The sequence below is a fragment of the Emydura macquarii genome, unplaced genomic scaffold (genome assembly GCF_026122565.2).
Source record: "Emydura macquarii macquarii isolate MOO-44397 ecotype Brisbane River unplaced genomic scaffold, CSIRO-AGI_Emac_v2 contig_965, whole genome shotgun sequence".
NCBI lineage: Eukaryota > Metazoa > Chordata > Testudines > Chelidae > Emydura > Emydura macquarii.
Window position 1 is genome coordinate 1 of NW_027131102.1, and position 65,618 is coordinate 65,618.

At 68.5% G+C, this 65,618-nt stretch overlaps 3 protein-coding genes across 3 annotated transcripts in view; all 3 read left to right on the top strand.

The window, feature by feature from the left end:
- The first annotated feature begins 3,543 nt into the window (after positions 1–3,543).
- Positions 3,544–51,204, top strand: SPEG (striated muscle enriched protein kinase). Its single transcript, XM_067543666.1, has 42 exons — positions 3,544–3,686; positions 6,976–7,287; positions 7,651–7,740; positions 7,987–8,365; positions 9,957–11,485; positions 14,024–14,167; positions 15,366–15,548; positions 17,552–17,763; positions 18,158–18,246; positions 18,628–18,803; positions 21,234–21,494; positions 22,361–22,519; positions 22,790–22,979; positions 28,372–28,601; positions 29,032–29,151; positions 29,733–29,837; positions 30,471–30,677; positions 31,023–31,146; positions 31,263–31,435; positions 31,718–31,830; positions 32,176–32,344; positions 32,476–32,566; positions 33,431–33,631; positions 33,942–34,002; positions 34,172–34,249; positions 35,089–35,261; positions 35,533–35,559; positions 36,052–36,204; positions 36,520–36,562; positions 36,769–36,837; positions 37,353–39,567; positions 39,977–40,129; positions 40,853–40,969; positions 41,745–41,912; positions 42,337–42,459; positions 42,925–43,089; positions 43,410–44,154; positions 46,579–46,818; positions 46,896–47,119; positions 47,240–47,315; positions 48,166–48,315; positions 48,706–51,204. Exons 4-42 carry the CDS (start codon positions 8,016–8,018, stop codon positions 48,926–48,928), a joined length of 10,029 nt encoding a protein of 3,342 aa, XP_067399767.1. The 5' UTR covers positions 3,544–3,686; positions 6,976–7,287; positions 7,651–7,740; positions 7,987–8,015; the 3' UTR covers positions 48,929–51,204.
- A 4,800-nt stretch (positions 51,205–56,004) lies between these two features.
- On the top strand, positions 56,005–58,314 carry SPEGNB (SPEG neighbor). The gene is made up of 4 exons (XM_067543665.1): positions 56,005–56,126; positions 56,459–56,766; positions 57,439–57,580; positions 57,884–58,314. Exons 1-4 carry the CDS (start codon positions 56,005–56,007, stop codon positions 58,020–58,022), a joined length of 711 nt encoding a protein of 236 aa, XP_067399766.1. The 3' UTR covers positions 58,023–58,314.
- A 1,429-nt stretch (positions 58,315–59,743) lies between these two features.
- Positions 59,744–65,618, top strand: part of GMPPA (GDP-mannose pyrophosphorylase A) — a 7,206-nt gene continuing 1,331 nt past the window's right edge. The window contains exons 1-11 of the mRNA XM_067543664.1: positions 59,744–59,879; positions 60,258–60,355; positions 60,547–60,650; positions 62,666–62,858; positions 62,955–63,014; positions 63,193–63,323; positions 64,093–64,227; positions 64,508–64,605; positions 64,812–64,858; positions 64,962–65,054; positions 65,394–65,562. Coding sequence (XP_067399765.1) covers positions 59,840–59,879; positions 60,258–60,355; positions 60,547–60,650; positions 62,666–62,858; positions 62,955–63,014; positions 63,193–63,323; positions 64,093–64,227; positions 64,508–64,605; positions 64,812–64,858; positions 64,962–65,054; positions 65,394–65,562 — 1,168 coding nt within the window. The 5' untranslated portion in view covers positions 59,744–59,839. The remainder of the gene's footprint in view (positions 59,880–60,257; positions 60,356–60,546; positions 60,651–62,665; positions 62,859–62,954; positions 63,015–63,192; positions 63,324–64,092; positions 64,228–64,507; positions 64,606–64,811; positions 64,859–64,961; positions 65,055–65,393; positions 65,563–65,618) is intronic.

The following is a 65,618-nucleotide window of genomic DNA, read 5'->3' on the forward strand; positions in this document are numbered from 1 at the left end:
TGCTCAACAACTCCCCATTCTGTGCCGCCCAGTGCAGTAGTCTGGGAGCTGACCTTGTCTGGGAAGACAGGTAAAAGAAGCATTGAGTACCTCAGCTTTCTCCACATCTTCTGTCACTAGGTTGCCTCCCCCATTCTGTAAGGGGCCCACACTTTCCCTAACTTCCTTGTTGCTAACATACCTGTAGAAACCTTTGTTACCCTTCACGTCCCTTATTAGCTGCAACTCCAACTGTGCTTTGGATTTCCTGATTTCACCCCTGCATGCGCAAGCAGCATTTTTATACTCCTCCCTAGTCACCTGTCCAAGCTTCCAGATCATTCTGGATCACGTACCAGTCCTCTTCATTATTTATCACTCCTGCAATTTTTGTGTCATCTGCAGACTTCATCAGTGATGATTTTATGGTTTTTTCCACAGCATTGATAAAATGTTAACTAGAGCAGGGCCAACAAACAATCCCTGTGGGACCTGCCTGGAAACACAGTTGCTTGAGGACAAGTCCCCATTTACAGTTACAGTTTGAGATCCATCAGTTAGCCAGTTTCTACCATGAATGGGTGCTATGTTCATTTTATGTTGTTACAGCTTTTTAATCAAAATGTCATGTGATACCACGTCAGGCACCGTAGAAAAGTCTCTCACGTCAGTCAGATTAGTAATATCATCCCTTCGTTTGGCAGGATCTGTTTTCCATAAACCCACACTGCTTTGCAATACCCTCCTTTAATTCGCTATTATACGAGTCTTGTATCAGCTGCTCCATGATCTTGCCCAGGATCGATGTCAGGCTGACAGGCCGATAATTTCCTGGTCATCCTGGGTCCCCTTTTTAAAAACTGGCACAGCATGACCTGTCCTCCGCACGGAGCAGCCACTGCTTCTCTAGTGTAGCATCCCGGTGTGTGGGTGTGTGTGTGGGTGTGTGTGTGGGCGGTGCGACTCACTCTCTCCCCCGGCACCTTCTCCCAGGTTGTATCTTTCTGTAAACAATCCTCGTGCAGTGGGGAGCAGCAGCTGGTGCTGGGAGACCCCGGGGCACTGGCTGAGGCAGGAACGTTTAATGCCAGGATAATGACGCCTGGATATGGAGACCTGGCCTCTGTGGGTGACTCTCTCCTTTGTGTCCATGTGTCTGTCCTTGGTGCCTGTCTGTCTGTCTCCCTGCTTGGCACAGCCGCTGCCGAGGTCCCAGGGGGCTGGACCGGCAGAGGACAGCCTGGCTGCAGGCCACGTGGACTCCAGCTCTGCTTGGGAAGTGGGAGAGAGGCCTTAGATGTGCAGAGTCCAGGGCCAGGTCGGTCCAGAGGTGGCGGAAGCTGTGGCTCTGCTAGCCGGGTGCATCCCCCTTGTCCCGTCTGTTGTCCCCCAAATCAAGCGGGTTCTGCCCATTGATGCCTCCAGCGTTCCCTGGCGCTGGCGTTGGTCAGAGGCGGGGGATGAACGTTGCAGGCGGAGAAATGCCGTGGCCTGGAGCGTAGGGCGTTGCCTCCCCGTCCTCCGTCTCCTTGGCCGGAGCCTAACGTTTCTCCCTCGGCCTCGCCCACTGCGGTCCCGAGCCGCCTCTGCTTCCCGGCTCGTTGGGGGACCCAAGGCGGCTCAGGGCGTCACACAGCGTGCCCCGGCGTCAGGCCCGAGGACTCTGCTCCCCGGAGTGGCTTCGCTTTCTGCACGACATGCCCGCGCGCGCACACAGGCACAGCATGTGCACCTGGGCACCTGTAACACCCCCCCATGCACACACCTGGGCGCCTGTAACACACCCATCACCGCACACACCTGGGCGCCTGTAACACACCCATCACCGCACACACCTGGGCGCCTGTAACACCCCCCCATGCACACACGTGGGCGCCTGTAACACACCCATCACCGCACACACCTGGGCGCCTGTAACACACCCATCACTGCACACACCTGGGCGCCTGTAACACACCCATCACTGCACACACCTGGGCGCCTGTAACCCCCCCCCATGCACACACCTGGGCGCCTGTAACACACCCATCACCGCACACACCTGGGCGCCTGTAACACACCCATCACTGCACACACCTGGGCGCCCTGCACGCCTGTAACACCCCCCCATGCACACACCTGGGCGCCTGTAACACACCCATCACCGCACACCACCTGGGCACACTGTAACTCACCCATCACCACACACACCTGGGCGCCTGTACTGCACACACCCATCACTGCACACACCTGGGCGCCTGTAACACACCCATCACCGCACACACCTGGGCGCCTGTAACACACCCATCACCGCACACACCTGGGCGCCTGCCTGTACCGCACACACCTGGGCGCCTTCACTGCACACAGTGTCTGGGCACCTGTAACACACACATCACTGCACACACCTGGGCGCCTGTAACACACCCATCACCGCACACACCTGGGCGCCTGTAACACACCCATCACCGCACACACCTGGGCGCCTGTAACACACTCTTCACTGCAAGTGTCTGGGCACCTGTAACACACACATCACTGCACACACCTGAGCGCCTGTAACACACTCTTCACTGCAAGTGTCTGGGCGCCTGTAACACACCTCTTCACTGCACACACCTGGACACCTGTAACACACTCTTCACTGCACACACCTGGGCGCCTGTAACACACCCATCACTGCAAGTGCCTGTAACACCCGCCCACGCTCACACCAGCAGCTGGAACACACGTTACACTGACGCACCCCCGCCCGCCCGCCCTTGCTGGTGATGCGCTGTGGGGAGCGGTGGGGAGCAGGTGCTGACACTGGGAAACTCCAGAGCTGCCTGTTTGCGGCTCTTCGCCCAGCCGGGTGGTCTCGTGCTGGGGCCAGGAAAGGCCACCGGCTGCGCTCGACTCCACGGCGTGTCTCTGTCTGCACGTGGCACCCGACCAGTGCCAGCGTGGCAGGGGCTGTCCTTGCCCGCAGCGGCAGAGCCCTGGTGACGTAGTGATGGGGGACGTGGAGCCCCTGTGCCTGGTGACAGAGCCACGGCTGCTGCCCTCTCTGTCACTGTCTGTGGATCGAAGAAGGGGGTGAAGGGCGTCTTCCGCCGTCTCATCTCTGCCCCCCCGGTCTCCCGCTCAGTGCTGGGAACGGCAGCCCCGGGGCACAGATAGAGGAGATCCGGCCTGAATCTCAGAAAACCTGGCCGTGAGAACTGGGCGGGGGCCCTGCTGGGCCCCGGCTGGGAGTCGGCCCCAGGAGAAGGCCGGGGCGCCATCGCTGGATGTTTGTGCGGGCGTAATGTGCTCGGGGAGCAGCCCTGCCCTGGCCCAGGCGGGGGGAGCTGTCTCGGCCGCGCACTTTTCCATCCCTATCTTCTCGGCTTGCTCGCCCGGCCCGGGCACTGGGGCTGGCTTTACGGGTGCAAAGGGACGTTTGTGGAGGGCCGGCGTTCGCCTGGGCCGGGCGGGTGTCCTGGGCCCCTCTCCGCAGCTGGAGGCAGGCGCTGCTCCTGGCAGCCTTTGCTGATGGAACTGCCCTGGGAATCCCCGTCTCTTGGGGTCCCCGCGGATCTAATGTTGCAGTGCGCCCCCTGTTAATGAAGGCCCCCCCTTCCTCCCCTGGCGCTGCCCGGCTCTGCCCCTCGGGCTCGGCGCTTCCCCGCCGGGAGGGATAATACTCTTCTCTTTTCCTTTGCAGAAAGGCAGCCACTCACGGCACTTCGGGCGCCTCACGCACGGTGCGTTGTTACTGGGACCTGTCCCCTCCCCGGGGCGGGCCCCCCCCTCGGCTGGCACCCGGGGCTCTTGCATGCGGGCGCTCACGGGCCGCGCCTGTCGAAGCCGCAGGCAGCACCTGTGGGGCGTGACTCATCCCCGAGGGGGCTAGCGGGAGAGCCAGGAGAGACCCCTGGGGCCAGGCCTGCCGGCATTTGGGACCAAGGAGCATGGCAACGCGCCGGTGCTGATGGCCCAGGCCCCCCGTGCCTCCCGGCAGGCTCAGCCGGGCCCTGGGCAGGGCTCAGACCCGACGTCCCTTCCCTGGCCTGCGATTCCCCGAGCGCGGCTGCGTGTGGGGTGGGGTGGGGTGGGGTGGGGCTGGCCATGCCCAAGTGCTCTGTGGGATGCTGCTGGGTGACACGATGCTCTCCTGCCCCACAGGCCGAGGGGGGCTGAGGGACCCGGGGCTGATGGAGCTTTAAGCTGTGTGGAGGGATGTGGGCATGTAGGCGATGGCTGTGGGGAGCAGCTCCCGGGGCGGGCGAGGCTGGTGTGTGATGGGGGGGCTGTGTTGGGGGCAGGGCAGGACAGGTGTGCGGTGGGGGGGCTGTGAGTTATCACCCATCCCAGCTCCGTGGGATGATGGCGTGGGCCGGCCGTGGGTGGGGGGGTGGATGGAGGGCGAGGAGGGGTGGCAGGATTGGCCCGTGGCAGTGGCAGGGCAGGAGCCATTAGTTCTCAGTCTCTGTTATCTGGCCGGGGGGGGGAACGATATCCCAGGGAACCTGCAGCCCCAAGCGCAGCAGAGCGGGGGAGGCAGGACCCGACCCCTTGGGGGCTGCCTGAGAGCAGGGTCTCCTCTTCCCCCAAAGTCTGTGTCATGGACCCACAGGATCGGGGCCACGGCCCAGCTCAGGGACAGTCTCTGGGAGGCCCCGTCCGTGGGCCAGGCCCCGAGGGGTCTCGCTCTCCCTCCCGGGGAAGCCACGCGGCTTCACTGCCTCCTAGACCGGACCCCTGGGCCCGCTGCCCCCCAGCTGCACCCCGTGAGCTCCGGTCAGCGCGTCCCACGGACACAGACCCTGAGGGAGACGTGTCCCGTCCCAGGGAGCAGCGCGCCCTGCGCCAGCGTCTTCAGGGACACGCAGCTGGGCGGGGGGTTAGTCGCTGGGCCCGGCCCGGGGAGCCCGGGGTTGGCCGGAGAACAGCAAGTTACAGCAGCTCCATCCCGCTCAGCACAGAGCCCGAAGCCCCGGCCCTCCGGCCTCCCTTTGTCCCGGGTCAGATGCCCCGATGGCTCCACACGGCCCACGCTTAACTCCCCCCGTCCTCTGTTGCTCAGTGGGGCAAACCCGGCTTGGCCTCCTGCCGAGAGGTGGGGCATCCCCTGGCCCTTGGTTGCTGGGTGTCACAGTCCCGGTGACTGGATTTGCCCTTGTCTTCTCAAAAACTTCCTTGACATGGGGCCAAGCCCCAGAGCTGGGAACCATCCACACCTGAGCCTGTGAGGAGAGCAAACAGCCCTTCCTACCCCCAGTAACCCTGCTGCACACAGGGGAAACTGAGGCACATGTAGGCTTCAGGCAGACAGTGCAAAAAATTCCCACTTGGTCCCAGTCTGCCAGAGAGGGACCAGTCTGCCTCCCGCTCCAACCCTGCTTGCCGGGACTGTCCCGTCCTGGAGGAGGCAGATGGAGCAGGGGCGTGTGCACACATGTGTGTGCACGCACGTGCGTGTTCATGTGCGTAGCAGCAAGCCCAGCATACAGCAAGCAGGACTCGGGTCTCCCCCATCTGAGGTGGGCTGGAAATCCTGCAGTTCGGTAGCTGGCCCGGCCCGGGCTCCAGCTCAGCCCTTCGGGGTCACGTTTCCCAGCTTTTCTCCACACCCCAAGGCAGGAGAGAGGCTTCCTTTAAACGAGGACTGAGCTCCTCACCGGTCCCAGGCGCCAGCGCTGGGGCTCCTGGGAAACACCCGCTGAGGCGCTCGAACCGTGCGAGGGGGCCCTGCTGGTCCTGGGGCCCAGGGGCTGGGCCAGGGTCTCCCTCCCTCTGTGCCGTTCCCAGCCCCTTCCAGGACCAGCCGCGGGACAGGAAATGTCTCTGAGCGGCCGAGTTTGAGGTGGGTTGTGAAGGGCTGGGCGCTGGGCACCGTCCGTCCGTCCGTGCTAACCCAGCCCTGGGTGAGTGCATCCGGGCGGGGATGGGGGCAGACAGCAGCCGGCGCTCTGGCTCTGTCTGTCCGTGGGGCCAGCTGGTCTCCGTGGCAGCATGGGGCAGCCGTCAGGGCCCCTCCCCTTGGTACTGCCCCCAGCCTGGGTAACGGGGCAGCTGAGCTGGGTTCTGCGTGCCACAAGGTTTGCAGATCAAGCCCTGTGGGGTGATGGAGCGGCTCTCCGGCCAGCACCGGTCCCTGGAATTAGGAATTAGGCCCTGTGGGGTGATGGAGCGGCTCTCTGGCCAGCGCCGGTCCCTGGAATTAGAATTAGGAATTAGGCCCTGTGGGGTGAAGGAGCGGCTCTCTGGCCAGCGCCGGTCCCTGGAAGCACGGTGCCGGGGGGGGCAGGGAGACTCTGCCCTGGCACCAGCGAGCATCCCAGAGAGGGAGCGCGGCTGCAGGGGACAGGTCCAGTTTCAGCAGGTGGCTGGGGACTGGGTTGCCGTCCGTGTCCACTGCCTGGCAGAGATGGTCCCTCGCAGATCCTGGCTCCCCTTTGGTTGCAGCTGGGGGAGGGCAGCTGCCCTCAAAGCGCCAGGGTGGGTTTTTCTGCTGGGCCGGGTGTGCTGTGTGTCGGGGGGGTTGAGGGTCGCTGAGTGTGCACACGCTCGTGCGAAGAGCCGGGGCGGGACTGTCTCTGGCTGTGTGCACACTCCTGTGCGGGGCTGGCTGCGATCGCAGCTCTGGCAGGGATGGCTGGGAAGGGGGGGCTCTGAGAGGCAGCCCCCCCCGGCTTACAAATGACCCTTTGGGGCTGGGCTCTGCCTGGCTGGGGCTCGGGTTCTGCGAGGAGATGGGGCAGCGATGTGCCGGGGTGAGCCTCCCTCCCGGGCACCGCGGCTGGGCCAGGAGGCAGAGCTGGGGCGCTCAGACAGGCCTCGGCGCCTCACAGACAGATGGGGAGACCCGGACTCCGGGGTCCCAGACTGGGTCTGACAGAGCAGGGGGCGGCCGGCGTAGGGTGCCATGGGGGGGCTGTAAACTGTGCTGTGGGGAGGGGAGGGCTGTGCGCCAGGCCGGGGTGTCTCAGGCAGGTTCCTGCTGGGCACTTGGTGCCGATCCGTTTCGTGGCCCCCGCAGGCCCCGCTCAGGTGCCCCTGCTCCGGCCAGATGTGCACCAGGTGTGCGGGAGCTGCGGGCGGGCACCTGAGACGGGGCGAGCAGTGGCGCTGAGTTAAATGCAAGCTCTGGTTGGAGCTCAAGGGCCAGCGGGTGCTGGGCACACCACCCCCCCCTCGCCCGCTATGCTCCATCACGTCCCGGCCCGAGTGCCCGGCTCTCGCTGCCCGTGGCCGCGCGCCCGCTGCCCGCAGGCTGGGCCGCTAACCGGCGCTGATGTCTCTCTCTCTCTTGCTGCCCCGATGGAAGCGAAGTTTTCCGCTCCTGCAGGAAGCAAAGCTACGGTAGGAAATCGCTCGCCTCCCCCCCACCCCGGGCCACGGCGCCCTGCCCCCACGCTGCCCCCCCCCGGCCACACTGCCCTCCATCGCCGCCCCCTTGCACGGCCTTGCTCCTTTCTCTCCCTGCTGCTGGCTCTCCCCTGCTTTCCCGCCCGCTGCCCTTCTCTGCTGCTCCCTGCCCTGACCCCCGAGTGCGGGGCCTGGGACCAGCCCGCTCCCCCGCCGGGGTGAACGGCTCTGCCTGCCGGACCCCCCCCAGTCCCAGCTCCCTTCTGCCTCCCAGCCGCGACCTGCGCTCCGAGGGGCAGGGATTCCCAGCCAGGCGCGCCCGTTTTGCCCTCACTGCCCGCTTCTCTCTGGCCCCAGACTCGGAGACGGGCGAGGACGACGCCAGCGACCCCCAGGTGACACGGCGCAGCGCGGTCCAGGATGAGACGCCTTTCAGCACCCCCACAGGTGAGCGGGAGCCGGGGAGGGGCTGCAGGTAGCCCTGCAGGGGCTCGGAGTAGGGCAGGGGCCTGGCCGGTCCGTGTCTGTGCAGGGGGCTCAGAGGAGGCGGTGGGGGGACCTGGCCAGTCCGTGTCTGTGCCAGGGGCTCCACTCAGGGCAGGGCTCCGGCTGGGGCCAGCTCCGAGCAGGCAGGGGCTCTGGCCGGACCCATCTGGGCACAGCCCCCCACCTCACCCTCTCTCCTCTGCACAGGGGAGTCGGACACGCTGGTGGATGCCTCCATGAACACGCCGCCCAGCTCCGTGCTGGGCCTGCCGCGGGCCGAGGAGCGCTCCAGCTGGTCGGGCAGCCAGCAGACCGTGGTGGAGAAGGAGCCGGAGCCCGGCCTCCCAGTCAGGGGGCCCTACCTCCGCCTCAGTGGCTGGCAGCTGCCGGGAACCCCAAGGCAAGCACACGCGCAGGCCCCCCGCGGCGCCGAGGTCAGGCACCTGGGGGTGGAGCCGCTGATACGGGCGTCGCGTGCTAAGCTGGTGGGCCCAAGCTGGGGGTCTGAGGATAGCCTCTCGGTGGCCAGCGACCCCTACGGCAGCGCCTTCAGTCTGTACAGAGGACGGGCGCTCTCGCTCCACGTGTAAGTAGCTGGGGCAGGTGTGCGGAGGGGGCATCGCGCTGGCCGGGGCCATCTCCTCCCGACCCCGCAGCCATCATCGCCTCCGCCTTGGGGTCTTTCTTTGCCTTCGTCATCCCTGGGAGAGAAACGAGGTCTCTGATCACAGTACGGGCCCTGCCCGGGGGTGGGGCCAGGGCCGCGCAGCTGGTGGTGGAGCTGGCGGGGAGCTGCTCTGGGGTGGAGCCTGGGGAAGAACAAACCCCCTCGTTCCTGGTGGACAGACGGCCGGGCAGGCGGAGGGGCTGAGGCCTCGACCCCTGGCAGTGCCACGCTCCCTGCCCCCTCCCAGCTGGGATCCAGGGGCAGGGCCCGGGGATGCTCATTTCACCCATGCTGCGGCCCCGGCCTGGGGGCTCCTGGAGGGCGGGGGGCATCTCCCCAGCGCTGGCTGCTGTGCTCAGAGGCCCCGTCCTGCCCACCCCGGCACTCGCCTGCTCCTTCGACCTCCATCTCGCCCTCTTCTGTTCGAGGCCTTTGCTCACCAGAGTCTCGTCCTTACCATTGCGATTTGCACCCCGGGGCCCCAGCCCACCTCGCCCGTCGCCCGTGGGCAGCCGGCTCCCAGGGGGGCCTGCAGGGGGGCCTGGGTCCGTGGGGCTCCCTCTGAGCCTGTGTGCGTGTGCCTATGGGAGTGTGTGTGCGTGCACACGTGTCTGTGTGGATGCATGTCCGTGCGTGTGCCCATGAGTGTGTGCCCACGGGTGTGATCATGAGTGTGTGTGCTCATATGTGTGTTCCCATGTGTGCATGACTGTGTGTGTGTGTATGTGTGCACGTGCCCGTGAGTGTGTGCCGGTGTGTGTGCTCATGCATAGGTGTGCGTGTGCCTGTGTGTGAATGCATGTCCATGAGTGTGCGTGGGCATGTGTGTGCACAACCATATGTGTGTGTGTGTACATGTCCACGAGTGTGTGAGCGCGTGGCCATGTATGCGTGCCCGTGTGTGTGCACAACCATGTGTGTGCGTGTGCACATGTCCATGACTGTGCGTGTGTGCCCGTGTGCCCATGGCTGTGTGTGTGTGCGCACATGTCCATGAGTGTGTATGCGCGTGGCCGTGCGTGTGTACCCGTGCGTGTGCACAACCATGTGTGTGCATGTGCACATGTCCATGAGTGTGCATGCATGTGGCCGTGTATGTCTGTGCCCGTGTGTGTGCACAACCACGTGTGTGTGTGTGTGTGCCCATGTGTGCGCATGGCTGTGCTGCGCAGCACCCTGCACCTGGCCGTACGTCGTAGGACCACCGCCCCGGTCGCCAGATCCCACACGGGGCTTCATTCGTTGGGGGCAGGACCCCGGCCCCAGAGAAGGTAGAGCCGGGGGGCCCCTCTCTCGTTCTGGGCTAGCCCCACCCTGGCCGTTTCCCCTGGGGGGCCATTTCCAGCCGCATCTCCCCCCACCCCCCACCGTCTGCTTGCAGTTTATCCAGCTTAGCGCGCCAAGGTCCGTGCCAGCCAGCAGCCCCTCTCCCTGGAGTCTCCCCCATTCATACGCTCTCCCGGGAAGCGAGGCTGGCTCTGAACCTCCTCCGTTTCCCTTCTGCCTGCAGCAGCATCCCCCAGGGCGGGTACAGGAGAGGCGACCCCAGCGGCAGCACCTCAGACATCCCCGCAACGCCTGGGGCAGACCCCCGGAGGCCTCCAGCCCAGCCGTTGGCCCCCAAGCCACCTGTCGTCTGCCCGCCATCTCCCAGGGTCGGCCAGTGCCCGGCCCAGCCACCCGGAGCTGCTGCTCAGCCGGCCGGCCAGGGTCCTGGCATCCCCTCCGCCACGCCCCTGACTCCCCGCAAGAAGGCCCTCATGCCGGTGGAGTACCAGGACACGGTCCCCGAGGAGTACGAGGAGAAGGTCCGGAAGCCCAAGTCTCTGGGGTACTCGCAGGCCAGCACGCTGGAGTCCCGCCCGCAGACGCCGCTGAGCGAGACCTCCAGCCGCGTGTCCGTGCTGCGGCCCTCGCCCAGGCTGGCGCGCTCCGGCTCCAAGATCTTCGAGAAGCTGAAGTACTTCGAGGAGCGCCGGAAGAGCCTGGACCGCACGGACAGCCCCCTCCCCGTCCACGCCTGGCTGCCCCTGCGCAAGACGCGCTCCTTCGACCAGCCCGACCTGGGCCCGGGGCCGCTCACGCCGGGCGGCGCCGGGGAGGAGCTGCGGGCCGGGGTGCGGTCGGAGATGGGCGGCCCGACGTGCCGGCGGCTGGCGTTCCGCCAGAAGGCCGCCTCCTTCGACGAGCGGGGCCGGCTGCACGACCTCGAGCACAAGTTCTCCGAGGAGCTGAGCCGCATCAAGAGAACCGTCTCCAAGCAGCAGCTGATGAGGTCCCAGGAGCTGGCAAAGGCTGGCCTCCCGCGGGACCCTTCGCCCTGGGGCCCCAGTGAGCTCTCGGAGGCCCACGGGGCCCAGCCCGGGCAAGCTGCCCCGGCCAGGAAAGGCCAGCCGCTCAAGGCCCCGCCGCCTGTGGAGAACGCGCGCGTCATCCAGCAGCTGGCCCTGTCCAGCGTGGGGCTGGTGGGACCTGGCGACGGGGTGGAGCTGGCCCAGCCAACGGCCGCGCGGAAACCGCTGGCTCGGAGCTGTGCCCTGGCCGGCCAGCCCAGGGAGCAGGCTGGAGCCGGGAAGGGTTTGGAGCAGGAAGGAGACGCCAAGGGCAGGAGGAAGGTGGAGCCGTGCCCTTCCTCGCAGGCTGCTCCGCTGGGGCGGACGGACTTTCCCCAGGCTGGGGCCCCCGAGGGAGCGGCACGCCTGGACGGGGGCCCAGCGGTCGGGGCGGGAGCTAGCCATGACACCAGGGCCCCCGGGGCTGGGAGCGAGGCCCCGTCCGCCAGGCGCGTGGGCCAGCACGGGCCACCCCAGAAGCGGGACGCGGGCCACGACGTGCGGTTCTTGCCCTGGGCCAAGCCTGGCCCAGAGCCCGGGGCCGGCCTGGAGGGCAGCAGGGCAGGGCAGCGTGGCCCGGCCAGGGAGGCTGAGCAGAGGCAGCTGAAAGTCCCGGAGAAGGACGACGCCCGGCTGGCTCGGGAAGGGAGAAGCGCCAGGAGCAAGGGGAAAGGCCGCCAGGCCCGGCCCACCTCTCCGGAGCTAGGTAGGGGCAGCCGCTCTCCTCCCCATGGGGGGGCCGCCAGGGGTCCCCGCTCCCGTGCAGCCTGGAGCCGAGTGGTTTGGTTTGGGTGCAGAGCTGGGGTGCAGGAGACCTGGGTTCAGTTCCTGCCACCGACTCCCGGGGCAAGTCACTCAGGCCCTGGGCCCACCTGGGCACCGCCTTGTCCCGGGTGCGAGGGGAACGCCAGAGCGAGCGGCTCAGACGCCGGAGCGATGGGCACGTGGACGTACCTGCCTCGGACGGGGCTCTCCGGGCCGAGGGCCCCTGCATTGCTCAGCCCTGAATCCTGCTGGCCTGGGCGGTCGCGTTATTCCTGCCTCAGCTCAGCCGGGGCCAGGCCATTCCCCGGGGGCAGGAACTGCTTTCCCAGGCTCAGTCAGTCGGTTATTTCCTCCCACCCTCCGTTCCAGGCGGGCAGCGCAGAGGGGCTACGGCCTGGGCTGCCCCGTGGGCCCTGCTGGGGTCGTGGGAGCCGGGGCTGTTCCTGGCTGTGTCATGTGGGGAGGCTAAGAATGATATCGCAGGCCCTCCCTCGGCCCAGAGTGCCCTGCCGTGCCCCTCCTTGAGCTGCTAGCGGGGCAGGGGGGCACCAGAGCACCCCGCTGCCAGCGATTGCTAATGGGGGGCGCACGTTCAGGACAGGCCCTGGCCCCAGGGGTGGGGCTCGGCTCTGACCTTGGCCAGCGCAGAGGGTGAGCTCCGTGCCAGGCGTGCTCCAGACCCCCGTGCCCCGGGGCGGGAGGGTTGGGGTTTTGGGAATGTTATTTCCTGCAGTGGGCAGAGCAGGGGGCTCGGCTCACCAGAGGCGTTCGGAGGAGGGAGTGAACTACCCCCGGGGTGAGGATGGGAGGGGGGACATGAGCTGCAGGCCAGGGGTGCTGTGCAGGGCTGCAAGGCCAACAGAGCCAGCATGGGGCAGTGTGTGGGGCAGGGGGCAGAGCCAGGCCTGCCAGGGCCCAAGCAGGCGCCAGTCCCTTGCTGTGCTCTGCCTGGGCTCCATGGCGCCCAGAACCCCCCGGTCCAGATCCCTCCCAGGTCTGCGTGGCTGTTCCAGGGCAGCCCACGCGCTCTGAGCACGCCCGCTGTGATGCTGCGGGGCTTTGCACGGTACCGCAGTCCTGTCTGAGCAGTGTTTGCAGGCCTAAGCCCGTGCCAGGCCCAGGACTGCCCGGCTAGCGGGGACACCTGGTTGTGTGGACAGTGTGCTCCAGCTGCAACTCCCAGGAAGGCCTGTTTGGGGAGCTGCGGGGCAGATCCCTCGGGAACCCGGCCTGCGCTGGACTGGGGGCAGGAAGGCATGCTGGCGACGGGTCACGCTGCCCAGTGTGAGAAGCCAGGGCATCTCCCAGCGGGTGCGGACGGGCCAGCCCCTGAGGCAGACTCGCCCAGTCACCTCCCCGGCTCCCTTTTCTTCCGGGATTTCTCCCGCCTGTCAGTGCCGGAAGCTGCCCAGGAGCTGGGAAAAGCTGCCGCCCGCCCGCGGCCCACACTCGTTGGGGTGGGCAGAGCGAGGCAGGGAACTACCTGCCCAGAGGCCCTGGAGAGCTGGCGCCAGGCCCTGCCTCTGCGCTGTGCCCCGCTCTAGGCCCATGGAATGGCCCCAGGGTTTTGCCCGCAGGCTGGGGGGGCTGGCTGCATGGATAGAGCACAGGGCTGCATTGCGCTGCAGCAAACAGGAACCGTCCAGCGAGCCCGGGGCTAGCACGGGCTGGCGCGGGCCCAGACCCAGGGCAGGGGAACCACCCTTCCAGCCCCCCACTCAGCACCCCCAGCTGGTGGGGCAGGGATGCGCTGAGCTGCAGTGAGCTTCCCCCACCACCAGGGGGCACCCACCTTGCTCCCCCTCTCTATGGCTCTTTCCGGCTGCAGGGATCCGGCTGGGGCTGCTCTTTGCACCCAGCTCTATGGCGCCCTGGGGCCACTCCCCCTGGCCTGGGGCGCCCGCTTGGGGCTGGCGCAGGAACTGCCTGCCCATCAAAGTGGCTGCTGTGGGGGGGGGCACCCAGAAGGGGGCGCCCCCCTGCCAGTGGGAAGCCTGGTGGGTCTGGCTGGGGGCGCCCGGCGGCATTCCCTCCCTTCCCGTAGGTGCCACCCGCCAGCCAGCCCGTGTGCCCGGCGCGCCTCCCTGGCTCGGTCCCTGGCCTCGGCCCAGGTGGCACCGCTGCCCCTGGCGGCTCAGGGATGGCCCCGGGGTCCTGCCCTGGAGGCATTTCAGGTTCCGGAGCCCAAAGAGGCGAGGGGCGAGCTGGGGAAAGCAGGGGATGCTGCCCCTGGCGGCTCAGACCCGGGGGTTCAGGGGGACCGAGGCCAGCGCAGGGGCTGGCTGGACTCCAGCACTGAGCTCTCTGCCTGGCTGCCTGGTGCATGAATCGCTGCCGGTGGGAGGCGGGCTGGGGGCTACCCACAACTGCCTGCTGCCCCCTCCGCTCAGCCGCTGTGGGGCTCAGTGCGGCCCCCGCCCCCCGCGGGCCTGTCCCCGTCCCCGCTCAGGGGCCGTGGGCCTGATCTCTCCCCGCTCAGAGTCATCCGACGATTCGTACGTCTCCGCTGGCGAGGATCCCCTGGAGGCCCCGCTCTTTGAGATCCCCGTGCAGGACGCTGCGGTGACGGTGGGCGCAGAGGTGCTGCTGAAGTGCATCGTCACAGCCAACCCCCTTCCCGAAGGTGAGCGGCCGCGGGAGCCGGTGGGGCGGGGCGGGGCGGGGCGGGAGGAGCTGGCGGCGTGCCAGCCAGGGGGGTTAGCATCAGCAGGGCCTAGCGCACGGGGAGCTCCCCCCGTCCTGACACTGCCTCCCTGCGGGGTGTGGGGTACCTGACTTCCCCGCCGGGATTCCGGGGGGAGAATTCTTCCCTCCCTCCCATGGGTTCGCGTTCACGCCGCGCTCGGCGGATCGAAAGCACCGACTTGTCCCCTCCGCCCACTGGCAGGAAGCGTGGCCGAGCAGCGAGGGCCAGCCACGAGAACCCTGGCCTGGAACGTGGCCTGGGCAGCGTCTCTCCTGTGGGCTGCCCGCGCCGCCTGCTCCTGCCTCGGCCGCCCCAGCTGGCAGGGGCTCGCTGCAGCACCGTGGGGAGGGTGAATCTCTCCGGCAGGGCTGTGCAGCACGTGGGCTTTGCCATGCCGGCTGCACTGCGGGCTCTGGACTATCCTCCCTTCTCTGGCACCTGCTGGCAGCCGGCTGGGGGGACTGGGAAACGGCGGCTCCCACAGCCCCAGCGAGCGGAGGTAATAGGGCGGCTCTCCACGCAGCCTCAGTGGGCAGCACCAACCCGAGCGCCGGGTCAGGCTGGCTGGCCTCTGTCTGGAGGAAACGAAGCCCTGGCTGGCAAAGGGACTTGCCCGATGTCACGCAGGGGCAGTGGCAGCGTCTCGCCCCAGGGGCCGGAGTCTCTGGGCCTGGGCTCTGGCGCTGCCGGTGCCTGCCGGGGCAGCTAGCCGTGCTCAGCTGAGAGCCGGGAAATGACCCTCTGGGAGCACCTGTGCAGCCAGTTGGGGTGCAAGGAGGGGGAGGGAGCCAAGCCCCCCGTTGTCAGGGTGACGTGCCGTGGCCGGAGAGACGGGGCCCCGGCTCAGACCATGTGCAGCAGGACGTGCCTCCCGAATCAGCCCCGGGGGCAGGTGAGTGACAAGAACCACAGAGGATCTGAGTCCTGCTACACCGAGGGGAGAAACGTGACCCCCAGCAATAACGGGGAGCAGGGCTGCCCCCGCAGGGGCCCCGTTGCAGCGACCGTGACAGGCGGCGCAGGGCCTCTGCCCCCAGCCGCGCCTGGCAGCGCACACGCCGGCTGAGATGGGGCTGGCCGGTCCCTTCCCTGAGGCCTGCCCAGGCCGGCATGACCTGCCCTCTCCCCACCCCAGTGGCCTGGAGGAAGGACGGGGTCCTGCTGAAGGGCAGCACCTGGCGCCCCATCAAGGTGGAGGGTGAGCGCCACACCCTGCTGGTCCGGAGCGCCCGGGGGGCCGACGCCGGCCTGTACACGGTCACGGCGGCCAACGAGGTGGGAGAGGCGAGCTGCAGCGCCATCCTGACTGTCCAGCCGGGTGAGTGCTGGGGCGCGGGGCAGTCGGGGGGGACGGGTGATTTCTCTGGGGCGCAGGCCCCCCGGGGCTGGAAAGCCGAAGCACAGCCAGAGGGAGGCGGCGCAGAGGGCGAGTGGGCGGGAGGCTGAGCGTGGGGCAGGCTCTGGGCCAGCTCAGCTGCCGCTGGCGCTGGGAGGAAGCAGCTCCCTACCCTACAAGGCGCTGTGTGAGCCGGGCAGCTGACGTGCTGGGAGCTGGGAGGCCCCTGCTGCCTGTTTGCCTGGGCCCGGGCTGGGCTGCGAGCGGCTCTGGGGCCCTAGCGCCAGCTGATCACACAGCCGTGCTGCCCCCCACCCTGGCACTGCCCCAGCCCCAGCCCCAGCCCCTGCATGGGACACTACAGCACACGGCCGCAGGGATGGACCAGCCTGGAGAGCCGTGAGCCGGCTCTGCCCCGGGAGCATTGCTGGGGCTGTCCCGGCGACACCCCACGGCCTCTGCTCTTCCCTCCACGCCGCCAAGCGCCCCTTCTCATGGGCCGTCCTGGCTTGCCAGGGCCTGCCTGGAACCCCCAGGCCGCCCTGCCCGCCTGCCCCACCCGGCTCCTTCGGCCCAGCTCAGCCCAGGCCTGGCGGCCCCGGGGGCACAGACATCCCCCGCTGGGCTGGCATGCCGTGGGCTGGCTGGGGGGCGCGAGGAGCCGGGCTCGCTGTCTCCGGCTGGCGGGGCCAGGGCGGGGGGCACTGGGCCGAGGGCTGCTTCCAGGGGGCAGCTGCGGCCCCCATGCTGGGTCCTGCCCACAGGGACAGCGAGGGCTGGGCTGCAGGGGGCAGGAGTGGCCCTTCCTGCCCCCGGGGGGCATTTCCCAGCGATCGGGCTCGGATCGGGACCCACGCCGGGGGCGGAGGGGGGGGGGGCTAGACCGGGCCGATGTTGTCTCCTGTGCGCCGCTGGCTGGAGACTCGGCCCCGTCTCCGTCCCCGTCTCCATCCCCCGGGGGCGGGGGCGGGGCCGGTCGCTGCCCGGCTGCGCCCATCCCCGCGGTATCGGCCCCAGCTCCCGGCCCGGCCCGGCCCCGCCTCTCGCGCTCCCCGGGCCGGGCTCGCTGCGGGGATGGAGCCGCCCGCCGCCCTGGGGGAGTCACGGCGCGGCCCGCGGGGCCGGGCCGGGCCGGGCCGGGGAGGCAGCGGACGCGGCCGGGCGGGGGGATCTCGCGGCGCCCCCCGGGGTGTGCCCGGCTCCGGCCCCGGAGCCCCGCTGCTCGCCAGCCTTGCCGCTGCTCAGGGCGCTGCTTTGCACGTCCCCTGGGGGGAGCGTCTCCCCCTGCTCCTAGCCCCCGGCGGCTTCGGGGTCACAGGGCCCCGGGACCCACCTGAACCCCCCGGGCTGGGCAGCCCCAGCCTGTCTCTGGGGACCTGGCCCCTGTTCCCCCTGCAGCTGGCCCCGCTCCAGGCCTGGGCTGCCTGCCCCCCTTTTCTCTTGCCGCAGGGAAGGCAGCAGTTAGCCCGTGGGCGCTATACCCGGGGGGGGGGTCCTGAGCCTGGGGGGCAGCTGCCGCCCTTGGATGACTCATCCCCCCCCAACTCCTCCAAGCCGTGGCCGGTCCCATGGGGCAGGTGACTGACCCATCCCCCCAGCATGTGACCCCGGGCTCCCTGGCACTCGAGTGGCTAGCACGGGTCTGGCTGCCGCCCCCCCTGCCGTGCCATCTCTGGGCCGCCCCCAGCGCTGAGCCCTGCCCACGCGGACAGGCGATGCTCAGCCGCCAGCCCCTCACTGCCTGCACGGACCCACGGGACCCCCCTCGGTGTCCCGCTGCGCCCCCCTGCGCGCGCTGGCTCTGGGCATGCCCGGGGGAGGGTGGGAGTGTTGCACGGCATCCCTGCCACGCACAGCCGCCTCCCCGGCCATCTCTCGTCAGGAGCCTCCATCCCCCGGCGTCCCCTCCGGGCCAGGCAGGTTAGTGACGGCCAGGTCGGCTGGCACCCTTAACCACCCTTGCTGGCTGCTTTCTCCTGAGCCAGCGCCCCCCGCGGAGAGCCAGGGGCACCTGACGCCCCCCCTGGGCCTGGCCAGCCCCATCACGTCCGACGAGGAGTACCTGAGCCCCCCGGAGGAGTTCCCGGAGTCCGGGGCCCCCCAGCCCAGTCTGGCCGTGAAGCTGCAGCACAAAGCCGACCTCGGCGCCGCCCGCAGCCCTGTGGAGACCAGCTTCAAGGCTGCACCCATCTTCGAGGTGAGCGGGCGAGTCCTGGGGCGGGCGAGTCCTGGGGCGGGAGCCCCTCCCCTCTGGGCACACGCGGGTACCGGGCCGAGGAGGGCTGCTGGGATTTGCCTCCTTCTGCAGGTGGCTCTGCCCCAGGGCAGCTGAGCCCTGCCGTAGCATGGACACAGCCTGGGCTGCCCCGCCTGGCAGAGGGGTGTCTGCCAGGGCAGAGTGGGGCACACGCCCCTGCTCCATGGCTCTCTGGGACCGGCTCCCACCCAGGGCAGTGCCGGCTCTCGGCATCCCCTCCTGCTGGCTGCTCCCGCCGTGCTGGGAGCCACGCACCGCCTGCTCGGGCCCCAGGGGCGGCTGGACACGCCCCGGGCGCCTGTCTGACCCCCTCCCCCGTGTGCTCCCGGCCCAGGTGGCTCTGTGCGACCAGGCGGTGCTGGAGGGGCAGGACGTCAGCATGAGCATCCGGGTCCGGGCCGAGCCCAAGCCCATCGTCTACTGGTGAGTCTCTCCTGGCCGCAGGAAGGAGCCCACGGCGCCAGGAGCGTTACCGCGGGAACCGTCCTTCGGCAGGAGGGCAACAGAGTCTGAATGGGAACGGGCCAGTCCCCTCCAGGGGCGCCAATTCTGATTGGGCCCCAGGGCAGGGCCTGGCTGGGGGGAATGGGGCATGGGCCAGTCCCTTCCAGGGGTGCCGGTTCCGACCCGGCCCAGGGCGGGGCAGGGGTTGGGGCCGGGTGAGGTGAGCTCCGGGCTGCGGGAGGCAGGAGGCGGGGGAAGCCCTGGTTGGGTCAGTGCCGGGGGGGGAGGCGCCGGCAGGCAGCAGGGGAGCTGGCTCCTACCGGAGGGGGGCAGGCTCTGAGTGCTCCCCCTTCCCCGCAGGCTAAGGAACCGGCAGCCGGTGAAGTACGGGCGGCGGCACTCGGCGGTGGAGGCTGAGGGCGGCACCTTCACCCTGCACATCCGGGCGGTGGAGCGCGCCGACGCCGGCTTCTACACCTGCAAAGCCATCAACGAGTTCGGCATCCGGCAGTGCGAGGCCAAGCTGCAGGTCCGAGGTAACGCGGCCAGGCCTCGCCGCACGCCCGCCCCGGCTGCTGCGCCCTGGCTCCCCCGCCGCAGCCGGGGGCCGCGGAGAGGAGCTGCTCCGGGGGCAGGGTGAGGCACGACTGCCTGGCCCTCTGCAGGGAACGGAGCCTCGCCCTCACCAGCTGCCCTGGGCCCAGCGACCCACCCAGGCACCAGCCCCACTGTGGCACGGGGGGCTGGCGAGTGGGGGAACAGCTGTAGATTGACAAACTGCTCCGGAGAACTGAGAGAAAAGTGAGATCTGTCCTGTCCCGTCCCCCCTCCCCCATTCTGTCTCAGCCCTGGGCTCCCCTCTGCCAGCTCTGCCTGTGCCCGTCAGCCCCATCCCACAGCCCCCTGCTAGCCCAGCCCCGGGCTCCCCCACAGCTGTGCTGGTGCCCCTCGCTCCCGCCAGCCCTGAAGCCCGGGACATGTGGTGGGATCCCTGCTGGGGAGAGCGCTGCGCCCCCGCGCACACGAGCGGCTCCGTCTCCGCCAGGTCTCCCCGTCTCCCGCTCGCCATGCGCAGGGCAGGCTGGGCCACGCCCGTGAGTCCCTGCAGCAGCTGGAGCGTGGCCGTGGCTCCTGGCCCCACTGCTCTGTTCCGTTCCCTCGCTGCCCCTGCAGCGCCCTGCGGGATGCTGTGGCCGTGGGTCCCTGTGAGACCTGGCGCCTCCCAGCCGCTGCCCCCTTGCAGACGTTAACAGGGAGCCTGGCTCAGCTGCAGGGCCTGGGCCCTGCTCCCACCGGCGGCTCTGCCCAGCCGTCCCCCCGGCCACTGGGGCGGGCTCAGGGGGCTGCGGGTTGGGGCGGGACGGCTCTTCTGCCTGGCCTGGCCCGCCCCGTCCCACCCAGCACGGGAGTCAGCAGGGCCAGTCTGAGAGGAGCTGCCTGTACCGTAGCAAGGGGGGGTTAGTTACCAGCCGGTGGTGCGCTGGGCTGCCAAGCCCCCGGGGCAGCTCCTGGGCCCCCGTCCCGCTGGCCCCCCGGGCTCTGCCGCCCAGCCCCTGTGCAGGCAGGGCTGTCCTGTGCGTGCCTGTTGTGTGCCCGCCTGCGTGTGCCCGTGTCTCTGCTGCACTAACCTGCCGCTTGCTGACTGCGGTTTTTGTCTGTACACAGGGGGAGTGCGATAAGGGGGCGCATCCCTCAGAGCCGCGGCCTCGGGTCTCTTTAGCTGCACACCTCGCCTTGCGTTATTGCCTTCTGCCCCCAAAGGAACGGAGTGACCACGGGGCAGGGCCTGGCGCCCCGGGCCTGGCCCCCCGACCCGCCGCCGCCTCCTGGACGTGGGGCTCCCAGACTAACGCGTGGACCAGCGGGCCCCGGACTGTGGGGCGTGGGGTCTCGCTGGCGGGAGCCGCAGGGCGCGGGCGGGGCGGGGCCGGCGCGGCACAGTGACGGCGCCAGCGGGCGTCTGCGAGCCGGGCCGCGGTGGTGGCTGCGTGATGCTGTCTGTCCCTCGGTCTGTCCGTGTGTCCACGTCTGTGTGTCCTGCTGCTCCTCTCAGCACTGCCGCGGGGCAGGGAGCCCGCCGGCAGCTCAGCGCTTGCCTCTCTGCACAGACCGTGCCAGCCCGGGGCCGGGCGGAAGGGACTGGGAAACCCGGGACACCGGACTCTGGGCAGCTTGAGGAGGAACGTGCCTGGGGGTGGGGGCAAGAGACCCGGTACCCCCTTGCCTCTCCCCGGAGAGCTGCCCCCAGGCTGTGGGGCAGCCTGCGCTCAGAGGGCTGGGGTGCCCGGCCCGCCTCGGGAGCAGGCGATGCAGTAGCACAATGGCAGAAGGGCAGGCTGCCTTCTGCCCCTGGTGCCAGCCCCCCGGAGTCCCCAGGCCGGGTGCTCCTGGCAGGGGGAGTGGCCCCGGGGGGCTGGGTCTCTTCTCCCAGGGGCTGGGGGCTGGCACCCTTTTGTAGCTCTAATAAAGTGTGTTTGGTGAAGTGCTGTGTGGTTTGTTCCTGGCACAGGCCTCCGACCCCCGCTGGTCACCCTCCGCCGGCCGCCTCCGCGCTCTCCGCAGGCCAGGGGCGCCACAAATCCTGCACCACCCTTCCATGGGGGCCCTTCCCCCATTCCATGGGGGCCCCCTGCCTGTCCCCCCGTTCCCTGCCTGTCCCTGGGGGGCTTCTGTCCGTCCCTCTGTTCCCTGCCTGTCCCCGGGGGCCCCCGCCCATCCCCCCCTTCCCTGCCTGTCCTCTGGGAGCCCATGCCCATCCCCCTGTTCCCTGCCTGTCCCTGGGGGGCTTCTGCCTGTCCCCCTGTTCCCTGCCTGTTCCTGGGGGCCACTGCCCATCCCCCCATTCCCGGCCTGTCCCCGGGGGGCCCCTGCCTATCCCCCTTCCCTGCCTGTCCGCAGTGGGGCCCTGCCCCCCATTCCCCGTCTAATTTCTGTTCAGTTGCTCAGCTGCGTCTCTCTCCCCCCAGCATGCCCCGAGAGCCCGTCTCTGGCCGTCGTGGCGCCGCTGCAGGACGTGACGGTTGGGGCCGGGGAGCTGGCGCGCTTTGAGTGCCTGGTGGCGGGACCGCCGGACGTGGACGTGGACTGGCTCTCGCGGGGGCGGCTGCTGCAGCCCACCTTGCTGACGTGCAAGATGCATTTCGACGGGCGCAAGTGCAAGCTGCTGCTCAGCTCCGTGCACGAGGACGACAGCGGCGTCTACACCTGCAAGCTGGGCACGGCTACGGGTAAGGGGGGCACGCGCCCATCTGTGCCCTGACGCGTGTCCCGGGGTCACCGCCGTACCGGTCGCAGGGAATCCAGACCCGGCTCCCCATGGGGACCCCCGGGCTCCCCTCGCCAGCCCCTGCGCCCCTCCCAGACACAGGACACGGGCCCTGGGCATTCGCCAGCCTCAGCCCCAGCTCTGGGGTCTCCTGTGGGTCCCGGGCACCGATGCTGGGACCCCCTCGGCCTGCGTCCTTTTCAGAAGCTGGAGGCCCCTGACGCCCAGCGAGGGCGGCCTCGTGCCGAGGTCTGAACGGGGGCTGGGGGGTTCCCGGCCGGGAGCTCGCCCCAGTTATAGGCTGGGCTGACACCATGGGGAGGAGGGGAGCTGCCCCTCTTCTGTGGGTGTGGGGCAGGCTGGGCTGGGAGGGCCCATCCTCCCCGTGCTCCTGCAGGCGTCTGGGAGCCAGGAACCGAGCACGGGCCAGGCCTGGGACGCTTGGGCCAGCACCAAGGGAGGGAGGCTCAGGGCCTGGCCTGGCTCCCAGGAGCTGCCGCTGCTCTGCTGCCCCCCCTTTAATGACCGGGGTGGGGACACGTGTGCGCTGGGGGGGCCGAGCCACCCCACGGCCACTCAGCTGCTCTGCAGGCTGTACCCCGGTGCAGGCACACGGCTGGGCACACCCTGCTCACGGCGGGCATGGATCCACACTCCCGTCGAGTCAGGCACCCAATGGAAATCACAGCCACACGCGACCTGCCCCCCGCGCGCAGCCCACGCCCTGCCGGGCACCCCCAGCCCCGCGTGTCCCTGGGCCCGGCACCCGGCTGCTCGTCCCGCGGGCTCTGCGCTGATGTGCACCGCCTGCCCCGTCCTGCCTTGCAGAGGAGCTGACCTGCAGCGCCAGGCTGACTGTGCGCCCCTCGATCCAGCCGCTCTTCACCCGCAAGCTGGAGGACCTGCTCGTGGTGGAGGGCCGGACGGCGCGCTTCGACTGCAGGATCAGCGGCACCCCGCCGCCCACCGTCACCTGGACCCACTTCGGTAGCAACCCCCGGGGCCCTGCCAGGAGCCCCCCCCCCCCCCAAATCTCTGCTCTGGCTGGGAGTCACCCCAGCTGTGCCACCCCCCCGCGGCCGGGTCCTGACCTGCCCGCGGCGCCCCAGTTCCTGGGCACAGGGCAGAGCTGCTGGGCCCCTGCTCCGACCTGCTGGTTCCTTCCCCCCACCCCTGCCCCCTCCTTTCCCATGGGGCTGTGGGGGGCTCGGACCCACAGGGGGGTGCTGACGTGGATTTCTCTGCGTCCCGGTCCAGGCCAGCCGGTGGAGGAAGGCGAGAATTTGCAGCTGCAGCGAGAGCGGGGGCTGCACTCGCTGATCATTGCGCACGTGAGCAGCGAGGACGAGGGGCAGTACGGGGTCCGGGCCGCCAACCAGCACGGCCAGGCGGAGTGCTCCGCCCAGCTCTACGTGGAGGAGCCGCGCCCGGCCACCGCCTCCCACAGGTACGAGTCGGGGCTCCCAGGGGGAGGGGCAGCTCTGGGCTCTGACCCCCTTCCCCTGGCGGCCCGCAGGGACCCTCAGGTGACAGGCCCGAGGGAAACAGGCTTGGGGGGCCGGGGGCATGGGTCTCCCTCAGGGCCGTGCATTGGTACGTCTGGCCGGGGACCTGACCCAGCTGCCCAGGGGAGTGGGGCGCTTGAGGGGACGCGTCCATAGCCCCCCGTGGGACAGTGCCGGGCTCTGAGCTCCCCCGCCAGCTGTGAGCACCGGTTCCTGCTAGCGCTGGTCCCGCTCCTGCGCCTGCTGACCCAGCTCTGGCCTGGCTCCAGGGCTCAGCGCTGCAGCCCAGCGACACTCGGCCAGGCCCAGCCCAGGACCGCTTTGTAAGGTGTTTACACAGGGCGGGCTGGCGCGGGTCCCCGTCCTGTGCCGGGTGTCTCCCCCGTAGGATCTGCGCTCCTGCGAGTCCCGGTGTTTGAGTTCAGCACAGGCACAGACCTGCGTGGTCAGCCTCTCTCGCTCACGCCGGGTTTCTACTGACGCGACCCGGACGCGTGACCACTTGGCCCGGCCGTCTGCTGTGCGCTGCCGAAGCCTCGAGCCGTCGTCTCTTCTTCTGCATCGGCTGCGGGTAGAGCTTGCCCGGTCGGTTTGTTCCTCCTGGGAAACTGTGGGCGTCTCCCCCGTCGGTCTTGGGCCCGCATGGTCTGGGCGCTGAGTCCCTTTCCTGTAGACAGCCGGCTTGTCCATCCCTTCTCTCCATCCCGTCTGAGGTGTGCCGGGTCGCCAGGTTCTCCGCCCGGCAGGTCTCCAGCTGGGGTGTCCGCTGTAAAAGCGCGGTCGGCTCTTTGTGTGGTTTGCCTGCTCTCCGTGTCCGGCCGCTCCGCAGATAGCTTCTTTTCCAGAGCTGGCCCAGCAGCGTGGAGCTGGGCCAGGCAATAGCCAGCAGCATCTCTGGGCGTTGATGGCTCTTCCTGCTGTGGCCTTTCTTGGCCGGCTGTGCAGCTCCCTCAGCCTCTCCGCTAACTGGTGGGCGACGTGGCTGCGGGAACTGGGTTCAGGATCTTGTTCCGTTCGCAGTGACTGAAATTCGGCTGCAGGCGGCTGTGCCCGTCACTGCCTGCTCTGGAATTCTGCAGTGAGCAGAAGGGCACCTCGGTCCCCAGCCACGCTGCGACACATTACGTCTTCCAAGCGCACTGCTTCTGTGCGCCTGGAAAAAGAGTCCCCGCTGGCCAGCTACTGATCTCCTCTCCATCGGCATAAAGCTGCAGCTGCTCTCGTCCCAGGTCTCTAGACGGGCCAGCCTTGTCTCGCACGCCGCTTTGTATCGGATCGCCTCCAAATCCTCCAGCGCGTGCTCACGAGGCCCGGCCCGGCTGCCAGGCTGTCGCTCTGGGGTCCTCCGATCGCACACGCACTCTGAACGCCCCGGCTTTGTCTTTGTAGGGTTCTGTGCGGGTCAGGACCCTGCCGGGGCTCGTCAGAGCTGGGGCCGGGGCCTGGGGCTCTGGGAGGGGCTGCGAGGACTGCACGTCCCTTCTGAGGTGACTGATGTGAGCTCCTGCGTCCGTTCTAGCGTCCACGTCTTGCCATGAATAGAGGGACGAGCTGGGGGAGGGGGAATATCTTTTATTGGACCAACGTCTGTAGGGCAGAGAGACCGGAGACCAGCTTCGGAGCCACCCAGAGCTCGTCTTGGGGCCTGGGGGAGGCACCGCAGCCTGGTCTGCTCTGCGGAGTTAAGGGCCACCCCAGGCAGCTTACGGCACCCTAACCGTGGCAGCGTCTGCACTACAGTTTGGCTCCTGCCGACGTAAGTGCCCCGCTAGCCCCCCCACGGGGCACATCCCGGTCGGTGTAGCCAGGGCGACGCTGCGTCGCTTCAGTCGACTGAGACTGGCTTTCGGCAGCCATCCCCCCGTGCCCCAGGCTGGCCGGGCAGGCGGCACAAAGAGACGGCATTGCGGCGCGCTGCACGCTGGCTAAGCTAGGCCAAGTGCGGCTCGGGCTCCGGTGCAGCGGAGGGCTGCGTACGCTGTCGCTCGTGGGTGTGAATTAGCCACGCCCCGAGCGACGTCCGTTACACCCACCCACCCACGCGCTAGCGCTGCGCCCTCCCACCAACAGAGCGACCGGTGCTCGCGGGGACTGGGATAACTGAGCCGGCAGGAGAGCTCTGCCCTCGGCTTAGCGCGGCGCCACGGGGAGCTCCCTAGCGTCGCCGCAGCCTCGCGGTTGTAGGGTAGACAGGGCCTCTGAGCAGCACAGCTGCACACAGGAGGCAGCTGATCGTTCAGCGTAAGGAGTTAACAGGGATTTCGAGGGAGCTGCCTAGGGGAAGTGTCCTGTTAACACCCCTCCAGTCATAGGGAGGAAAGGGGGGGAGGGGAGACGCAACGGGGAGATGGTGGGGGTGAGGATCCTTGTCTGCACTCAGGGCCGGATTAACCCGTAGGCCAATAAGGCTGTTATGGCCTTAGACCCTACTGCAGGCCTCCACTGCGTGTGGAAGGAAGCGCGAGTGACGCGGGCAGGGCCACGGGAAATGTTTTGTCTCATTGGATGTTGCTTTGTGCACGTGAATCCATCCAGACTGTGAATTCAGTTTGCGGTGGTTGTGATATGACCTTTGTGGGCTAAATCAATGTTTGTGGGCCCCCAGACACGGACTGTTGTACCACGGTCAGCCAGCGCTCGCCGGCCAGTAGAAAGCATGTCAAAGAGAGGAGGGGGGCAGAAGTGGCAGGAGACTGAAGACAAGCTGCGGTGCTGACAGGCACTCCTCCTCCCCGCACGTGCTGTCTTTATTGCTGCCTGCTTTCTGACACCAAAGAGTGGGGAATGTTCTGCGAAGGCTTCAGTCGTCGGACGAATACCGCACACGTTACCAAGCGTGCAACGAGTGAGCAGCGTACGTTGCCAGTGAGCAGCCACCGTGCCCGGAATCGATACCCAAGTGGCAAATCAGTTTTTGGAAGTTCCTGCGTATTGGAAAAACATCCTCAGAGGCGTGGTTGAACCACAGGTTTTCCTGCTGAGTCTGGTCTGCCTTCTCGGGGCTCAGATGAGACTGTTGGATCGAAACACAGTGGCAATTAACTTGGTGTTCTAGAGATAATGCTAATGGTGTTCGACCCTTTCGTAGCTCAGCAAATCACGGAAAAGGACATGCATCGTCTCTAGCACAGACGGTTTGTGACGCTGGCAGAGAGGCTGCTATCAGCCATTGCAGATGAGATCAAAGATGGGGGATATTTTTCAGTGTCCCTCGACTCAACACCAGACGTGTCCCGTGTAGATCAGCTGACTGGCATCTTGCGTTACGTGCGACCTAGCGGACGCGTTGAGCATTTCCTGACCTTTCTTAGGACATCAGATCAAGGCTTGCAAAAATATTGACAAAACTTTGAGTGTGCTGACACATTTTTCGCCTGGCATTTCAAGTTCTGAAGCCAGTGAAGCTATCAAACGTCTGGGTGGGAAGTACCAGATGATCTCCCAGTAGATTTTACTAAAGAATTTCTTCAATTTGTTGAATTCACGTCACTCTCCGATGCAGAGAGAGAAGATGACAGAAGCAAATCTGTTTGGGTGCACCGAGTTATCACGGAATCCAATGTGATGGAATGTTTCCCGAATGCTGAAAGCGCCTTACGGCTGTGAGTGTCACCGGTGATCACTCACGGTAGCGGGGAACCTTCTTTTTCTCTTCTAACAAGGGTCAAAACCTCCTCCGACCCGCCAGGGCTTCGTCCCTTCATGTTTTAAAGTGAGCCCTTTGGAAGTCAAAGACCCTAGTCACAGATCTATCTTGGTTTATCCTTCCATATAGTTTGAACTGAATTAGCTCATGGCCGCTCGAACCAAGGTTGCCTCCTACAACCAGCTCTTCTATGAGGTCCTCACTACTCACCCGTACAGTTATATGTGTAAAAGAAAAGAAGAGCAGGATCTTATTCAGGGGAACAAGGCAACACGTCATGTTTATTGTCAATGTAAGACTATCAAAGAGCCATCACACACACACACACACACACACACATTCACACCCAAGAAGTTCTGCGAGCTGGTGTGATATAACGACCGGTCCTTTTATGCATTGCTCGAGCCAGCCTAGTGGCCAAAGAGGCTGGGCATGAGGAGGGAGCCGGGCCTCTGTCGATCGTGAATCTCATGCTCCAAGATGACAATTGCAGAGCGAGACCCACAGTTTCCATCTTCTTTCTTACCCCATCTTTTACACTTGCTGCTCTGGTGTCAGTCTCTGGGCCTGGCTGTGTCATGCTGCCTCCAGGGTCAGTGTGGTTGTTAATCACCAGCTAATTGCAGGCAGGACTCGTCTCTTCTTTCTGTGCTTTGTCTGTTCCCAGGGCAGATCCTTCTGTACTTTAGGGGCGTTTATTTGCACGTTAGGGGCGTTGGTAGCTATTCTTCAGCCGCCAGGCTCAGGATGGGGCAGTCGGTGTCTTCACTCCCCGTCTGTTCTCAGAGCCGTTTAGGTCGGGTCTGTTCATGCCCTGCACCTACATTCCTCACTCGCACACACAGAATTCATCCCGGTATTGTAGGTTCAATAGCACCGGGTTCAGGACAGAGCTCACTGCACGAAGCTAACGAGATGGATCCACTCCTGCCGCACTGAACAGCCTGCGCCGTTACCAGACCAGGCAGGAAACATTTCTGTCTGTATCGCACGGACACACTAGAGCAAGGGTCTGCGTCGGCTTTGTTCACACAGCTCCTGGGCAGGGCTCACAATACCAAATCTAAAATGACATCCGCTCTCGTTGGTTCAGTAACTGTTTGGTGAAGGAAGCTGTCAGCTGTCACGTCCAGGAAAAGCTGGGCCCTGTTGTTATTACTAGCACTGCTCCTCCAGTCTATGGCTGGGAAGTTAAAGTCTCTCAGACTCACCCAGTTCCCAGTAGCATTGACTTCATTAAAAGCCTTAAAGAGGTCTCACTCCCTGTCCAAATCGCATCCCGGGGTCTGTGGCGCGCTCTGGAGTGACACTCTGGGGGCTGTAGCACTGTCCCAGGGGAAGCTCCAGTAACTTTCTTCCCCAATGTGATTTTTGCCCAGACAGACTCTGTCTTACCCATTGCATCGCTCCTCACGTCTTTACAGTCTCTCAGCATTGCTAGGCAAGGCTGCTCCAGCACCTTGGCCTCTATTCCTAGACAGCACATCCCCGCCCGTCCCTGTCCTCCACTAGTCCCCCATGTGTCCCCTTTGAGCTGTGCACACCACCCCCAGTGCCCAAGGCGGGCTGGGGCCGGGGTGGAGGGAGCCGTGGGGGTGGCGGGGGCAGCAGCTGTGGGAGGGGCTGTACTTCGGCCGGCCGCAGGGCCTGGGCTGGCTGGTGCAGCGGGCGTACCTTGGCTGTTGCAGCTGCAAGCTGGAGAAGATGCCGTCCATCCCGGAGGAGCCGGAGGTGCCCGAGAACGAGGTGGAGCGTTTCACCATGCCTGACTTCCTCAAGCCCCTGCACGACCTGGATGTGGTGGAGTCCAAGGAGACCGTGCTGGAGTGCCAGGTGGCTGGCCTGCCCTACCCCACCATCACCTGGTTCCACAACGGCGCCAAGATCCACAGCTCCGAGGACCGCAAGATGACCCAGTGTAGGGCTCCCGGCCGCGCCGCGCCGCGCCGTGCCGGGCCTGCCGTGCTGGGGGCTGCCCTTGGGGCTGAGCACCCCCCTACCCCCGGCTCTTCCTGGCCCTCAGCCGCCCAAATCGGCAGCCGCATCTCCGCTCGCCGCCCACGGTGCTTCCCCAGCCTGCTCCCCTCGGGGCGCCCCTCGGCCAGCAGCTCCCAGGGGACCCGCCGCAGAACTGGGTTCACAGCCCCCCCCCACAGCATCCCTGCTGGGAGAGTCTGGGCTGGGGTCACTGGGAGCCCCCCCACAGCCAGCACCCCCTGCTGGGGGAGGCTGGGACTGGAACCACCGGGAGCCCCCCCCCAGGCAGCGCCCCCAGTGCTCCCACAGCGCAACAGCCGCATCTTCCCTCCCATGGTTTTCACCTTGTTCCCCCCCCTCCCCCCCCGCAGACAAGGACATCCACCGCCTGATCTTCCCAGCCGTCCGCCACGCCCACGCCGGCGTCTATAAAAGCGTCATCGCCAACCGAGTGGGCAAGGCCACGTGCTACGCTCACCTCTACGTGACCGGTAGGTGCCCCGCGGGGAGCCGGCCACGCTTCTGCTGCGGGTGGCCAGGCAGGGCTCGCTGGGCATCTCTGCTGCGGCGCCGGTGGGGGGAGGTGGGAGCTTCGCCGCGCCGGGCTGGACCCCTCCATGCTTGTCTGGCTGCCGAGTGCCGTGCTGGAGGCCAGCTGTCCCCAGGAGCCCACAGCCCTGAGTAACCGCCTGGCCACGTGCCTCCATCGCCGCCTCTGATGGGTCACGCGCGGGGCTGACGTGTGCTGGCCTGTCCATGGTTTGTGGGCGACTCCGCCGGAGGCAGACGGGCTGCGCCCGCCCTGCCGAGTGTCTGGGCCCCACACGGAGCTGGCCCGGCCTGGTGGCTGCCCGGCGGAGCCAGCACCCAGCGGGCAGGACGGGTCTCGCCAGACAGGCGGTGGAGAAGAGCGGCACGAGCGGGTGGTGGGGAGAGGCTGCCCCTCAACGTGGCATGCGGCCCTCGCAGATGCTGCGGGCACACGCGTGCCAGGCGGGCGGGTCTGCTGCCTGCCCGCAGCCCCCAGGCGGGTTCCCATGGCCGCCGGGCCACGCCTGCCTCTTTCTTTCAGATGTAGTGCCGACTCCCCCCGACGGGCCGCCCGCCGTGGTGGCCGTGACCGGCAGAGCCGTCACCCTGACCTGGAACAAACCCAAGTGGCTGGACTCAGCCATAGGTGAGCCGGGCTGGAGACCCCCCGCCCCCCGGCCCCGAGACCTGGGGCAGCCCTGGCCTCCATCGGCAGGTCTGACGGCTTGGTGCACAGCTGGGGCTGTGGGGGGCTGGACGGGGGTGTCAGGGTGGGGGTGAGGGGCACACCTGGCTGAGGGTCAGCGAGCCCGGCCCCGCCTGTGACTCCTTCGGCCCTGGCCAGCGGGGGCGCTGCGGCGTGAGACCCAAAGACTGCCCCACCCCCGCTCGCCCTGCCCCCGGGGCTCAGCCGGGAGGGGGATGAGGGGGCTGTGGAAGCGGGGGCAGAATGGGGGAGGTGGCCCCCCTTCCTGCCAGGGGCTGGCGGGGGCAGAGCCTGGCCTGTGCAGGAGGTGGGATGGGCCAGGCTGAGGCTGCAGTGGTGGGGGGGGGCAGGGCTGGTGGGGGGGGGGCAGGACCGGGCCGGGGATGCAGTGGGGTGGGGAGAGGGGTTGGAGCTGTCCCCCCATCCCCCCAGTGCCCAGCACAGCCAGGGAGGGCCAGTGGCCGGGTGGAGCTGTGTGGGGAGCCCCGGGGCCTGGCCGAGCTGGGGGTAGCCGTGGGGTGGGCGGAGATGGGGCCGGCTGGGAGCTCTGAGAACGGCTCCCCCTCTGCACAGACCCCGCCTCGGTGACCTACACCATCCAGCAGCAGGTGCTGGGCACCGGCCAATGGACCGTCGTGGCCACCAGCCTGCGAGACGCCCGCCACACGCTGCACGGCCTGGCCAAGGGGGCGACCTACCTCTTCCGGGTGCTCACCGCCACCCCCAAGTCCAGCAGCAAGCCCTCGCCCCCCACCGAGCCTGTGCAGCTCCTGGATCGGGGTAAGAGGGGCGGGGGGACCCAGGGCTGACCCCCGCATGCTGCTGCCAGCCCGGCGGGGCTCCTGCCCTGGCCCAGCCTTCAGGGGAGGCCAACCCCCTTAGACCACAAGCCCTTTCGTCCCTAGTCGGCCCTGGGGTGGTAATTGGAGGCGGGGGCCGGCCCCATCCCCAGCGGGGCAGGAGAGGGGCGGGGGGCGCGTGGCACAGTGGCCGGTCCCCTCCCCAGCGGCGAGGGCCCCCGTCATTACTGGGGGGGTGGCCCCTCTCCGGGGCCGCGTTGCTCCTGGCGGAGCAGGGGGCTCGGGCCAGGCGGGGGGGCGGTGATGACGGGGGCTGTCTTGGCAGGGCCGTACCTGGAGGAGGCCCCCGTCGTGCTGGACAAGCCCGAGGTGGTGTACGCAGTGGAAGGACAGCCGGCCTCTGTCACCGTCACCCTGAACCACGTGGAGGCCACCGTCACCTGGAAGAGGTGGGAAGCCGCGACTCCAGCCCGGGCCCCTGCCAGCAGGGGCGCTGGGAGGGGCAGGGTGGGGGGCTGGCTGTGGGGCGCCCCCCCAGTGACGTCGTGCTCCCTCCCCCCTGCAGGGGAGGCTCGGTGCTGGGGGGCCGGGCTGGCGAGTGCGAGATGAGCATGGCCGACGACGACCAGCACTGCCTGCGGCTCTGCCGGGTGGGCCGCGGGGACGTGGGGGAGCTCACCTGCGAGGTGAGCAACAGGCACGGCACGGACAGCTGCTGCATCAGCCTGCAGCTGGCAGGTACGTCGGGCTTCTCCTGGGTCCCAGCCGGGGGCGGAGCCTGGGCACCTGCAGGCCACACCCCCTCGCCCATGGGGGTGGAGCCTGGTCACCTGCAGACCACATCCCCTGGCCATGGAGGCGGAGCCTGGGCACCTGTAGGCCACACCCCTCCCAGGCATGGGGGTGGAGTCTGGGCACCTGCAGGCCACACCCCTCCCAGCTGTGGAGGCGGAGCCTGGACAAGGGCAGGCCAGGGCACGGAGGCAGCCGCTCAGGAGCCGAACGTCTGTCGGTCCCCAGAGGCTCCGCGCTTCGAGTCCATCATGGAGGACATCGAGGTCGGGGAGGGCGAGACGCCGCGCTTCGCCGTGGTGGTGGAGGGCAAGCCGCTGCCCGACATCATGTGGTACAAGGTGAGCCCCGGCCTCCCGCGGGTGCGGGTGCAGGGACGCCAGCCGGTGGGAGGGAGATACCAGCGCCCCCGATTGCAACCCACAGCCCCGACCCCCAACTGTGATGGTGCCCCTCGGTCCTGACCCACAGCCCCCTGCTGTGCCAGTCCTGGCCCCCCCCCCCCATGGGGGGCAGGGTCCTTGTTGCTCAGGGTGCTCTGGGAAGGGGGTGGGTCTCGGTTGTGAGGGGATGGGGTCCTGGCTGTCCGGCCTGGCTGGTGGTGTCCTTGCCCCTGCAGCCCTGCAAGCTGGTGGCGGTGCTGGGGGGTGCCCCCAGGGCCTGCCTGACGCCCGCGCTCCCCCCAGGACGAGGCGCTGCTGGCGGAGAGCGGCCGCCTGACCTTCGTCTACGACGACAGCGAGTGCTCCCTGGTGCTGCTGGGCGCCGCGGCCCGCGACAGCGGCGTCTACACCTGCACCGCCCGCAACCTGGCCGGGGAGGTGTCCTGCAAGGCCGAGCTGGTGGTGCGCGCAGGTAGGGCGCTGCCGGGTGCCGCAGCCCAGCCCCCGCATGCCGTGGCCATTCCCCTCCCTGCCCCGCACCCCACCCTGCCGGTGCCGTGGCCGCTCCCCACCCCTCATGCCACGGCTGTCCTTGTCTTGCAGCCCAGCCGGAGGCAGCGGCCGCCGTGGCGGAGGAGGCGCACGCGGCCCGGCGGCTGACGGACGAGTACGAGGTGCACGAGGAGATCGCCAGGTGAGGCTGGGGGTGGGGCAGGCGGCTGTTCCCGGGCGGGTCTGTTGGAAGGGAAAAGGGGCAGCGCAGCGGGAGGTGGAACAGCTGCCGTCAGAGGCGAGGCGGGAAGGACTGGGCTGTGGAAGGTGGAGGAAGATGGCGAGGGGTGATGGAGCTCCGTGCCGTCGTGGCTGGTGCGAGAACGCGGACAAGGACGTGCTATTCACCCCTCCACGTAACACGAGAACCGGGGTCACCCAAGGCAGTGAATCGGCAGCGGGTTTAAAACAAACGGAAGGAAATGCTTCTTCAGCCAACGCACTGTTAACCTGGGGAACTCCTTGCCAGGGGATGTTGTGAAGGCCAAGACAGGGTTACAAAAAGAACTAGAGAAGTTCATGGAGGCTGGGTCCATCAGTGGCTATGAGCCAGGATGCTCAGGGACGCCACCCCAGGCTCTGGGGATCCCTCAGCCTCTGACTGCCAGAAGCTGGGACTGGACGACCGGGGCTGGACCACTTGTCGATTGCTCCGTTCTGTTCATGCCCCTGCAGCGCCTGACGCTGGCCCGTCAGAGGCTGGCCACTGGGCTGGAGGCACCATTGGCCTGACCCGGCGTGGCTGTTTTTAATGCACCACTGTGAGCAAGAGCCCGCCGGCACTCTAATCCCAAGGCCCTGCCCTCCAGGTGCTGCCCCTGGGTCCTAGGCCCCCCAAGCCCTTTCCCTGCCAGGTTCCAGCCTCCTTCTCCTCCTGATGCGTCCCACCGGGGTCCTACCTTCCTGCCAGCCCCTCCATTGGTGTCCACGCCACGTCATAGGCTCCTGCCAGCCCCCCGGAGCCCGGCCACCCCCCCTGCCGGCTGCAGCTCTCCCTGTGTTGCAGGGGGGCCTTCTCGTACGTGCGGAGGGTGACGGAGAAGAGCAGCGGGCTGGACTATGCAGCCAAGTTCATCCCCTGCCGGGCCAAGGCCAAGCAGTCGGCGCGCAGGGAGCTGCAGATCCTGTCCCAGCTGGACCACGAGCGCGTCGTCTACTTCCACGACTCCTTCGAGAAGAAGAACGCCATCGTCATCATCATGGAGCTGTATCCTCCCAGGCCAGGGGCCGTGCTGGGCCAGGGGTGCGTGGTGGGAGGCAGCCACACGTCCGGGGCTGGCTCCCCGCTGGGCTCTCGTAGGGCACTGCTCTGGGGAAGCTCACAACACTGGAGTTCCACATGGTGGAGTCAGCGATAGCGTTGACAAGGCGCGGCCGGGGGGTGGGGGGAGCTCATGGCGCCGGGGTCCCGGCAGGGTGCGGCCGAGGGGGGGAGAGCTCATGGCGCCGGGGTCCCGGCTCAGCACCGCAGGGCGTGGCCAGATGCTGTGGTGCCCATTCTCCTTGACCGGCCCCAGCTGCACGGCGGAGGAGCTGCTGGACAGGATGGTGAGGAAGCCGTCGGTGTGCGAGTGGGAGGTGAGTGCTGGGCCGTGAGCCGCCTGCAGTGACCTCCTCACCCCCCCTCCCCCCGGTGCCACCTGCTGGTTGCCTTGGGAGCTGCACGGGGCCGAGACCTTGGACCAGCCCGTCCGCCGGCCTGGGGCCCAGGAGCCAGGCACTGGCTGACCTGTCTCGTCTCCTGCAGATTCGCTCCTATATGCGGCAGGTCCTGGAGGGGCTCAGCTACCTGCACCGCTGCAGCATCCTGCACCTGGACGTCAAAGTGAGTGTGGCGCAGACCCCGCCCCCACAGCGAGCGCAGCGCAGAGCTCCAGGCGCTGGGCTCCTCCCGGCGAGCTCGCTGCACAAGTGCGGCTGGCTCCAGGCCCCCTGTGGCTGCACCGTGCCGGGCCAGCGCTTCTCTGGAGCATCGGCCTGGCTCTCCCCGGCACCCAGGGGGTGAAGTTCTGGAACAGCCTCCCAAGGGGAGCCGTGGGGGCAAGACACTGAGCTGGCTTCAGGACTGAGCTTGACAAGTGTCTGGAGGGGATGGTCTGATGGGCCAGCCTGGTTTGGCATTGACTGATCTGTGACTGCTGGTGCTAGATACGCCCATGGCTGTGCTGGGACGTTAGCTGGGGGGTTCTGAGTTACTACAGAGAATTCGTTCCAGGTGTCTGGCTGGTGAGTCTTGCCCACATGCTCAGGGTTTAGCTGATCCTGTATTTGGGGTCGGGAAGGAATTTTCCCCCAGGGCAGATTGGCAGAGACCCTGTGGGTTTTTCACCTTCCTCTGCAGCACGTGGCACGGGTCACTTGTGGTGGATTCTCTGCACCTTGAAGTCTGTAAACCAGGATCTGAGGACGTCAGTAACTCAGTCACAGGCAGGGTCTATTGCAGGAGCGGGCGGGTGAGGTTCTGTGGCCTGCGTAGTGCAGGGGTCAGACTGGATGATCAGACTGGTCCCTTCTGACGATAAAGTCTATGAGTCTATCCCCCGCCACCCCCCAGCTGCACCTGCACTGCCCAGTGCCCGCCAGTGTGGGTCGCGCCCTCGCCCGGGGTGCCATGCGGCCACGCTGCCCAGCTCTGACCCTGCGCCGCCCCGCGCTCTCCTGCAGCCGGAGAACCTGCTGATGGCGGACGCGAGCAGCGACCAGGTGCGGCTCTGCGACTTCGGCAACGCGCAGCGCCTGGCGCCGGAGGGGGCCCAGTACTGCAAGTACGGCACCCCCGAGTTCGTGGGCCCCGAGATCGTCAGCCAGAGCCCCGTGTCCACCGTCACCGACGTCTGGTAACTCTGCCGGCCACGGTTGGGCTGGGGCGGGGTCGCTGCCCCTGGTGCCCCCGGGGTGTGGGGTGGTTGGGTGCAGGGTGCCCTCAGGAGGGACAGGGGCGAGGTTGGGGGCCCTGCTCCCCCTGGAAGCACAGAGGAGCCTCCCTTCGGGGCCCCCGTGGGGCTGGGGCGTGGCGGGGGGTCGGGCCCTGGAGTGGGTCAGGGACCCCTCCCAGGCGACTCTGCGCTGGCACTCCCTGGGCTGGTAACCGTCTCCTTCTCTTCGCAGGCCCGTGGGGGTCATCGCCTACCTATGGTAAGGGCCCCTGCCCCACGGCTGCCCCCCAGCTGCCCCCGTGCCAATCACCCCCCACCACTCCCATGGAAACGGACCCCGGAGCAGCCGTGCTCGGGGACATGGCCAGGGTGGCAAACCCGCCCCCCCCAGGCTAGGGGCCCAGGGTTTAACCTCTTCAGTACCAGGTGCCTGTGGGGAGCCCCCTCCCTGGACCCCCACAGGCTGGCCACCCTGTAGTGCAGGGAGATGCTGGGATTGGGGGTGAGCCGGTCCCTCCCTTCCCCCGCAGGGCTGGGCGTCCCCGGGGTACACGCTGGCGAAGGGCAGGACCTGGGGGGGGGCGCCCAGCTGGCTGTGGGTGGCGGTGCTGGGTCCCAGCTGGGCGCTGTGGGATGGCCGCCCCACCCTCCCGCGTGCCCCTCCCCGGCCGGCCTTGCCCCCGCTCCCCCTCCCCGCGGGGCGCCCTGGGCCGGGCGGTGCCGGCGTCAGCGTGGGTCTCCTGTGCGGCAGCCTGACGGGAATCTCCCCGTTCGTGGGCGAGAACGACAAGACGACGCTGCTCAACATCCGCAACTACAACGTGGCCTTCGAGGAGAAGATGTTCCTGGGGCTGACGCGGGAGGCCAAGGGCTTCGTCATCAAAGTGCTGGTGACCGACCGGCTGTGAGTGCCCCCGCCTGCCCCAGCCCTAGCTCTGAGACCCCCTGGGCCGCAGCCCTGCCCGGTGCCACCCGCCCCCAGGCTGGGTCACATCCCCCTCCTGCCTGTCCCGCTGGGGGTGACGGGGAACGCCTGGGGGGGCAGCTGCCAAGGACAAGCCCCCCAGTGTTGGGGGGCACCCCATGCCAAGGCCCCCATGGCGCGAGAGCCAGGTGCCCCAGGCAGATGCCGCGGTGCCACTACTGGGGGTCGGGGGGGCCCCCCGCTCGTGCCAAGGGACCCGCCCTGGTTCTGACCAAGGCCCTGTCCTGTCTGTAGGAGACCCACTGCGGAGCAGACGCTGGAGCACCCCTGGTTCAAGGTGAGGGGGGGCTGGGGATCTCGCACTGAGGGGGCTGGGGGCGATTCCAGGCAGGGTTGGGGCCTCCAGGGACCCTGGGATGGAAGCAGCAGCCTCCCTCCCAGGGCTGGGCTGGGGAGGCCTGACCCGTGGGGCAGTCTGGGGGGGTGTCTGGCAGGGAGGGGGCAGCCGGGCAGTCTCTGGATGCTCCTCTCCGCTCTCCGCAGACCCTAGCCAAGGGGAAATCCATCGGCACCGACCACCTGAAGCTCTTCATCTCCCGCCGGAAGTGGCAGGTAAGGGCAGGAGTGGTCGGGGGCTCAGCCCCTCTGCCGGGGCCCAGGGCGGGCTGGGAGCGGCCGGTGGGTGCCGTGGGGCTGAGACAGAGCCGGGATGACGTGGTGAGGTGCTGTGCTCCTCCAGCGGGCGTGGAGCCCTGCTCAGGGGTGGGGGGGGGGGCCCTGTACGGTCCGTGGGGGGCAGTTTGCCCTGGTGCTTTCCTGGCCCCCCCACTGCTGTGTGCTCTCGCCCCTCTGCGCAGATGGGGCCCGGGGTCCCCACAAGGGTCTATGGCAGGTCCGGGACCTGAACCCCATCCCCGCACCACTGGCCCTCGCCTTCCTCCATCCGCGCTCCCCCCGGCTGCAGCGGGGGACAGGGACCGTGGGGGGGACAATCGGGGCAAAGGGCTGGGACTCCCCGGCAGCTCAGGCCTGTGGTGGGCTTAGCACCCCCCTGTGGCTCTCCCCAGCCCCTCTCCGAGCCCCCCCGGCCCCTGCGCGACGTCTGACCCGCCCTGCCCTCCCCGCAGCGCTCTCAGACCAGCTACAAGTGCCACATGGTGCTGCGGGCGATCCCGGAGCTGCTGGAGGACACGTCCAGCCACCTCTCCATCGCCGTCCCTCGCCACCTGCCGGAGCCTGCCGGCCTCTCCTCCTCCTCCGACTCCGACGAGCTGGACGAGCTGCCCCTCGTGCCCCGGCCCCACCAGGCCGAGTTCTCCGGCTCCCGCGTCTCCCTCAACGAGATCCCCACGGATGACGAGGCCCCGGGGCCGGCGGAGCCGGCGCCCATGGAGTGGCAGGCGGAGGGCTCCGGGGATGCGGGGAAGAGGCAGAAGGGCGCCGGGCCGCGGAAGAGGCCCACGGAGGCGGAGGAGCCCGGCTCCTCGGACGAGGACTCCGCCGGGGCCCGGCAGGGGCCCGAGTGCCCCAGGAAGGCCCTGAAGAAGGGCTCCAGCCTGGACTCCCCGGAGGGGAGGCGCCCGCCCGGCCGGAAGGGCGAGTTGCGGCGGGGCAGCTCCGCGGACAGCGCCCTGCTGCTGGGCCTGCCCGCGGAGGGGGCGGCGGGGCCAGCAGCCCAGGAGCCCCCCAGAGCCCTGAAGAAGGCGGCGTCCATGGAGCTGCCCCGCCGGAGCCCCAGCCCGGGGGGGGCGCACCGCAGGCCGGCGGGCCCGGCGGAGGAGGAGCGCGCCCAGCGCCTGCTGCGGGGCAGCCCCGGGGACAAGGTGAGCGGCCTGCGGGGGCCGCTCCTGGAGACCCTGGCCGGGGGGTCGGAGAAGAAGGTGCCACGGCCGCCCCGGCTAGCCAGACAGCCGCCCCCCTCGGGGTCCCGGCTGGTGCGAGCGGCCTCCAGCGAGGCGGCCCCGCAGCGCCCCCCCCCGGAGCAGCGCCTGCTGCAGAAGAGCAGCTCCTTCTGCCAGGGGGACCTGGAGCCCGTCACCCGTCACCGCCGCTCGGGCGCCCCGCTGGAGATCCCGCTGGCGCAGCTGGAGGCTCAGCGGCTCAAGGAGTCCCCCTCGCTCTCTGCCTTGGTGGAGTCCCGGCCCCAGACCCCGCGGGAGAGCTCCAAGCCCCCCCTCCCGGAGCTGCCAGAGGCAGGGGCCTCCGAGGCGCCCCCTGAGCAGGGCCATGGACAGGAGGACAGGGCCACGCACAGAGCCAGCGTGGCAGCGGTGGGCAAGCAGCATCTCGCCGAGAGGCCTCAAGAAAAGCCTCTGCCGCGGCCGGAGGCGGCTCCCCAGCCCAGAGCTTCCCTGCCACAGCCCGCGGTGCCGGTGCCGGTGCCCCCTGCCCTGGGCTTCAGGGCCCCTGGGGCCTCCTCCTACGCACAGATCATGCAGTCCATCCAGCTCCCCGCGGCCCCCAGGGAGCCTGGCCAAGCTGAGCCCCCCGCCGCCCGCCCGGAGCCACGCCCTGCGCCCCCCCCGGCCCGGGTCGCAGTCAGTGCCCAGGCGGGGGCACCCCCGGGGAAGGCGGCAGCGCCCCGTTCCGGCAGCGCCCGAGCCATCGAGGACATCGACTCCGAGGAGGTCTTCGAAGCCAAGTTCAAGCGAGGCCGGGAGTCTTCGCTCACCCGGGGCCTGAAGCTGCTCACCAGGTCCCGTTCCGAGGAGCGGCACCTGGCCAGCCCGCAGGCGCGGGAGGAGGGCATGTACCGGCCCAGCCCGGCGGGGGCACCGCTGGAGCTCTGCAAACCCGGGGGGCCCCCAGGCCTGGCGGAGAGGGCCCAGTCGGTGCAGGACCTGCGCGTGCCGGAGGAGGGCGGCTTCATCCGCCGGATGTCCCTGCGCCTCAGGCACACGCCGCCCCTGGACAGGAACGAGCCGGGCCGCGAGACCCCCAGCCGGGGCCGCCGGCTCTCCTGGGGCCTGGGCAGCGCCAAGGACAAGCGGGACTCAGTCAGCCTGCAGTCAGAGCCGGCCGCGAGCGAGGGCGGGTCCGAGGCCCGGCCGGCCAGCGAGTCGCCCGTCGTGGCCATGCGCAGGAAGATCAGCGCCACCATGGAGCGCGTCTCCCAGCGGCTGCGCGGCAGCTCGGAGGACAGGAGGGAGGCGGAGGGGCCCGAGGAGCGGCCCGAGAAGCGGAGCCCGCTGCTCTCGCTGCTGCGGCGCTCCACCTCGGAGGGCGAGAACCTGCGCCGGATGGGCATCCCGCAGAACCAGCTGGCGGCGCAGTCCGCCCTGGCGCCCTCCGCCGAGTCCTTCCAGTCGCAGAGCAGCGCCCGCTCGGAGGCGTCTGCCACAGGTGAGCGGGGACGGGGGGCCGGAGCCCGCTGGGCCCTTGGGGACGTGCCTGCCGGCAGGCAGCTCTACCCCCATCTCCAGGGCTGGAGCCTGCGCTGCCCCGGGGGCAAACCACGACCTGCCCTTCCTGGCACCTACGGCCACCACGCACTGTCCTAGCCCCGGCTGCTGGGGGGCCCTTTGTGAGTGACCCCCACTTGCAGCCCTCCAGCCAGCAGCTAAACCCCTTCTCTGGGCTGGGGGGCGCACAGGCCCCAGGGAGGGGCAGGCGGCGGCTCACGCTGTCAGCCTGTGGGCGCCTGGCAGGGCTTCCGGCCCCAGGGCCTGTCCCGGTGCCCATGGCTGGCAGAGCTCCAGCCCCCCCACCCGGCGCGTAGTCAGCACGACCCCCGCCCCCTCTCCCCCTGCAGCTCCCGGCGAGGGCCAGCGACGCTCCCGCTGGGCCCGCTGGGGCCTGTCCCGCGCCAAGAGGGACAAGGTGGCCTCGCAGCCCAGCATCCCGGCCAGCCTGCTGCAGGAGGACGGCAGCATCGTGGGCAGGCAGTACGTGCGCAACGAGTCAGGTACGTCCTGCCCCGCCGCCCGGGCTGGGAGGGGCACGGCTCCGCTGGGGCTGGGTGGGGGGGGGGTGGAGCTGGGGAAAGGCCAGCTGGGGAGCAGGTGTGGGGCAGAGGATGGAGCGTGGCCCAGCTCGGCCAGGAGGAGCAGTGCGCTGGGATCCAGTGGGGCCATGCGCAGGCCGGGGCGCTGCAGTGGGATGCTGCGGGCGCTCAAAGGGCAGAGGCGGTGCTGGGCGACGGGCGATGCCCCGCGGTGTCCAGTCTCCAGCAGCGGGCGCTGGGCTCGTGGCGGGGTCTCGCCCCCCTCTGAGCTGCCTGGGCCGGGTGCTGCGTGGGGCCACCTCCGCACCTTGTCCCAGACAGGCTCTGGCCACCAGGAGGATCTGGGCCCGGCGGCCGGGCCTGGGGCACCCCACGCAGCCGAGTGGGCCCAGCCGTGAGCCTGGGCCGGGGCGCTTGTGTCCCGCGCCGCGCTGCGCCACGCTGCGATCAGGGCAGGGCCCCCCGGGACTTGAGAGGCACATTCACCCCGGGGCAGGGCAGGGCAGGGGGCCAGGCTGGGTGCTTGGGGGGCGCTGAGCAGAGGAGCTTGGGGGGCTGCCCTCACTGTGGGGCCACCCCTCTGCTGCACAGTGAGAGGAGCTGAGCCTGCCGGCCGGTCTGGAGTCCCCATTCCAGCCTCGCTCACGCCCGCCCTGTCCCCTCTGCTCTGCTCTGCTCTGCCAGACTTCCCCCCGGTTTTCCACATCAAGCTGAAGGACCAGGTGCTGCTGGAGGGCGACCCGGCCACCCTGTTCTGCCTGCCGGCCGCCAGCCCGTCCCCCGAGATCCTCTGGATGAAAGGTAGGCCTGGGCAGGCCCAGACTGATCTGCTGCCTGGGCTCTGGGCATGGGTCTGTGCCCGGGGAGCAGGGGGGCTCTGTGCCCGCGGGACTGGCTGCGGGGTGCTGTGCAGCGAAGGCTCTGTGAGCCCCCCAACACCCCCAGCGGTGCTGCAGGAGCGCGAGCCGGCACCAGCTTCTCAGCCTGTCTGATCGCTGCCCCGGCCCCATGAACCCCGGCCGAGCTCTGACCCGGAGCGCCGTCACCCCCCAGGGCGGCCCTGCCTGCGGTGCAGCTGTGTTAGGCAGGCTGACGCCCCGGGTAGGGTACAGCCCTGGGGGCGAAAGGAGAGAGGTGCTGACGGCAGCAGCAGGCTCCCTGTCTCCTTGGCTCTCACCAGGCCAGGCAGCTGTGTCCGGCTGAGACCTGGGTGCCCGGCTTGCCAGCGTCACACCCTCTGTGCCCGTTTCTCTGAGTCCCTCCCTGCTGAGCCCACGCTGCCAGTCCATCTCCTGCACGGATGGCCGCTCTGTTCAGCAACCCGAACTTCTCCTGGCTGGCTGCCCATGGGCAGGGCCAGCACATCCAGTCAGGGCGTGCTGGGCGCTCCGCAGGCCAGTCTGCTCGGGTACCAGGCCTGCCCGGGCGCCTGGACTGCAGCCGCTCCGCGAGATCCTAGTGCGAAGCCCCAGCTGTCACCGCCGAGCACTGCCAGGCGCTGGGCAGAGCGGGGGCGAGCCGGGCTTTCGCTAGGGGCGCAGGGGCCGGCGACGCTCATCCTCCCTCCGCCCCGCAGACAAGCGGGCGCTGGCGTCCGACGCCACGCTCAACCTCGTCTCCTGCAAGGACGGCCGCCAGCTGCTTTCCATCCCCAGGACGTGCCAGAAGGACGCAGGCCTGTACGAGTGCACCGCTGCCAACGCCCTGGGCACCGCCACCAGCTCCTGCATGCTGGCCGTGGCACGTAAGGACCCCGGGCGCGGGAGGGACGGGCTGCAGCAGCTACTCTGGCGAGCCCAGGGTCGGAGCCGCCCTGTTGCTGTCCAGGCCGCGCCCCCGATGGGGATGGCCAGTCCCCGTCTGCCGGGCCCCCCCCACACGGAGGGTCTGTCTGAGGTCCGGGCCCTTGGGGCAGTACTGGGCACTTGACCCCCCTGCTCCCCATGGCGAGAGGCCCAGCTCCGGGGCCCCCCGGGAGCGCCGCTGCCTGGATCGGTGCTGCTGCCATCGGGTCTAGCTAGGCTGGCCCGGCCCCCTCCCCGACCCCCTCTTCCCCCTCTGGCCCCCCCAGCCAAACCCTGTCCCCTCTCCCTTCCCTGCCCCCCCTCTGCCGTCCCCCGCGGCCCCACTCCAGCCCCACTCCAACGCGCTCTGTCTCCACCTGCCAGGTCTGCCAGGGAAGCCGGGCACCCCCGAGATACCGCAGAAATACAAGAACACAGTGCTGGTGCTGTGGAAGCCGGCAGACAGCCAGGCGCCGTGCACCTACACCCTGGAGCACAAAGCGGACGGTACAAGGCTCCCGCGCCCAGCCGGGGCCCCTGGGCAGGGCCGTGGCTCCCCGGGGGCAGCTCTAGGGATCGCTGGGCCCAAACTTTTCAGTCCCCTCTTCAGCACCCCTCCGCTCCCCCCACCCGGCTGCTCCCCCAGGATCAGAGCTGGGTCCCAGCCTGCCCCCCCAGGGTCCCGTGGGGCCTGCACAGCTCCGGGGGTTGTGGGCAGAGCCCTGGGCACTACGCGGAGAGCACCCGGAGCCCTTGGCGAGGGCACAGCCGGCCCCGCAGCCTTTGTGCTCTTGCCACCCGTCGGGGGCCCGAGGGCGAGGACTTTGCTCGGGCCCCGTCGTGCCCAGACCCAGGGCACCGTCTCCCTGCAGATCCCAGCGCAGCCGGTGAGCCCCTCGGGCAGCGTGTCCAGCCGGGCCCGGCGCCAGGGTGGAGCCGGGCAGGCGCTGACGGCTGCACGTCCCTCCCCAGGGGAACGCGAGTGGAAGGTCGTCAGCGCGGGCATCGCCGACTGCTACTTCAACGTGACGGAGCTGCCCTCCGGGAGCACGGCCAGGTTCCGGGTGGCCTGCGCCAATAAAGCCGGCCAGGGGCCCTACAGCAACGCCTCGCAGACGGTGGCCATCGAGGCAGCCGGTGAGCAGGCGTCCTGCCTCAGCCCCCTCGACCTTCGCAGCCCTGGGGTGTGGCGGGGTGGGGCAGCGGATGGTGGGGCACGGTGGGGTTGGGGCCCTTCCATGGGTGGCGGATGAAACCGAAGCAGGAGATGCCCCTAGCGGTGAGCGGAGCCGGGCGCCCCTCGTACCGAAGGGGGGGCTCCCGGCTGGCAATGCAGCTGCCCTGTTCCGTGGCTGTGGGGGGTGGGAGCCTGCCCTGGTAGCTCCCCCTGGCTCCAGCTGTTCCGCCGTGGGGCAGGGTGGGACGCTCGCTGGCTGACTGCTCTGCTCCCTCGCCAGATCCCAGTGCCGCCCGCTCGGCTCCTGCTGCCCGGAAGGACGCGTCGGCCCCCGAGAGAGCCGCCTCCAGCCGCTGCACCCAGACCCCCCCGGCCCTGCCCGCGCCCACAGCCACGCGGGCCCCTCCTGCCACCCCTCCCCGCAAGCACAAAGGGGTCGTGCACACGCCCGGCCGGGCATCGCAGGCGGCCGGCCCCGGGGGCACCTCTACCACCAGCCAGCTGCTTCCTCCTGCCAAGGCTGCCCCCCAAGAGCAGCTCTGCCCCCCTGCTGCGCCCGCCCCCCCCGCCACCCCTCCAGAGCTGGTATTAACGCCCTCCAGGGCTGCCCCTCCGCCCCCCCTCGCCGCCCACACTGCCAGTCAGGCCGCCCGGGGCTCCCCAGTGCCCACCCCGCCCCAGGACTCACCGGGTCCTCCGGCCCAGCCCCCTCTCAGACTGTCCCCCGGTTCTCCAGCGTCGGTCACGCCCGTGGCCCCCAAAGCAGCCCCCGTCTACATGGTCACCTCCTTTGTCTCCATGCCGGCCGGGACGCCCCCCGCGGGAGCCCCGTCCCCTCCCCCCAAAGAGGCTGCGCCCTCGGCCACGCGGATCCTGGGGCGCAGCGCCACCCTGGGCAGGGAGCCCGGCGGCCCCCCCAGCAGGCTCAGCCCAATGGGGTCGGGGGCTCCAGCGGCAAAGGAGGGCACAGCGCTGCGCCAGGGGGTCCCCCAGAAGCCTTACACGTTCCTGGAGGAGAAAGCGAGGTAAGTGCCGGTCACCAGGGCCTAGCCGGGCCAGCTCCTGGGCCCCCTGTGCTGTGCCACAGGCTGCATAGCCGGGGGGGGCCCCACTGGCTGTCAGTGTCCCAGACCCACAGGATCGGGGCCACGGCCCAGCTCGGGGACAGTCTCTGGGAGGCCCCGTCCGTGGGCCAGGCCCCGAGGGGTCTCGCTCTCCCTCCCGGGGAAGCCACGTGGCTTCACTACTTCCTAGACCGGACCCCTGGGTCTGCCGCCCCACCGCTGCACCCCGTGAGCTCCGGTCAGCGCGTCCCACGGACACAGACCCTGAGGGAGACGTTCCCCGTCCCAGGGAGCAGCGCGCCCTGCGCCAGCGTCTGCAGGGATACGCAGCCGGGCGGGGGGTTAGTCGCTGGGCCCGGCCCGACCTCTGCACTGTTGAGGTTCCCTCCGCCCCAGACGGGGCTTCCTGCTGGGTTTGGGGTTTGTGGCTGCCCCATTGCCAGCGCTGCCCCCTCCTCTCAGGCCCAGCCCGGCTCTTCCTGGGGGTTTTGGGCAGAGTCTGGCGTGTCCCTGGGACCGGCCAGCATCTCCGTCTTCCTGCGTCACCCAGGCAGCATCCCAGCCCCGCTGGTCGCCCCACGCTGGGCCCCCAGGTTCAAGGGCAGCACCCAGCCTGGAGTCGTCTTCCTCCCTGCTGCAGCTGGGCCCACGCCAGAGCCAGGCTGAGTTGGGCCCGTAAGAATGGCAGGGGCAGGGCAGTGCCCGTTGCAGAGCCGGGGTGGAAGGAGGCCGGCTCGGACCAGGGCCATGGGAGCCGGGGCTGGGCTCGGTTCAGAGAGGTGGAGGGGACATGCCACGGATCCACAGGTCCGGGGCTGGCAACTCGAATGGCCCTGGGACAGCCCCTGGGCGGGAGCAGCCCTTCGGCAGGTCAGCCATCCTGAGGGTCATGCTCTCGCACCGGGTCAGCTCCTGACTTCCCTGCTCCTGGGTCCAAACCTCGGCCCTTCAGCACGGGCGGGGGGCGCTCAGCCAGCTTGGGGACAGCCCCTGGCCGGAGCCTGCAGCGTGAAATTCGGTGTCGGTAAATGCAAAGTCATGCACATTGGGAAACAATCCCAGCCACGCATATAAAGTGACGAGGTGTAAATTAGCTGTTCTTGCTCAAGAAAGATCTTGGCATCACTGTGGACAGGTCTGAAAACACCCACCCAGTGCAGCAGGCAGAAAAGCTGCCAGTGCCAGGAGTCACGAGGAGAGGGGTAGATAAAACAGAAACTATCACATTGCCTCTGCATAAACCCATGGTACGCCCACCCCCTGTGACCCCCTGTGAATGCTGCAGGCAGATCTGGTCGCCCCAGCTCAAGAAAGATAGATTGGAATTGGAAAAGATGCAGAGAAGGGCAACTGAAATGATCACAGGCATGGAACAGCTTCCAGCTGAGGGGAGAATAGTAATTTGGGGCTTTTCAGAGTGGAAAAGAGCCAGCTGAGGGGAGTCTGTAAAGTCATGGCTGGGGTGGAGAAAATGAACAAGGACGTGTTCTTTGCCCTTTCACGTAACACCAGAAGTAGGGGGTCACCCCATGAAATTAACAGGCAGCAGGTTTAAAGTGAACACAAGGAAGCATTTCTTCACACAAGGCACAGGTAACCTGTGGAACTCCTTGCCTGAGGATGTGAAGGCCAAGACTCTAACAGGGTTCAAAAAAGAATGAGATAAGCTCATGGAGGACAGGTCCATCGTGGCTACTAGCTAGGATGGGAAGGGAGGCAGCCCCACGTGTGGGGTCCTTAGCCTCTGCCAGATGCTGGGCTGGACCCCTCGCTACCTGCCCTGTTCCGCTCACTCCCTGAGGTGCCTGGCGCTGTGGGAAGACAGGACACTGGGCTAGCTGGCCCCTCACTCTGACCCAGCGCGGCTGCTCTTATGTAGAGGGTCACCCACCCTGCCCACCTCGATCCCCGGACAGGCGAAAGGTCCCCAGCCTCCACCCTAGCGCTCGGTTCTCCGGCACAGCCAAACTGCTAGCCCGGGTCGTTAGCAGCTAGCACCGGCTGCCCGGGCGTTGCTTCTAGGCCGTCCAGGGGTGTGGGGCCCAGGCAGCCGGACAATCGGGCGTCTGCAGAGATGAAACAACCTTTCTTCCCACCTACTCCAACAGGCAGCCCGGGGGGAAACTGAGGCACACCCAGCATTCACGCACAACATGAAGAAAATGCCCACTTTGTCACAGGGCTGGAAGGGGCCGGGCTTGGGGTGTTGGGGCCATGAAGCGTTTGCCATCCCCCTGCACCTGGCGAGCAGAGTCCAGCAAGGAGCCGGGGGTTGTCCCTGGCGAGGAGGGGCAAGGATTAGGTACCGGTTACAGGGACACCCTTCTCTGGCAGCGGGTCTTGCCCTGGTGCCAACCGTCTGCCCTGCCCCGTCCCGTCCCGCAGGGGCCGGTTCGGGGTGATCCGGGAGTGCAAGGAGAACGCCACGGGGAAGCACTTCATGGCCAAGATCATCCCGTACGAGGCGGAGAAGAAGCAGAGCGTGCTGCAGGAGTACGAGATCCTCAAGGCCCTGCACCACGAGCGCATCATGGCCCTGCACGAGGCCTACATCACGCCCCGCTACCTGGTGCTGATCGCCGAGCACTGCGCCGGCAAGGAGATCCTCTACAGCCTGGTTGACAGGTGGGGCTGCGGGCGCGGGGCGGGGCGGGGCGGGCCGGGTGGCGAGCGGGGCGGGCGCTGACCTCCTGTCCCCGCAGGTTCCGCTACTCGGAGGACGACGTGGCCGGGTACCTGCTGCAGCTGCTGCAGGGGCTGGAGTACCTGCACGGGCACCGCATCGTCCACCTGGACCTCAAGCCCGACAACGTCATCGTCTCCTACGGCAACGCCCTGAAGCTCATCGACTTCGGCAGCGCCCACACCTACAACCCGCTGGTGCTGCGCAAGCTGGGGCGCCGCGTGGGCACGCTGGAGTACATGTGTGAGTCAGCCCCGCCCCGCCCCACTCCTCCTGGGGCCGCGGAACCCCCACTGCCCCTGCCCCCCACAACCTCCCGCCCAGGGCCTGAGCCGGGTCCCATGTGTCTCTCTCGCCCCGCAGCTCCAGAGATGGTGAAGGGAGACCCGGTGGGTTCGGCGGCTGACATCTGGGGGGTCGGCGTGCTCACCTACATCATGTGAGTCCGGGCGGGCAGGGGTCACCCGGAGCTGGGCGGGCGGGGCTGAGCTAGGCTGTGCGAGCTGCAGGCGCCAGAGCCTGGACTCCGGGTGTGGGGCGAAGCCCTGGAACCGGCCGCAAGGGGCAGGGCAGGAGCCCTCCAGGCAGGCGCAGCCTGGCCCACATCTGCAGGGCACAGCGCCAGAGCTCCTGCTCCGGAGAGTGGGGCAGGGGCTGCGGGTCGGGACTGAGGGGCACCGGAACAGCTGTGTGGGGCTGGGCTGGCAGGGGCTGCGGGTCGGGACTGAGGGGCGCCGGAACAGCTGTGTGGGGCTGGGCTGGCAGGGGCTGCGGGTCGGGACTGAGGGGCACCGGAACAGCTGTGTGGGGCTGGGCTGGCAGGGGCTGCGGGTCGGGACTGAGGGGCACCGGCAGAGCCGGGGCGTGCAGCCCCTGAGGGTACTTAGCCCTGCCTGAGCACGCACTGGCTGCTCCTTCCCACCCTGCCTTTAAAGTCTGAGGCATCTCTGGGAGCTGGGGCTGTTTCTGCCCCGGCCCTGGGTTCGAGGGACGCGGCTGCAGCCGTTGACCTTGTGCTGTCTGGAGTTCCTTGTGCTGTCTGGAGTTCCTTGCAGGCCCCTGGTGGTGCCACCCTGCTGCGTTAATTGCCAGCGTTAATTGCCCCCCAGCCGGGCCGAAGCACAGTCCTGGCTGGCGGCAGCTCCCCGCCCTGGCTGGGGGTGCCTGGCGCTGGGCTGCGTCTGGGGTCGCCAGGGCTGTGGCGCAGGGACCCGGGGCTGACGGGGGTCGCTCTGGGCCCCGTGGGGTGCTGCCGGGGGCTCCTCACCCGCTCTGCTCTCGCTGGCCAGGCTCAGCGGCCGGTCGCCGTTCTTCGAACTGGATCCTATCGAGACGGAGAACAGGATCCTGGCCGGGCGTTTCGATGCCTTCAGGCTGTACCCCAACGCCTCGCAGAGCGCCGCCCTCTTCATCCGCAAGGTCCTCTCCATCTACCCCTGGTGAGTGCCCGCCACACTCCCTGCCCCGCTCGCGAGGAGACGCCCTGCCCGGGGCAGGACCAGGAGTGTTCCCCGGAACACGCCCCGGGGATTGCAGCCTGCCTCTCCAGAAGTGCAGCGCGCGGGAGCTGGCAGGCAGGGAGGCAGGGTGTCGAGGTTCCTGAGAGGGGCTGGGAGCCAGGACTCCTGGGTTCTATCCCGGCTCTGTGAGGGGAGTGGGGTCTAGTGGTCAGAGCAAGGGGCTGGGAGCCAGGACTCCTGGGTTCTGTCCTGGCTTTTCTGTTCACCTGGGTGTGGCGTTGGCCGTGGGGTCCCCCGGGCTGGCCCCCGTGGGGATGCCGAGCTGGTCCTGTCCCTGCCTCACCGGCGGGCTCTCCCTGGCGGTTGCAGGAGCCGGCCCACCATCAAGGACTGTTTTGCCAACCCCTGGCTCCAGGACGCCTACCTGATGAAGCTGCGCCGCCAGACCCTGACCTTCACCACCAACCGGCTGAAGGAGTTCCTGGTGGAGCACCAGCGGCGGCGCGGCGAGGCCGTCACCAAGCACAAGGTCTTACTCCGCTCCTACCACGGCTCCGGCAGCCAGCCGCCCCCTGCGCCGGTGCCGCAATAGTCCTGCCCCCCGCGGTGCCGGAGGCGTCGCAGGAACATTCCAGGGGCTGGGCCCGCGCCGGGCGTCGAGCCAACCGCCGGGACGGGCGTTGGCGTCCTCCCCGCGAGCGCCGGCAGGGCTGGCCCGCTCGGGTCCCCTCGGCCAGCTGCAGAGGAGCCTTCACCCGGGTGCCGCGGGCCCCTTGGCCCAGCACAGACGGCGCCGCCCGGGGCTCGCTGCTCCCCGCCTCGCCTGACTGCTCCTGCTCCTCCCGCGGGGAGCCTGCTGCGAGGGGCGGGACTTCCTGGTTTGCTGTGCCTGACTACAGGAAACGCTACGCAAGCAGCTGGACTTCCAAGAGGAGGGCTGGTGGGACGGGAGGAGGGGCTGTGGTGGGAGGGACAGGACAGGAGGAGCCCAACAGCAGCTTCTGTGGGGCGCGAAACTGTGACCGGGGGGAGGGACATGAGGCAGGAGCAGTGAGGATGATAAAGCCATCAGCAACGTCCTTCCCTTTGAGATGGATCCTGGATCGGGGGGAGCCCGGCCCGGCCCAGCCCGGCCCAGCCCGCGTGGTTCCACCGCCAGGCGCCAGCTGGGCTCAGCTTCTCACCCAGTCTGCTCTGCCCTCCAGCACCACGCATGCCCTGGGGCCAGGCCTTGGTGCTGCCCCCCCAGCTGAGGGGGCCCCGGCCCTATAACCGGAGCTGGGAGAGGGGGCACAGCCACCCAGCGCCAGCCCCACTCGCCCTCCTGCCCCAGGGGGAGCTGCCGTTCTTGCCACCCCCCCAGCTAGGCCTCCCTGCCCCACCCCTCATGCCCCCATGGCTGCCCAGCCGCTGGGTCCAGGGCTGTATGCGCCATGCAAATGAGGCAGCGACTTAGTTTGCATATTTGCTGAATATGCATGAGCGGTTTGTGTGCCCCCCCCCATCCAGCGCTGCCAGCTGCCCCGCGCACTGTGGGCTAAAACCCACCTGCCCGGGGGGGCACACGTGTGCAAGGAGCCATGGGCGGCCACGCAGCGACACGCCTGTACACACGCATGCAGCGACACGCCTGTACGCACACAGCAACACCCATACGCTCCATGCACACACACACACACACAGCGACACACCTGTACACACACACACACACACACAGAACGACATGCTTGCATGCCCCAGGGACGCACGGCAACACCTGTGCACACATACTCACACAGCGACACACCCAAATGTCCCTATGCACACACAGCAACACCCGTGTACACACACACGCACGCACATTGGCACGGAACAACACACCCCCCATACACCCAACTGCTACACGCGCAGCAACAGGCCCCATTTAACCCCCCACCCCGTTGTCTGCCCCAGGGATGCCCCCCACGGCTCTGCCAGCCAGCACCACGCTCTGCACAGGGGCCGTGCCCTTCTCCCTCCACTCCGGGGCATCGGCCGGACCCCGGCACTGGGGCCCAGAGCTGCTACAGGGGGTTGCAATATTGATCACAAGCCCTCCCCCTACGCTCCTCCCTCCCCCAGACATCTGACCCAGTGTCACGTGTGTGCCCCCCACCCCGTCTTCCAGACACCCCTCCACTGCCATGCACACGTCTGTCTCTGCACAGGTCTTCCTGCCCCGCCCCACGTGAGTCCATCCCCCAGCACCGGCTCTGCCTGTTCCACCGTCCCCACCCCCGGAGAGGAGCAGCCATGGGGGGCCCTGCCAGGGCAGAGGAGGGGGGTGAAGGGGGCTCCTGCTCGCCGGGAGCTGCAGGGGCTGGTCAGAGCCGCCCCAGGCGCCCGCCCCCCTGCGCTGTGCCGCCCAGAGCTGCCATGACCCCCCCTGCCCCTCTCAGCGTCTGGCCTCTCCCCAGGAGTGATGGGGGGCACGGCAGCCCCTGCACGTGAATGGGCCGAGCCCCCCGTGAACTGGAGGGGGGTTGACTCTTGGTTTCTTCCCCCCTCCATGGGCCCGTCCCACGCTGCCCCCAGCCCAGCCCAGCCCTCACCACGTCTCCTCCCGGGCCCAGCGGGGCAGGAACGGCCTGGCTGCCCTCGTGCCTGGGCTGGACAGTGTAACCTTGGCCTTTAGCCGGCGGGGGCCAGCCCCTGGGCCGGGGCGTGGGGCAGGGAGCCCCCCTCGCCCTCCTCCCCCCAAGGGCCTCGCCGCGCAGGTGCTGTGTAGTGACAGGGCTTATTGACTGACTTTGCTGAGGAGGTGTGAGTCCGCTGCGCGCTGCCTTCGGTGCTGGAGTTGCTCTGGTGTGGAGCCAGCATGTGACAGACGCAATAAAGGTCTGAGCAGCCGGCCTGGCTCTGTGTGGTCACCGGGGGGGGGAGCCCAGGCTGACACCCCCCAGTCACAGCCCGGGCGGGCCGGGTCCAGCCAGCGAGCGAAGGCGACTTGGCGTGACCCTGGGAAGAAGCGAGGCGGCCTTTGGGAAACGGCAGCGGTGCAGCGTGGAGAAGCCGTGCGGGAAGCTGCAAACTCCCGGGGATCCCGGGCCGGCAGCGCTGCGCACGAGGCGGCGGTTCTGACGTGTGTTAGGAACAAACCAGTCCTGGCCGCGGGCGAGGCGCCTCGCTAGCGGGAGCTGGGAAAGCCATGACTCCTGACGCAGCCAGGGCAGATCTGCCCGGATCCGGCCCGGCCCACGCGCAAAGGCAGGAGATTCCGGCTGCGACCCGCCGGCTCGGTGAGTGGTGCAGGGTGCAGGCTTGGTTTGGGAAGGTTGGTCCCCGTCTCTGGGGACAGGGGCTGCCCCTCAGTAAAAGGGGGACCGAGCGCCCGAGGGCCAGGCTGGCTGCAGTAGTCAGGAGTGGGTTAAAGCAGCAGCAAAAGGGGCGGGTAAAGAGGGCAGCGGGGAGCACTCAGCCAGCACCAACGCCAGGCGCTGAGAAGAAAGTGACACGAAGAGAGAAATCCCTGCGTTGCCTGGCCACCCGTGCTGGGGTCCAGGGACAACGAAGAGGAACTGGAGTCACTCGTTTACGAGCACAGAGTCGCTCCAGCGGGTGTCACTGAGCCTGGGCGGGTGAGACACACGATCGATCGGAGCGTTCGTGGGAAGAAGCGGGGCTGGCTGGGGCGGTTCTTAGTGGGTTTCTTAAAAGGTTGCATGAGGAGGGTGTGTGTACCTCAGTTTCCCCTCCGTGTGGCATGTGTAATGGGGGGGGGGAGAGGCGGTTTGTGGTTGCAGGGGACCAGCTGTGACCTCGCTTGGCAGATGATGGCCTGGAGATTGGGTATCCCGGTGCCCGGGAGGCCCGTCCCACCTTGGAAATGGGCCGGTTCTGGCCCGCGGGAGGACAGGGCTGCGGAGAGAGGAACCCGGGGACCTGACCAGCCACTGGGGGCCCAGGTGACATTTTTGCCCGGCACCAAAGACAAAGGAGGAAGGGGCGGCTGGGGACGGTGACACAGGAGCTCAGCTGGAAGGAGGGACCTGGGGGGTGGGAGAAGCCAGACCCAGCTGGCCGGTGCTGAGTTCCTAGGCCGGTGCCGTGCATGGACAGTCAATGAACCCGCCTGTTTCATGCTGGCTAGAGTTCGGGGCTGTCTTGCACCCTCTGGGGGTGGGGGCCCCGGGAGTCCAGAGCGAGCGGATCCTGAGGGGGCCCCCGGAGAGAGATGGAGGCGCCAAAAGCTCAGCGATGCAGCGCCGGAAACTCTACCTCCAGGGAGAGAGTGCAACCTTCACAGCAGGCTGCCGGGGATCCCCCAGGGGCCCTTCGGAGCCGAGGGCCTGTGAGTCTGTGGCGACCTGGCAGCAGAGGGGTCGGCGAATGCCCCCGGGGACAGTTGGCTGCGAGCGGCCGCCAGCGATAAGCCGAAGGGAGCAGCGAGGACCAGCTCCCTGGGAAGGCCAGTGCACGGCCGGTCCCAGCAGCGAGTTCCAGATCCCAGCAGGGCTGCCCAGAGAGCCTGGGAGCAGCCGGGGTCCCCTGCTCAGGGGGGGCTGGAAGTGGAGGAGGGGAGGTGAGCGGCCCGTGCGGAGCAGTGGAAACGAGCTGGAGCTGGGCGCGAGGCGGGCCAAGCAGCCCTGCTGGGGTAGGCAGGGAAGGACTCGGGGAGGCCGGTTCCCAAAAGTTGCCCCAGTTCAAGGAGGGGGCAGACGCCTGCCGCGCTGCCTTGTGATGCGAACCCGCTCGGCCCCAGGCCAGGCTGTGCAGTCCGGCCCCCCGCTGCGTCCCCAGGCATTCAGCCCCGTGGCCAGCATGCGGACCGGGCTGTGACCCGCTCACACTGGCTTTGCTGCTCACGCCTCACTTGGCCCTGGAGGCGTCTAGGAATGATTTCGGGGTGTCCGGACGACCGCGGGCATCACCTGCCCGCTCACCGCCTGCCGGGAGCCGACGGCCGCCCGTGGGGCCACGCAGAACCACGTGGCGTCGGCTGGGTGGGAGCCACGTATGGGGGCTCCAGCGCTGGGGGGTGCCGGAGAAAGGGACGGCTGGGCCAGTAGGGGAAGACAGTGGCCCAGGGCTCAGCCTGTCGGGAGCGCAGGACAGCCCGGGGGGGACGCACCACATTATCCCCATGGCGCTGGAGGGGAGAAGTGCCCAGGGGGTCTGGGACACGGGCGCGGAGCTGACGCTGGCACGGCCCGAGGAGATGGGCCCGGACCGGTCAGTGCCCAGTGCGCAGCCAGCCCTGAGGGTGTTCAGGCCCAGTAGCGAGGACACGTCCCAAATGGAGGCCAGGAGGGCCCTGGAGAGGTGGGTATGGGGCGCTGCTGGGAAATGGCTGGGAGGACTGGCCGGGTGGCTCCCAGCGAGCCCTGGGCCTGACCCGGAGCTGGAGCCAGAGCGGGGCGCCCTGCCCCAGCATCGCTACCCGACCACGGGAGCTCCCATGGCGGGGGAGTTACTGGGGCAGGTTTGATGGGGCGGCAGTGGGAACTGCGTCCCGAGCAGGGGAGACCGAGGCCCAGCCTGGCTGTGGAATTCCAGGCACAGCTGCAGCAGAAACCTGCCTTAGAGAAACTGAGGCGCACGCCGGCCCCAGTGGTGCCAGATCCAGGAGCAGGACCGCTGGGAACGATGCCGGTGGGAGGGGGGTTCCTGTCCCGGGAGTGGGCTCCCCCGGGGAGGTAGAGCCGTGGGGAATCAGCAGACAGCTCATGGCCCCCCAGAAGTGCCACCACAGGCTATTGTACCCGGCCCCCGATGTCCCTCCCTCGGGGCAGCAGGGGACCCAGCGCCCCAGGCAGAGGCTGCAGAGCGGTTACTGGCCGGGGAGCTCTGACGCGGGACGGCTGCACTGCCGGGCCTGTGACCCTGCCGGAGGGTCGGGCAGGCCTGGGACAGGGGTAAGCAGCCCTGCGCGTCCTAGAGGAACCTTTCCAGAAGGTGGCGATGGACGTGGGGGGGCCCCTGAGCAAGGCCCCCCCCGGTCGGGAAGAAACACGTCCTGGCGGGGGCAGATTTTGCTACGCTGCACCCCGAGGCCGTGGCTCTGTCCTCTGCGGAGGCTGACACCCTGGCAGACGCGCCGCTGACCATTTTCAGCAGGGCTGGGTCCCCCGAGGGGCCTTACAGCCCAGGGCTCCGATTTCACGTCAGCCCTGCCCCGTGCCTGGGGGAGACGTGTGGGTCCGGCACGCCTGGGCCTCGGCCTGTCTCCCTCAGCCCAACGGGCCGGTGCTGAGGTTTAATGGGCCCTGAAGATGATGCTGAAGACTTACACACACGCACGCGCACACACACATTCACACACAGACACACACACACACACACACGCTTGTGGCCAGCCGCGCCAGCCCAGCCCAGCCCAGCTGTTGCGTGGTCCCCGTGGAGGGCGAGTATGCGATGAGCTAGCCCGGGCCTGCAATCCAGCCGGCCCCAATTCCCCCGTGCGCGGCGGGCAGGCTATATAAGGAATGCCAGGGCGTGGGTGTGGGGAGGGGGGTCCCAGCCGGGGGGCCGCAGGGAAGGGGCCCAGCCTGGCCAAAGAAGGCGAGGTCGGGGCCGGGAATGCAGCCGGCGGCTCAGCTGAAGCTGCCCCCGGGGCCAACGGCCCCGCCCCAGCCGGGGTATAAAGCCTGGCGTGACAGGGACGCTGCAGTCACCCCCCAGTCCCAGCCTCCTGCCCCGACAGCAGCACTTGGCGCACCCTGGTAAGTGCCCCCCGCCCTCCCCGTCCCAGAACTGCCTGCCCCAAGGCTGTGGGGGGCTGGGGCAGGGACCCGACGCAGCAGAACTAGCCCAGGGAGTCCCAATTCCCCCATGGGGCAGAGCCGGCCCCCCAGGAAGCAGGGACACCTGGCACTGAGCCCCCCAGTGCCAGCCCTGGGCCCGCCGACCCCCTGCGCTGGGCGCTGGACTCGCTCTGCCAGTACTCTGGGGCAGGGGGTGCAGGGGAACCCAGCCCCAGCTCTGCCCCATTTTCCCCAGGACCCAGGGCCAGAGACCTGGCCTCTGGGGGGTAGCGCTGGTCTGGCAGCGGCAGTGTGGGGCTGGTGGGGGGAATGGGGCAGTGAGCAGGCAGGGGTGGGGGCTGTGTCAGGACAGAGGCAGCAAGGAAGTGGGGGGTCATGAAAGGCGGGGCAGTGGGGGGACAGGGAGCTGCCAACTCTGCCCCTTGGGGAGCCATTCAGGCCTGTCCGCATCCCAGGTGGGGCAGGGCTGAGCCGAGTGCAGGAATCCCCCCCCCCCCATCTAGCTGGGTCTGGGGTGAGGGCGGGGGCAGCTTGACAGATCCACCCCGCTCTGGGCTGGCTCTGTAGGAAGTGTGGGGGGGTCTATGCTCGCTGCGCTGGGGGGAGCAGGTCCCTGGGAGGGGTCTGTAGGGGGAGGTGGCTTATGGGGTGTGGTCCCAGGTACTTGGGGAGTTTCTGGGGGTCTCTAGGGGAAGGGAGTTTCTGGGGTGGGATCCCATGGGGGCATCCCTGGGGAGTCCCACAGGGGGTTTCTGGGGAGGGTCTCGGGGGGTTTTGGGGGGGGGTCCCACATGGAGTTTCTGGGGAGGTTCTGGGGGGTCCCACGGGGGGTTTCTGGGGAGGGGTCCCATGGGGAGTCCCTGGGGAGGTTCTGGGGGGTCCCACGGGGGGTTTCTGGGGGTCCCTGGTGTCCCACTCAGGCCCTGAGGCTGCTCTTCCTTCACAGATGTCGAAAGCGGCTCCCAAAAAGGCGGTGGCCCCCCCGCCCCCCGGCTGCACCCTGGACATTAATGACCCGCAGGTGCAGGACGCAGCCATCCGCATCCAGGCCTCCTACCGGGGACACAGGTGAGGGGGCAGGCCGGGGGGGGTTGGGGGGGGTGACACCGAGTCCCCGCAGGGCCCTGTGCCTGGCGCTGCCGCCTCATCTGGGCAGCTCAGCACCGCGGGGCTGGGGCCAAATTCCCCAGCGCGGCCCCTGGCTGGGCTTGGGGCCAACCCCGCACGGCTGCCGGCACTGCCAGGTGTGAAGCTGGGGCCAGGCTGAGGTGCTGCGGGGGCCGTGCAGGTGGGGATGGCCGAGGGGGCTGGGGGTGGAGGGCAAGGGGGCTGGGGGGGCTGGCGGACACAGGGGGCCCTGGGGGGGGGGGGGCCGGCCTCACCCGAGCTGCCTCCGCCAGGTCCCGCAAGGAGCTGAAGGAGAAGGGCCCCCCGCGGGTGCTGCAGCAGCTGAAGGACGTGGTGCTGATCGAGGGCAGCGCGGCCCGGCTGGAGTGCCGGATCAGCGCCTTCCCCGACCCCTTCATCCGCTGGTCCAAGGACGGGCGGGAGCTGAAGGACGGGCCCAAGTACCGCTACATCTTCGAGGACCCCGACATCGTGGCGCTGGTGGTGCGGGACGGCGAGCTGGCCGACCTGGGGCGCTACACCATCGCCGTGAAGAACACCTTCGGGGAGTGCTTCGACTCCGCCCGCATCCTGGTGGAAGGTAGCCGGCCCTGCGCCCCCGTCTTGCACCCCCGCTCTGCGCCCCCACTCTGCACCCCCGCTCTGCGCCCCCACTCTGCACCCCCACTCTGCACCCCCCATCCTGCACCCCCACTCTGTGCCCCCCGTTCTGCACCCCCGCTCTGTGCCCCCATCCTGCACCCCTGCTCTGCGCCCCCACTCTGCGCCCCCATCCTGCACCCCCACTCTGCGCCCCCGTTCTGCACCCCCGCTCTGCGCCCCCCATTCTGCACCCCCACTCTGTGCCCCCATGTCCCTCCCGTTCATCGCCCCTGTTCTGCACCCTCCGTTCTGTGCCCCCGAGGCCTTGCACCCCAGCTCCTTGAGGTGACCCCCCAAGCCCTGCCACCATGCCCCCACCCCCCACCCCGGGGAGGGGCCGCAGTTCCCTGGAGGGTCGCGCTGGGGACACTCTCACGCCCCTGCTGCCCTGAGCCCTTTGCAAACACTCGCTCGGGCAAGGGGGGTGCCCCATTTCCCTGCCCAGCCCCCGGGCATAGGGGGCCCCCGGGAGTTCAGGCTAGCGCAGCCCAGGCCGGTTGTGGCACGGGGCCCCCGCTGCGGGGGTACAGCTTGTGCCCAGTGGGCCCTGCCGGCTCCTTGGCTGCTGGCCGGGGGTCTCAGCTAACGGCGCCCGACCCCCCGCCCGCAGTCCCTGCCAAGATCGAGAAGGGGCCGGAGAGCACCAAGGTGAAGAAAGGCGCCACGGTCACCCTGACGGCGCTCATCAGCGGCGAGCCCGCGCCCGACGTGGGCTGGGCCAAGGACGGCGAGGACATCGAGGAGGACGACAGGTGAGGGGGGCCCTGCGGGGCGAGGGGGACCCGGGGCCAGCTTCGGGCGCAGTCAGGGCCTGGGGGGACCAGGCAGGGTCTCCGATGTGGGCGCCGGTTTCCGGCGCGGGTGCAGGTCCCGGGGGTTGGGCCGGGTCTCCAGTCCAGGTGTGGGCACCCATCTCCGGCGGCCAGCTCTCCGGCGCGGGTGCAGGTCCCGGGGGTTGGCTGGGTCTCCAGTCCAGGTGTGGGTGCCCGTCTCCGGCGGCCGGCTCTCCGGCGCGGGTGCTCACTGTCTCCGTGCCGCCCGCCCCATCTCCGCAGGGTGTCCTACGAGATCGACAGCAGCTCGACAACGCTCACCATCCGGAGGGCGGCTGCGAGCGACGCCGGGAAGTACGAGGTCTTCGTGGAGAACAGCCTGGGCATGGACGAGTCCTTTGCCCGCCTGGACGTGCTCTGAGCCCTGGGCCCGCCTGGCGCCTCCCGCCGACCCCGCCAGCACCAGCCCCTCCCGCCGCCGGGACTCGGCCCTCTGCGCACGGGACCCCTGCCGGCCACTGAGACGCCGCAGGGAGGCTGCGGCCATCCCGGCCCCGGGGCACGGACCAGCCTGGGACGTGGGCTGACTCGTCAATGGCGCCGGCCCTGGCACAGCCACCAGCTCCCGGGGCCCGGGCTCCTCCCCTCATGGGCTCCAGGTGCCCCGCACGTGGCTCGCTCGCCGCTGGGCTCAATAAAGAGGCTGCTGCTGTCTGGTGACATGGCTCCGCTCCCTGCTTTGCAGTGCTGACACCGTGGGGGGCCCCGGCTCGCCCCATCCGCCCCGGAGTGCCCTGCCCCGCCCCCGCTCTGTGGGCCCCTTGGCACGCCCTGCCCCGCCCCACCCCTGCCCCTGGCACATCCTGCCCCACCTCCAGCCCCATGTCTCCTGGCACATCCTGCCCCGCTCCTGGCTCGTTCGGTCCCAGTCGCCCAAGAGTCTCCTGGCATGTCCCGGCTCGCGGCTCATGGCCCCAGCAGCGCTCGCTGTCGTGGGTGAGCCCAGCCGAGCCTCTCTCTGCCGCTCCTCGCCCAGCCAGCTAGTGCTGCCCGCTGGGCCCTCGCCCAGACATGCCGCCGGCACTGAGACGCTGCCCACTTACACAGGGAGCCTTCAGCTGGTGCTGGGGTGGGGTATGCGGGGGCTGTTTATACAGGGGTCCCTTGCCTGCCACTGGGATGCAGCCACCTCTGGGGTGGAGCACATCAACGATGTAACAAGAACACGGCACGATTTCAGATGGGAAGTGGTGGGATCCTGGCAATCAGGCAGGAGGTTCCCCCCCCGCCCCTGGTTGGAAAGGGGCTCCCCCCAGGGTGTCTCGAGGATCAGCAGCACCTGTTCAGGTCTGTTCTGCCCCCACCACTCGCTGTGCAAAACCGCCCAGGCAGAGGAATGAGCGACTCCCTGCAGGGTCCCGGCCAGCGCCAGGCCCAGCTCCCCGGGGAGCCCCGTGCCCGCCCCTGGGCTTGGATTCCCCTCGGCTCCCACGCTGCTGGGCTGCTGATCCCCTGCCCCACGCTGCTGCCCGTGGGGGTCCCACGCCCACAGGTCACGGGTATAAATAGCCCTTCCTGCCTGCGGGCCTGTCTGGGCTCCTGCAGCTGCGCTGCTGACAGGGGCTGGGCACGGGGCCGGGGGGCTCGCCAGGCCCTCGCCAGGTCGCAGGCCGGGAACTGTCTACACTGGCCCCCCCCTCGCCGCCGGCCCTGGCTCGGCTGGGAGCCCCTGCGCCCCTCCCCCCGGGCTCCGTGGGGCAAAGGCTGCACTGGAGGGAACCCGGGGGGTCACGGCGGCTCCCGACTGCCCTGGGCTGGGGCAGCGTCTTCTGCAAGGGCCCCACGGCGCCGGGGGCAGGGGAGCCCAGAGCGTGGGGGGCAGCTCGGGGCCCTTCAGCCCAGCCTGCCCCCCCGCACCTGGGGGCACAGCTGGGCCCTTGGGGCTCCCTGACCCACAGCAGTCAGGGTGGGCTGCCCCCGTGCCCCGCCCCACGGATGGGCTTCGCCCCGCCCCGCCCCGCCCCCCGCGTGTCTGCCCCGCCCCCCCCCCGCGGATACGCCCCGCCCCTCTCGGGGACGCCCCGCCCCCGGAACTACAACTCCCGGCAGGCCCCGCGCGGCGGCGCTGACGTGGCGGCGGGTGCGGAACGCGCGGAGCCGAGCCGGAGTCAGTCCGGGGCCGGGCCGGTGTGAACGGACGGAGCCGGTGTCCGCGGGCCCGCGGCGGGCGCTGCCGAGATGCTGAAGGCCGCGATCCTCATTGGGGGGCCGCAGAAAGGTGAGACCAGCCCCCCCCCCCCGCGTGACGCCCCCCGGTTCGGCCCCCCCCCCGCGTGACGCCCCCCGGTTCTGCGACCCCCCCCGTCCCTCCCCCTCCCCCTCCCCCTCCCCCTCCCCGGGCACGGCTCGGCTCGGCCCCCCCGGCCCTGTGCCCAGCTGCCTGCCCCCCCCGGCACGGCCTGACCCCCCCGCCTGGCCGGGCGCTGTCCAGCGACAGCTCCTGTCTGTGTCCGTCCGGGGAGGGGCAGTCCGCAGCCCGGTCTGTGGGGGTATGTCGGTGTCTGTCTGTCTGTCTGTCTGTCCGTCAGTCTGTGGGCAGCCCCCCCCCCCCCGCGGCCGGGGCCCTGACCCCCGTCCCGTCCCGTCCCGTCCGCAGGGACCCGCTTCCGGCCGCTGTCCTTCGAGGTGCCCAAGCCGCTCTTCCCCGTGGCCGGGGTGCCCATGATCCAGCACCACATCGAGGCCTGCACCAAGGTGAGGAGCGGCCGTGGGGCTGGACCCACGTGCGGGGCGGGGGGCGCTGGGCTGCGGGGCGGGGGGCCAATGCTAGCCTGACCCGGGGCGGGCGGGGGGACGGGGCCAGTCCTGGCCCTGGGAGCTGTGACCGGGGTGGGGCCGGGCTCTCTGCTCACCGCTCACCTCGCCTGCCTGTCTCCTGCCCCCAGGTGCCCAACATGAAGGAGATTCTCCTCGTCGGCTTCTACCAGCCCACCGAAGCCCTGAGCCGCTTCCTGGTGTCTGCGCAGCAGGAGTTTAAAATCCCCATCAGGTGCGTGGGGAGCTGCCGGCCGCTGGGGACTTTCCGCGCCGGGTGGGGGCGTGAGGACGGCCAGGCTGGCTCAGCCCACGGGTCCGTCCAGCAAAGTCTCCTGCCGCTGCCGGGTGCGTCAGAGGGAACGAGCAGAGCAGGGCAATTGTCGTGTGATCCAGCAGCCGCCGTCTGGCCCCAGCGTCCGGCTGTCAGAGCCTTAAGACACCCGCAGCGTGCCCAGCTTGGCTAACGGCCATTGCTGGACCTGTACCCAGAAACTGACCTAGTTCTTTTTTGAACCTAGTTATAGTTTGGCCTTCGCAACATCCCCTGGCAAGGAGTTCCACAGGTTACCCATCTGTTGTCTGACCAAATACTTCCTTTTGTTCGCTTTCAATCAGCTGCCTAGTAATTTCATGGGGTGACCCCAAGTCTTGTGCTATGTGAAAGGGCAAATAACCCTTCCTTGTTCACTTTCTCCACACCAGTCCCGGTTTTATAGACTCTAGCATACCCCCCGAGTCGTCTCTTGTCCAGGCTGGAATGTCTCTTATTAATCTCTCCTCAGATGGAAGCTGTTCCATACCCCTCATCATTTTAGTTTCCCTTTTCTGCACCTTTTCCAATTCCAATCGATCTTTTTTGAGATGGGGCCACCAGATCTGCCTGCAGCTTTCGAGGTGTGGGAGCGCCAGGGATTTACAGAGAGGCACTACCATGTTTTCTGTCGTATTATCTACCCCTTTCCTAATGGTTCCTAACGTCATTCGCTTTTTTAACTGTACCGTGAGTGGATGTTTTCCGAGAACTAGCCCCAGTGACTCCGAGATCTGTCTTGAGTAGCAACAGCTGGTTTCTTTAGAGCCCATCATTTTGTAGGTGTAGCTGGGATTCTGTTTCACTTTGCATTTCTCAGCCCTGAATTTCATCTGCCATTTTGCTGCCACTCACCCAGTTGTGCGAGATCCCTTTGTCACTCTTCACACTCTGCTTTGGACTTGCCTGTCTTGAGTAGTTCTGTATCATCTGCACACTTTGCTGCATCCCTTTTTACCCCTTTTCCCGACGGTTAATGGCTGTGGTGAACAGCGCTGGTCCTAGCACAGAGCCCTGGGGACACCACGATTCACCTCCCTCCATTCTGGAAACTGACCCTTGGTTCCTGTCTTTGAACCAATCCCTGATCTAGGAGAGGAACCTTCCCTCTTACCCCAGGACAGCTCGCTTCGCTTACGAGCCTTTGGGGAGAGACTTGGCACAGGCTTTCTGAAAGTCCATGTACGCTACAGCCACTGGTCCCCCTTGTCCACGTTTGTTGACACCCCCCCCCCCCCCGTGATCCCCTGCAATCCGAACTGCTGTGTAGCGGCGTCACCCCAGTTCCTCACTCCTGGGCCCCGACTTACCCCGCTTTGCTGTGTGAACCACCCACTCCTGGGTCAGCCCACGCCCAGCCTCCTGTAAGTAATCAATCCTTGGCCCAGTGAAGGAGCACGTCTGGCCAGGTGCTCATGGGATTGACCCCCAGCAACACCCCCAGGCCCAGATGCAATCCCGGGAGCTGCCATTTGGCAGGGTTCGGTGCTGCACCCTGCAAACTCATTTACCTGTGTCTGTCAGTTTCTCACAGAAATGGATACGCCCCAGCTCTGTCACTCTGAGCCAGGTCTCTGCACACACGCAATCCACACGCACGGTCTTAGATAAAACCAACACACACGTTTATTGACGACAGCAGGAGTTTAAGTGATTCCAAGTCAGGTTACTATGAATCAAGGCGTGGATCACCTTTAACTAAAAGGTAACTCGCATCCTGAGCTAAGCTGCGTCTTTCCGTAGCTTTTCAGTCTGACGTTCGCTAAGCGCACGGGCCGGCCGCGATGCCGCTAGCAACCATAGAGGCCCTGCTCCCAGGAGAGGGGTCTGGACGGCTGTCCTGCGTCCCCCTCCCGGTCCCGCGGCTGCGCCTGCGCTGCCCTGGCAGGGAAGCCCCTGGCTCACGGGCGGGTGCCGTGCTCCGACTTGGCTTGCAGGTATCTGCAGGAGTATGCGGCGCTGGGCACGGGCGGAGGCATCTATCACTTCCGGGACCAGATCCTGTCGGGCGGCCCCGAGGCCTTCTTTGTCCTCAATGCGGACGTGTGCTCGGAGTTCCCCCTGCCGGAGATGCTGACCTTCCAGCGGCAGCGTGGAGACGCGCACAGCTTCGTCATGCTGGGCACCACGGTAGGCGGGCGGGAGCCTCGGGACCCCTCTGCCTGGGTTCTCGTGCGCGGAGCCCACCCCTGCCAGGCGGTCCCTGATGCTGTCCCCTTTCCACAGGCCAACAGGAAGCAGTCCCTGAACTACGGCTGCATTGTGGCCAACACGGAGACGTGCGAGGTAAGGGACGGGGGGGAAATGGCCAGCGTGGGGCAGGGGCGGCGGTGCAGAGGGCTGCTCCCAGCTGCCTGGGTCCAGTTCCCGGCTGGCGCGTTGGCCCCCGGTGGGGCGGCATGGCGTCGGCGCCCGGCGCCAGTTGGGGTGTCGGGTTGGGGCGCTCACGGCGTCTCGCCCCCAGGTCCTGCACTACGTGGAGAAGCCCAGCACCTTTGTCAGCGAGATCATCAACTGCGGCATCTACCTGCTCACGCCTGCCGTCTTCCAGCACATCGGCGAGGTCTTCCAGAGGAACCAGCAGGAGCTGCTCCCGTGAGTGACCCCGGCCTGGGGCCCAGGGCCCGGCGCCCGGGCTGCAGCCAGGACACTCACCTGCCCTTTCTCTCCCCCCCCCATCTTCTCTCTTCCTCTCGCGGCCTGTCCTGTGCCAGGTGCTCTTGCGTGGGGTAAGTCTCCCCCTCCCCCAGCCTGCAGCAGTGCCTGGGCACGGGGGGCGTGCTGCGCCCTGCCGTGGGGCTGCCAGTTCCCTCCTGGGGGGCAGGAGGGCTGCTGGGAACCCTGCTTCGCTGCCGAGACGCGCTCGCTGCCTTTGTCTGCCGCTCCCCGCTCAGCACCACGCCGGCCACTCCACCAAAGCCCTGGTCCTCGGCTGGCACTGGGCACCCGCGGCCCTGTCTGCCCCCCAGCTCCCTGCACTGCATCACCCGGACCGGCGTGGGCTGAGCCAGCCTCGCAACGGAGCCGGGAGTGTCCCTAGCACCCCCCTGCTCCCTACGGGCTCCAGCTGTGCGGGGGGGTCACTGGAGCCGCCTTGGGGAGCGCAGCAGCTGGGGGACAGCCGGGAGTCCGGGGTGGAGGAGAAGCCCTGGAAAGAGGGGCCCTGATGCTGGGGCGAGGGGCTGGGTGTGTAGCTTGCCCTGCCGGGTTCTCTGGGGCGCTGGCGCTTACGGGCACTCCGCTCTGTCCCTGCTGGCTGGCTGGCTGAGCCGGGCTGGGAGCCCTGCCCTAGCCGGGGGCCGTAATCCCGGATTAGCCCCCGTAGCCGGTCGGAGCCCTCACCCTGTGCCATCTCGCCTGGCAGGGAGGAGAGCGCCAACGGCCGGCAGCGCGCCGAGGTCATCCGGCTGGAGCAGGACGTCTTCACTGCGCTGGCCGGGCGCGGCAAGCTCTACGTCTACAAAACCGACGGCTTCTGGAGCCAGATCAAATCAGCTGGGTGGGTGCACGGCGGGGGCTGTGGGGCGTGGCCCAGAGGCATGGTGTGGGGCCCGTGGGGAGGGGCCGGGTTGGGAGTTGCTGGAGCTGTTCTCAGTTCAGACCCACTCCAGTGGGGGGACTGCGGGGGGGTTCCCAGCGGAGCAGCCTGGTGCTGCGCAGTGACTGGTGCTGTCGGCTCCGCCCGGCGGTGCTGGCACGGCTGGCTCCCGGTCGCTCCCCGGGCCGGGATGCTGCAGTTTGATGGGCGCGGTCAGTCTGATTCGCTCCTTCCCCCCCAGCTCCGCCATCTACGCCAGCCGCCTATACCTGAGCCAGTACAGCCAGCGCCACCCCGAGAGACTGGCCCGCAACAGCCCCGGTGGGCCCAGCATCCGAGGTACGCTGCCCTGGGCGGGCTGGGCTGTTAGCAGTACCTGGGGCGCCAGCCCGGGGGGGTCCCGGCAGGGCAGGGGAGGCTGTTGGTGCTGCCCAGGCTGGCCCCTCCCATGGGCAGAGGGGGTGTCTGCAGAGCGGCTGTCGCTAGCCCGGGGGGCCGGTTGGGGGGTGGAGCCGCGTCCCTCACCCTCCCTGTTTGCATTGCAGGGAACGTGTACATCCACCCGACGGCCTCCGTCGACCGCAGTGCTGTGGTGAGTGGGGCGGGGCTCGGCAAGGCCGGGGCTGGCTGCGGGGGGCTATCTGTGCCCAGCGGCACTCTGCACCCAGTGCTCACTGCCCGCCTCTCTCCTGCAGCTGGGCCCCAACGTCTCCATCGGGAAGGGGGTGACCGTGGGAGCTGGCGTGCGTGTGCGTGAGTCCATCATCCTGCACGGGGCATCGCTCCAGGTAGGGGCGGGCCCCGCCTTGGGGAGGGGCACAGGGCGGGCACAGATGGCAGTGTGGGCACCCAGATCGGCTCAGCACCAGCATGCGGCCTGGAGCCGGCCCCTTCGCTCCCCTGCTCTGCCGGTGCCCCTTCGTCCTGGGAAACCCCACTGCCCCAGCCCTGGGGTCCCCCTCTGCTCTGCCAGTGCCCCTCACTCCTGACCCACAGCCTCCCCCCCTGCTGCTGCCACCCTCAGTTCCCTTGCTCTCTGCCCGGAGGCCAGGCCGTGCTAGAGCCGGTGCCCCCCTATGACCTGTCCGAGTGGCCGTGCCCCTCACCCTCTGCCGCCCTCTCCCCAGGATCACACCTGTGTGCTCAACAGCATCGTGGGCTGGGACAGCACCATCGGGCGCTGGGCCCGTGTCGAGGGGACGCCCAGTGACCCCAACCCCAACGACCCCTACGCCAAAATCGACAGCGAGACCCTCTTCCGCGACGGCCGGCTCACGCCCTCCATCACCATCCTGGGTAGGTCCCACGCCCCCCAGGGTCCCTGCTGCGGGGGCCGAGCGCCGGGGGCAGCC

Coding starts and splice junctions, on each gene's coding strand:
- SPEG (XM_067543666.1), top strand. CDS start 8,016: ATGAACACGCCGCCCAGCTCCGTGCTGGGCCTGCCGCGGGCCGAGGAG. Junction 31,436..31,717: donor CATCAGCCTGCAGCTGGCAG/GTACGTCGGGCT, acceptor GTCGGTCCCCAG/AGGCTCCGCGCTTCGAGTCC. Junction 39,568..39,976: donor CTCGGAGGCGTCTGCCACAG/GTGAGCGGGGAC, acceptor CTCCCCCTGCAG/CTCCCGGCGAGGGCCAGCGA.
- SPEGNB (XM_067543665.1), top strand. CDS start 56,005: ATGTCGAAAGCGGCTCCCAAAAAGGCGGTGGCCCCCCCGCCCCCCGGC. Junction 56,767..57,438: donor CGCCCGCATCCTGGTGGAAG/GTAGCCGGCCCT, acceptor CCCCGCCCGCAG/TCCCTGCCAAGATCGAGAAG. Junction 57,581..57,883: donor GACATCGAGGAGGACGACAG/GTGAGGGGGGCC, acceptor CCATCTCCGCAG/GGTGTCCTACGAGATCGACA.